Source organism: Lepeophtheirus salmonis, chromosome 6, assembly GCF_016086655.4.
Source record: "Lepeophtheirus salmonis chromosome 6, UVic_Lsal_1.4, whole genome shotgun sequence".
Taxonomy (NCBI): domain Eukaryota; kingdom Metazoa; phylum Arthropoda; class Copepoda; order Siphonostomatoida; family Caligidae; genus Lepeophtheirus; species Lepeophtheirus salmonis.
Window position 1 is genome coordinate 21,239,838 of NC_052136.2, and position 72,089 is coordinate 21,311,926.

At 28.6% G+C, this 72,089-nt stretch overlaps 1 protein-coding gene across 1 annotated transcript; it reads right to left on the reverse strand.

Annotated features, from left to right (window-relative positions):
• Positions 1-21,679: 21,679 nt before the first annotated feature.
• On the reverse strand, positions 21,680-48,040 carry LOC121120568 (uncharacterized). Its single transcript, XM_040715442.2, has 3 exons — positions 47,263-48,040; positions 23,746-23,787; positions 21,680-23,102 (listed from the first exon to the last, which is right to left on the reverse strand). The coding sequence occupies exons 1-3, from the start codon at positions 47,534-47,536 to the stop codon at positions 22,573-22,575; spliced, it is 846 nt and encodes a 281-aa protein (XP_040571376.1). The 5' UTR covers positions 47,537-48,040; the 3' UTR covers positions 21,680-22,572.
• Positions 48,041-72,089: the final 24,049 nt, after the last annotated feature.

Consider the following 72,089-nt stretch of genomic DNA (forward strand, 5'->3'; position numbering starts at 1 on the left):
AAGTCTAGACTTTGCAACAGCAAAGTTGACCTCCCCCCTATTGAACCTCCTTACTTCATTATTAATTTTGTTCCATTTTTGTTTAATAATCCAATATAACATTAGACAATAATCAATACTGATTTTTGATTTTAGATTTTTAATTAATCCGTCTCATCCAATAATTGTACTTGGCTAAAGTCACAAACATATTTTGAATACCTCTCGTTTATAATAAAAAAGAAACACCCCAAACTATTTGAGTAAAGTCATCAAAATTTAATTGTTACAGTTAAAAAAGAAAAAATTAAAAACTATAAAGAGTAATAAAACATTATGAGAGTATTATTATTGCCAAATATTTGAAAATAAGTGACACGTACAAAATTAAGTAACCTTCTAAATATATAGATTAAAAATATGTCAAAAAGATGTCGTTAAATATTAATGATGGAGAGCATTTTGTTTTGTTATCTGCAGAATTATCCACATAATTATAAATTCAGTTATAATAGCACATGATGTGGTCAAAATACATACAAACTAATAAATTCTTTTAAAAGTAAAAAAAATACTATATAATTTGCATCATTATCTTTTTCAAACAGTTGCTATTTGACGAATTATTTTAATATCTAAATATTTGTATTTTTATAAAATGTATGTTTTTATTAAAAGGAATAATATATTTGCATCAATGGAGTGTTTCACGGGACGTCATCATTGTGGGATCTTGGAGGTATTTACAGCCTAATTTTACGATAAAAATAAACTATTTTTTATTAAAATAGTATGGGAAATGTCAAAAAATAAAAGGACTCCAATCTTTATCTTTTATCAATAATATATCACCATTAAGTACGCTTTCTTATAAAGTAAACCCTAATATGTATTAAAATATAGTATAACATCGTTACACAATTCTATTCATATAGTATAAACAATAAATTAACTATAATATTTACAAGAATCAAACATTTTACTTCAATTTTCCTAATTTTATCATCACTAACCCATTCAAAACGAAATTAATTCTTCGAATCTATCACTTTCATAGGAATTTGAGCCACTTATTAATTCAATTTTATTCAGATGTCTCTAATTTTCTTTGGTGTCCAGTAGTATTCAATACTTCTTTTTTTTTCTTTTTCTGTAAAAATATTTGATCAAGTCCTTTAACTAAAAATGTGTAGTTTATTTAATAAATAAATATATCAAATCAAGGCCCCAAATATGGCATCGATTTCAGTTTATAATGCAATTTTTGACGTCAGAGAAAACAATCATTAAAGCTGTCCATATTGGGTGCCTAAACCAGCAAGTTATATAACTGGTTTTTTTTTGTTAATATTCATGTAAATAGTAAACTATCAGATCAATTGACAAATAAAAGAACTGATTGCTTGTATCTATCAAAAATTTATCAATCCATTGCCTAGTTTTATTTTGTATTTGGTCCTTAAAAGTATTCCAAATATGTTCCTACATCATTCTTTTTACTCTTAAATCCAGTTGATAAAGTTTCGCGAAGATTTATTAAAAAATTGTCCATTTTATTCAGTAAAAATATAAACTTTGTAACGACAAGATGACGTTGGATTCAATCATGATACAATTGAATACGTCAGTTAAAAAAATTCTATATATGAAAACTCTAAAGTAATCGATTATTCTATTGGAATGTTCCAAATTTATTTTATTCTATTCAAAGATGATCGTTTTTCTTTGCTCTCAAGTAGTTTTCAAAACAGATCTTTAGTTTTTGTCTTCACTTTTAAAACCAATAGCTGAAGTTTTTTTAATAGTTAATATATCAAAAAAATGTATGTCTTCAATCAGTTCCCCTTTTCGGCTTATGATGCTGGATTATATTATAAGGGTATTTATTTTTATTGTTTTAAAAAATTCAAAAATTAATTGTTTTTGGAAAAAAATTGGAAAAATTAATTTCCTTTTTTTTGAATTTTTGGAAAAAAAAAATCCAATGTCCAATTTTCATTAAAAAGCAAAAATTACTTAATTTTGGTGGGCTACAGAGCCTCCAGCCTAACCCTTACCCTTGTGGACGCTTTCAAATATGTGACGTTAATCAAAGAGTTTTATATAGGTATAATAGGTTCATTGGTGCTCTTTTATGAAGTTAAACCTTAGAAAAACAAACTTCATGAAAGGTAATATTACAAACCTACTTATTACTTTGCTTACTTTTTTTTTTTGGGGGGTTATTATTTATTTTTTATAAATAATAATAAGAAAAACAAGAAAGAAGCAATCAAATTCGTGAGCGCCGGATTCTCATTGTTCTTCTAGGTCATGCTAAAGTGAGGAAAAATAGGATTATTATGTGTATTAAGGTATCTAACTAAGATTATGATTAAGACGTTCCAAATATATCCATATAATATTCATTATTTCATGATTTAAAAAAGATTTGAAGCAGTTTTTAGTTAGGGCGGTTTGTTTTCAACTTTTTTCGAATTTTGATTGAGGTTAGTGAGTAAAAGTAATTAATATGTGCGACCTAATGATGACATCAGAAAACAATACAATTTTGAATAGTTTATTTACTCGACAATAAATACTTTACGCATTAGCTGTGAACGAAATTCGAAAAAAGTTAAAAAGCAAACCACTCTAATTTTTGTACATACCTATTTTAAATGTACCTATATAGGTTGGTTTATATTATATACATACAAGATACATAGTCAAGGTATATCAATTGCACTTAGCGTGTGTTTTTTGTATCTAGCATAAATTATCAGTTGGAGATAAGTGCAATTTTTAAATTTTTTTTTTTTTTTTTTTTTTGTAATAAAGGTATTTTCATACTGTATACATACATATATATTATTATTATAAAAAACAATAAGCATCTATGTATGTAAGCCGAAGAAGAATGAAGTCATAAAAGACAAAAACAAAAAGAAGAGATCTTGGCAATCATGGGATTCCATAATATGAGTATGTACGTGTATTTTGTTCTCTTTGCCAATGACTTGAATCTTCATTTTGAGGGGTGAAAGAATGTGACAGTCAAAAGGGGGTATACATGTATACTCATAGACGAATACCCATTCTATACAGTTATGTGAGGCCAGGTAGTATTGCTTCGGTTGAGGGTGGGGTAGGGTGGGAGAAGATATGAGTAAAAGGGTTGTTGTGCAGAGTAGTAGTTCAATTTTATTTTCTATATTACAATAAGTAGTGTTTGACTCGAGGACACATTTTTGAGTTCGGTTGAGTTTTTTTTTTTAAATTTTGAGTTCGAGTAGAGGTAGTTGTTTTAGAACAACATACTCATTTTTGAGAGTTTAGTAAAGTTGAAGTTTTTGAGAATTTCTACTTATGGGGTTTGTCAATATAAAAACAATGTTGAACAAAAATCAAGAAAAAGAAATTCATAAAGACATTCTGTGCATAATTTCACTAGCATATTTTAGTCAATTTTAGGCTTTGTATTGTAATTTGTCTCTATAAATAATTCTATACATTTTTTTTTTTGATTTTAGATACCCTCTTCAAATAAAACATATTAATTTTAGTACTTTAAGCATAATTTGTGTTATATTGCATCAAAGCTTCCTTTTGTGTTGATGGGGCAGATATTAATTACGTAATATGGTCGATTCTTACATTTAATACAATAACGTCTTTTAGTGACAGTTCAAAGTAGTTTGTTAATGTATCTCTGTGTGATTATACAAGAAATTTGGCTAATTGCAACATTATTACTCGAATTTTTACCAAAATAAGTATTTGAGTTTTAGTTATTTTCGACAAATTATCGCCTTTAGTAAAGCCAAGTTGTTTCTTCTGTTTGAGTCAAACTTGAATCCAACACTAATATGGATATTTTATGTACAAGTTTTAACTTGTACAATAATCAATAAGATTAGATAAAGTATTTAGAGATAAATTGTAAAAAGTATATGATAATGTACAATCATTTTGTTCGATAATTATTAATAGGAAATGGTGTATTTACTGACTTTACAAATAATTAATTAGATATAATCTGTCAGTGAATGTATCAAAGCATTTTAATCTCAACTTTGTGGGGTTTATATATATATATACATAAAATACAAGTTGGAATTTGAACTAATATTTATATTTTTTTAAATTAAGTAAATAGTTCAAGTTCCATTATATCATTGATATATTATGGGTCTTCTACTTTACATTTGACGTTACATACGACGTATTTTGTGATACATAGTATCACTAAAATACCCAAAGTTCCATTCCCATGCAAAATGAACTGATAGCATTAATTGGTAAGAAAAATTACTGATTTTCTAGTAATTAAATCAAACTTATGAGACGTACAAATAGTAAATTGACAAACTGATTGTACAAGTTGCAACTTGTACAATATATATATAAAATACCTATTTAAAAGGAAATTAGAAAATGTCAACAAATAAATGTAAATCCTTTATTCGTGATTTTGTGTCCTTGGATTTGAATTAAAGCAATGAATACTTTGTGTTATAAAGTATCTATGTAACCTTTTTATTAACAAACCTGCCTCCAGCATCTTTTCTTCCTCCTTTCCCCTTTTCTTCAATATAATATGTACAATGTATGTACATATTATGATTCCAGACTCTAAGATTACTTTTTTTAAACAGCGAATATATTATACATATATTAAGATGTATTCTTCATTTTAGAATATCTTCTTGTTTATATAATTTTACGTCTTTACATCTGTTTAGATATCAGTCCTATCAACACAAAATTAAGCAAGAATGTGTGGGGATTACATTTGTATTCTTCAACAAATTATCGTCAATTTTGGAGGCCCTGTAAATTCCACTTAAATGAGCCAAAATTTCTCGTCGTAATGCATGAAAAGAAAAATTGACATATTTTACTTGAAAGAGACATGTCAGGGTCAATATAAGTCTCTTAAATAAAATAAAGAATCTACACTATATTTGTAATTCTTGGATCTTAGCTCATCCAACAAATTTAAACATAAATATTATAATAGATTCAAATATGCCCATCAAATATTGACCTGTATGCATAAATTAAGTAGATAATAAATTGGGATTTATTCATAATTAATTAGTAATTTTCAATCAAAAACCTTCATAACTACACCCTTAATATATCAACCTTCTAAAAGAAAATGTATTATTGCTATATTTCTGCCCTAAGTACACAGTAAATTATTCAATTAAAACTATTTATTTGTTTTTTACGCAAATGCAACTTGTACAATCTGTTTGTACAAGTTAAAAAATTTACTACAATTTCATTTTGATCTAATATTGTATTTTGTTAATTAAGTATTAACTATGGGCATTTGAACATTAGAATAAGCCAAATAAATTTAATGTTAATTAGTCATTGTATATAAAAAAAAGTCTGGAATTACCCCGATTAATAAATGGACAATCTATGGAATATTCAATTATTACATTATCCTTATCATAAATACACAGAATGTCATTGTTCAATTCATTTTTTGGTTATTGTAACTTGTACATAACATACGTGGATTAATTATCTGTCTGCAATAAGAGTGAAACTGATTCACTATGAAAATATGTAATACACTTTCTATATATTAAAAAAAGACGACTGGTATCACTGATTTGTCTATTCATAAAAAAGACTGCTTCTTCTCCTTTTTCACTACCCCAACTCTTCGTCTGGTATGTATTATTATCAAGGAGGGAGGGAGGGAGAGAGAGAGAGTACTAGAGTAGGCTACAACACACGGGGTAGCCACTTTTTTTGTTCATTTCAACTGCATCCCTCTAACGACCACCCCTCCTCCTTCAATATACAGCAGAACCCCACTGTCTGAAGAATACAAGGGAGGGGAAGCAATTGAACTTCATTCGTATTCGAACTATCGCTTTTTTCTTCCTTTTTCCTTTCCCCTATTTTTCAAATGAATTGAACTTAAAGATATCTACAACAATCTACATATTATGTATATGTATACGATTTATAACTAATCAATATTGTTTAATTATCTACTGGGTGTTTCATAGTATTATAATCTAACGGGTGTGTAGGATCTACCGGGTATGTCAGAAATATGTTATATATGTGTATACACACGATCTCTACATACATAATAAATAGACTCTCTCAATTAAAGCTCCAAACAATATTAGAATGATGCATTTAATAACTCTATTATTATTATAATTTTGTTTTTCCTCGTCTTCAAGACGGCCTTGTCTAACACCACTAAATAAGAAAAAAATAACAAAATAAATAAGTTTTCTTGGAAATTCTTTGTTTCCAGACATGTTTCTTCTTCGTCTTTTTTCCTTTTTGTGTTGTTTACGTTATATGGCTTGAACTTAAATGTTGTGTTGCTCTGCCTTCGTGTAGTTGTAACTGGTGGTTACCTCTGCTTAATTATCAGCTCATGTAATTAACAAAGAAACAAAGTAAGAACGCACCAAATGAGGGAGAAGTGGAAATACCTAATGTAAAGTCAGGAATGATTACTCTTGCAGCTTTGTTCTCAATCCATGCACCCATCAACATCAAAATAGCTTAGCAAAGTCCCTCCATTACGTACCGGAGGGGAGAGAGGGGTTATCCACCCTAGAGATGGAAATTTTCTTGTTGTATATGCAAATTCATAATATATCAATATCAAATAGCTTCTTCTAGAGATGGTGAAACACACCCTAAATGTTTTGACAAAAATGGTGTCTTCATTTTCCAAGATACTTTATAAACTTAGAATAGAGATTTTAATTATCTTACATGACATGACTTGATACTTTTACGGATAAAGTGAAATATACACAAAATATTAAATAATATTCCGATAAAGCCACTGGAATTATCCAAGAATACAATATTTGTGTCTTAAATGTTACGACTTGAGACTTGCACATGAATGACTTAGTCCTATGAGTGATTCTTCTATTGAATTAATTATATAGGATATTCGGTAATTTCATTGGCAGTTTGAAATTAATTATAATGATTGGGGTTTCAATGAATGATTTTATGCCTTCTTATCTGCAACCCCAACAATAAATATGGGGAATTCATGAGGTGTCTCAGTCTCCCTTATTAGAACATACTTTTATTCGATAATTTATATATGTATCCATCTTCTGTAGACAACAAAATGTAATATTATTTTCTACAACTACCATTTTATGTAGATATTCAATACACGGTTATAGAATATATTAGTAAAAAGTATTCAATTCGTTTATTGATGCTTGTATAGTAGATATCAAATGTACCAATGACTACTAAGGGTAAATAAAGTTGTTTAGTGTTTTAACACCCAGAGAAGTACTTATAGTAGTATTTTATAGTACATATTGTATTATGCTGCCTTGTTCAAGTAAATATAAACTAAGATGACAATAATTATTGTTTATACTCTAGTTATTCACCTATTAAAACACACAGTTCACTGATCATAGTTAATGTGTTTCCATTGGATATTCAAGGCAGGATAGTGAGTTAGTATGATCTGCCTACCTAAAAAACAACCATCTTTTGAAAATTCACACAAGCAATTTTGACTATCATGGACATACAAATCGTCAGTTAGTCTATTTTGCCTCAAGGATATGATCCTATGAATATTTATCAATAAATGCGGGTAAATAGTTTATAATTTGTGTGGGGTTCCTCAACAAATGTTAATCTCTGAGAACTACATACCAACTATGAACATAATATACAATGTGTTCATCTGATTCCCACATTGGCTATAAAAAAGAAAGAAAGAGAAAATGAAGTAGTTGTACGTCGTAGAGGCAATAAATACAATATTACCCGGATTTTATTTGCTTATATATATATAATACGTATATTGTTATTTTAATGTCGGATGGATTTGCTTGTTTTGGTAACCACAGAGGAGTTTGTTAATAGTTACCTGGGAGAAGGGTGTATAACTCCTGTTCTTTGATATGCTGGCGTAGAACTTGTACATAATTTACAAAACAATTAATAGTCCAGAGGAAGGAAAAAGAAAAGGGGGTTAAATTGATCAAATATTGATTCTTTGACGCATAGTGCCTGCAGATGTTTGACTTCTCATATAGAACTGCAGCAGCTGGACCTCTTCTCATAGTAGTATGTAGAACCAACCAACCAACCAACCAACCAAAGGGTTACCAACTTAGGTTATTTCGCTTTTCAAGCGACTGAAAGGGTTATCTATTTATATATATTTTAAAAAAAAGTATTCATCTATGAAAATGTTTTATGGCACTAACTAATACATACAACAAACTCTTTGGGTTTGAGCTGCTTTAAAAAACCTTCAAACAAAACTCAGACGCAATAAACTTATAAAAAAATATTCTAATTTTTTTTTTCAAAGCAAAAAAAGGCAAAGTTATAAAAAAACATATCTATAAAGTGTCTACTAGATGTAGTTAGAACCAATAAATAATTTTTTGAAGAAAACCCAATTTTTATGACAAATCCTTTTCAGTTCTACAAGAAGAGTCATGCAATTCAGTGATGTTCGAAATAACCAAAAGAGTGTCATTCTGAGGCAGTCGATATTATGTGATTTGCTCATCATTTATAAGGTAAGATAATAGCGAATTTCCCTCTCTTTTTGGCATATAAATGATTATAACTCACGTCAGAGGTCTCATTTAATGAAAATAGCACTCCCCCTATAGTCAAATCCCTGCGTTACATGAAGGGAGAAAAGGAGTAAGTTCATTCCATACTTCATAGTCGTAAAAACAATCTATAAAATAACAATATATTAATGTGACAATGTTATTAGAAAAGTTATGGATTCAATGGGAATCGATATGATTTTGTTCAATTGAACAAGCTCATTAATCACCAAAGATTACGTTATTTAATCAATATTTTACTTAAAACCCTCTCTGGAAAGCCTCCAACCTCTCCGGGTCAAGCCTCCTACTCACTGAGAGTATTAATACAAGAAATAATAAAATTATTTAATATGTTTATTTCACAAATATATCGGACTCAGATTAAATGAGAAAATGTATATTATTAAGTAAAAAATGAAAATAAAAAATGCATAATCAAACCGGTTAATAATAACAATAATAAAACCTGAAGAAAAAGAACAAAATCTTATAGAGACATTCCCATAAAAAGTTATGACTTTCATTAAATTACGTTTATACTTTTTAAAAGGTAAAAATTATTATTTCCATAACATAACTAACAAGTAACTATGGCCCGTAGTCGAATTGATTATATATTTTTCTTTTCTCTCTCTCTTTTTTTTTTAATTTAAAGAACGCCACCTATTGTTATCAATCTACACCTCAAAACTCTCTCCAAAATTAATTCTTCAGAAACCTCTTACTTAATCAACGTCTCACTAGATGTCGCGGGGAATAAAAGTCTATACTCTAGTGAAGAAAAGGAGAACTAAATTAATGAGAGATACTTTGGCGTGTGTGGAAGCCAAGATGGCAGATGTGGGAGGAGCTACGCTCCTCCCTCTCTCTATTTTTCTTTAGTATAAAGATATTTGATTATAGTAAAAGAAGTTTTAGAATAAAGCTTTATAAATTAAATTGCAATTTAATTAATTTTTTGTTCTAAATGAAAACTATTTGTGACCCAAAAGCGTAAGATTATTTTACCAATTATTTGTTTTTCAAATATACTTATAAAAATATAATTACAATTTAACCCTCCAGTTCTTTATTGGATCTCCTAAAATTACTTATTATAATTAAAAATAAATTATAAATTTGTCATATACTGTTGAAATTACTTTCAACAGTTTCCCTCTCCCAAAGTAATTAAGGAATTTATTGGAAACTTTATTACTGTAATTATTTCTAGTGAAACAGAGATAATTAATTATAAAATTTCAATAATACTGAAAATACAATTTCATATCTAATCCCCAGTGCCCTTATAGGATTTTATGAGCCATTTTCCTCCTAAATATGCCTATAAGTAAGGTACTACTCAAAATCAACAAATTAACTATTTTGTAAATTAATATGCAATTGTAATTTCATTCCCTTACTTAAATTAAATAAAAAAATAGGAGACTCATGGTGTTACAAATTTTTCAATCATAAATTTTGTACGTAGAAGTTTTGATTCTTCTTATAGAAGGTACAACTTGTACATAAGTCCTAACTAATTGTACTGCACATATTCAAATAATTTTGTCATTAATATAAATTTTTATCAACATAGTAATATTGGATTAACAATTTCTATTTTGTCTCTTTTAAACACTTTTTGAAATATCCAAATTTTTTTTTATTCCAAAGAAGCGATCTAAAAAATAAATGGAACTCGCGCAACCTTTTAATCTATTTTTTTTACTCTTCAACCATTTTGTCAATGGTTGTTGTATTTACTGCAATAACAAGGATTTCTTACTAGGTTTTTATGCGTGTATTTATAATGTTTACAATGCCATAAATACAAACCATGAAACGATGATTATAACGATGGCAGGAATTAGGTTTGTAATGTACTTATTTTCACGATTTTAAATGAGCATTAATTAATACGCGCATAAAAACCTAGTCCAAGGTCCCTTATCCTTTACCACCCCCTCCTGGCGGCCCTGATCATTGTTCTTCAAGAGAACTTGACTCTAAAAAAGGTCTTGGAAGTTAAATATAAGTTTTGAATAGTTCGGAATATCGGTAGTAAAGGATATGGGACCTTGGATTTTTTGATACCTTATCCATTATAAATTCTACAAATGCATCGAAAACGTACTCAAAAACTGCCCCCAAAAAAGAAACTTTGCTAAAGACGTTATTATAAATAACAATTTAGTGACGTTATCATTAACCAATCTTCACCCATTTTTCTGTGAATCCCGTATCAATAATGGATAAAAACCCAATAATCATTGATAAGTTCAAATTTTTGTTTCCTTTGTAATTTCCTCGTTAAGTTGATTTAAATCTATTTTGTAAGGTTTGTTAATATAGACACATTTAAAATAGTACTTTACTTAATTGGTATTAAAACGGGTACTTGCAGCGAGGTTATGTTATACACATATTGTAGTGCCGAGGACGTAACCCAAAAATTTATGAGATAGATTTTGTATGGTTGACAATATTTTGATTTTGTGATTCTTAGTTTTTTTTTCTTTGAAAAGATCATTTGCAGCTGGGTTTTTTTTTAATTGAAAAAAATGATTTTTTCGGCTTTTTATGTTTAGATTTTTACTTTCATTTAATGTCAATTTTTAGGAAAATGCCTACTTATCCGAAATAAATCTAGGCAAAGTTATAAATTTATATAAAAAATGGATAGTTTCGAGTAAACTAAATAGGACAATTGGTCACTCTACCATCATTCCAAGAAAAAATAATGAAAATAGTGGTTTATTAAAAAGGAATGGCTTTCAAAGGCAACCCTTCTACACATTACCAACCCTGGGAACGTCTCATTTATTTTGTTATATACTTTTACCAAACAAAGTAACGAAAATACTCAAACTAATTTTTGGTACAGGAACCAACTATAATAAAAAAAATAGATTCGTGAAAGACAAATGATCAGTTCATTTGGAGGTAAATAATTGTCAATAAAAATTGCAACCATTCAATAAAGTATCCACATTTGGCCTTCTTCATAAACCAGTTGACATAATTTAACAACTGCATAAAAAAAGGGGAATCAAACATTCCACATAAATTAAGGAGAATTAATGTGGAACTGACAAAAATGTGAAATTAAATTTTGTCGAAAACAAAATAACGTCAATTATTTACGTTTTATTTATGGTAGTAGGAAAATGTATGTACCAAAAACTTTATGTACCTATGTAAGTGTATTTAGGGGACCTCCATGTCTAATCTATTAGTGATATGATATCATTGGAAGGAAAATCAAGTTTCAAAGTACTAGGTAATATTTACATTATTACACTCCAGAAAGGGAAAATCCAAAGAAAAAAAGAAGAAAAAAAAGAGCTTTCACAAAGTAGCTACTATAATATACTTGCCTAGGATTAAACAATATATATATATATATATATAATTTGTAGTTAATCGCAAATAAAAACCAAAACGAAAATCTCTCTTTATTCTTTCGTAAGATATAATCATTATTATAACACATAAAATGCACACCATTTTATGTGTGCTGTTTAGAAAATAAACAAATATAAATCCCCCCTTTTCTTCTTCATTCAAGCGACTATAAGTATAATAATTATTATTAATAAGGGGAAAGAATATCACAGAGTGACCCTCTACTAAAAGAAGGAGAGAAAAATGAAGTTTTTTAAGAAACGGTATGGTATGTTATGTTATTATGAATCAACTATAAAAAGTGGCGCTAGTGTTGCTGTACATCGCGCAACCTCATCAATCCCTATTTTTTCCTCCTTTTCCCCTTCCCTAATAGTAATATACATTTATGTATCTCCATCTGTCTACTTGAAACATACATGTACCTTTCTTGGTTAGAAGTTACAATATTTTAGTCTTCAAGTCCATTATTTAACTACAGCATTGGTCAGCCTAAGTACCAATGAATCATTTATACCATCCTTTTATTTCGATCTATTAAAATCATATGGTTATTTTGTGTGTATGAGTAATATCACCCTGGGCATTGAACTTTATATTGTAGCACATAATATTTCTATTTTAGTCACTTGTATTAAATTAGTCAAATTTTACAGCATAAGTATATTGATGATCCAGGGAATATTGAATCAGCCTTATCCTATACACTTTAAATCCTTCATTTAAAATTAGACATCTCTTTTTTTTCTTTTTCGAAAGCTGTACAATTTAATAATACAAGTTACAACTTGTATAAAATCGTAACTTGTACACAGCACATACACTCCAAAAACTAGCTGATTTGTACGTTTGTAAGCTCTTCGGATTGCAGTACTCCTCATCCAATATTAAATTTCCTTAAATTCAATTTGCAATAAGTGTTTTTTTCATAAATATAATAAAGCTTTCTCCAACAAAAGTGTCCAGGTATCTTTGGGGCGTATGTAGATTCAGTTTTTGTTAAACTTTAGAGCTATACTCTTGGCACTTTTGTAGAAATTTGATTGATTTATTTTTTTCCCCAAAAACCTTAGTCGTATAAAAATAGGGCTTATTCAGGACTTTGATGTGTCTAGTTCTAATAAATGGGTCTGTATGTCTTTTAACGTAATTACTCACATCATCTATTTACTCCTTCAACAGTGATTCACGCTAAATCAGAGCGAAATAGAGGAATCCATCAAGGAGTTAATGTTTTATAATATAGTCTGAAACAACATAGTAAATGAGTTTTCTGCCTCTAGTGCTAGCGTGTATATTTGGATATGATTTCTGTACAAAACCAATTTTTCAAAAAACGCCGAGGATATAAGCCACAGTTGTAAATGAAATATGTCTACGGAAGAATATATTTTATTCATGTTAATTTTAATTTGTAAATATTAGACAAATGAGTTCAATTAGTTGATAATTATAGAAGCTAAAATCACGAGATCAATTGTTTTTGGGTCAATTTTTGAGTTAACTATATGAAAAATGTTTAATAAAGGATTTAAAATTATGAAAAAAATTAAAATTAACTTTCAATGTGTCATTTTTATAAAAAACCATATGTGACTAATTGCATTGAAATTGAAATAATAACTTCTAGCTGCCTATTAAGTTGTAATAGCGAGTCATTCACGCCGTCTTTCTGACATGTTTCTTCTGTTTGTAATTAAAACTAATGATGATGAAATCATTTGCTTCTTTTAGAGTATGACCGCAAAATTATTTTAATCATGTTGGATATTTCCATTTTCTTTGCTAAGAAGTAAATATATGATCTTATACATACTTTGTACCTATATTTGTGGAAAGTAAATTCACATGCATATTTGCAAAAAAAATGCCTAGTTGTATTATAATATTAATAAACTTGTTATAAGGAATGTTAATATAATAGTCCGTAAATATAGTATTAACTTTTGTAAATCTGTAATCTATGTTTATAATCAGTTCATTAGAGCAAGGAAAAAGTATTTTAATACTCCTACATTCTATCACGGATGTCATCAAATGATAGGAAAATAATGCATTTTTTTCTAACAAAGGATAAAATTCTTATTTAAAACCTCCCTCTCACTGTAAGGGTTGTAAATCGTAAGCATATAAAGTATGTAAAAAAATAAATAAATATGAAAGCGATAATTAACATGGAAAAAAATTATCAGAATGTTTGAAAGGAGAGATGCAATCCTTCTGAGTATTGTGGCGTCCACATGGGGTGGGGTAGAGGCGATACACCTCAAATTTAAAAAAAAACCAAAAAACAATTGTTTTTTAATCTGTGTGATTTTGAAATTGTTTCCGAAAAAATTTTAAATGAAAATATATAGATTTTTTTTTTTTTTGTTAACACCTGTGATTTTTTATAATTTTATGTGAATAGCTATTAATTTTTGAAAATATTATTATTTAAGAATAGCGGTAGATTTTTGAAAAAAATTTCAACAAAATTGAATATTTGTTTTTTTAAATACTATTCTATCTGAAATTTCATTTTCAAAATTTTTATCAAAAAAAAATTTTTTTCCAGAACAGTTTTGGATTTTCGAAATGTTTTTCAAAAAATATTGAATATTTTTTAATAGCTATAGATTTTTTAAGTAACTTAATAATAATATGGTAATATTAACAATTGAATGTTTAATAAAAGGATAGCTTATCAGTTATTATCTTTCAATATATTGGCTGCAAGCAATTGTGAGAGAGAGGAAATGGAGGTTGCTTCAATTGTTCAAAAAAAGGTTGTTACATATAAAATGAAACAAATTATGAAAGAATGAATTCATAAAGGCTTTCTTGGGGTAAAATTGAAAAGGCCCTTTCTTGTTTATTTATTTTTTTAAAGCCGCCTAATATTTTAGAGTTTGGTCATTTGAAAAAAATATATATATTACCCCCCCTCACCAAGAAGATAAAATCCTACCACCACCGGCCATGAGCACTCACACTCCTGTTTGCACTTCATACATATATCTTTTAACCTTAATAATTAAATAATAAGGATAATAGCTTTATTAAACAAACAGTGCTTGGGTTGCAAGCAACAATAAAAAAAATTGAACACTAATAAATGCTTGGAATTTACAACACTACTCAAAATTCTCCATAACATTTTAAGAGTGTTTGTAACCCTTGGTTTAAAAAACGGCAGTATTTCCTTACTCCCACGCGTTTTTCTTTTTTTTTGCTCCTCCTTCAAGTAAATTCCTGACGAATAATAATTGTTGTGTCTTTTTCTCAAATATTCGAGTAATTATTATCTATAGTTTATTGTTTTGGTTTCGTCATCTGTTCAATGATTTGTGGAATAAAAATGTAATTACTGGACTTTTTTTCATGTTGAAATCCAATAAATTGTATAGGCAATACTAATTTTAATAATATTTATTTATTTATTCTTTTATAATGTTCATATTTCTTCAATATTACAATCTTAAAAATAAAAACATTTTAATCCAAAAAAAAAAATGGATGACATGCAGCACCATTATGTCTTAACAATATAGTGAACTGATAGTATACACCTTTATATTTATATTTTAAGATCTTGATTGACTTTGATTTGTACATTATATATTTTCCAATATGATTATTTAGGTTTGATTTTCTCTTCATTCGTGTTGTAAAAACAAAACAAAAGAAAAAAACTGTTCCTATTTATAAATTTATATTCGTTCAAACTAAACACTATTCAAAATTTGTTTGTACATGTCTAAAGATCTAACCACAATTTGTTTATTTTAAAAAAAATACTACCATATTACATAAAACAAAATATGAACAAACCGGAAGGAGAATCGTTAGAATTGCAAATTATATTTTCGATGGCAAATATATGTAGGGTGGAACGAGGCTGTTACAGCTCTTTTTTTATTTTATTTGGGTCAATTTCTGGAAGCTGGCTCAAATCAGATAGGCTAAGATTTAACACAAAATATCAAGAGTAGCTAAGAGTTTTAAAAATGGTATTCAAATTTGTGATTAATCGGTCTTTGTATTACGAGCAGTCTTTAGTTTCATTCCCTTTTTAAGGTCTTTTTTCTAATAGAATCGGTTGTTTTCACTGTTCATAAGGCCTAAGGACCAATAATTCGGTCTTTAGGACTATCTTTTTATTTTCTTTACTATTGTCTAGGAGTGAAAAAATAAAAACGAAGAAGTGAATTAATGGCTTTCACTTTGTTGGTTCTAAAAGTGTAGAACATGATTTATTTTCTCTTTGACGACCGCTTAATCCACTGTAATTTTTGATGAATGAGAAAAAGTGCTTTTATCAACTGACCATCTCTATGACTATATAACAGCATATTTCTTAAGAAGAAGAGGTAATTAAGTAACCGAATAGATGGAATACCACAACACATTTATACACTGTTCGTATTGGCTTTGGATTGACGAACACTGCATGACAGCCCTTACTTCGATTTACATAAATGTATATATGTATACAAACACATTATAGAATGATCGACATAATTTATTATTTATATACATTTGGGATCTCGTAAATGTCTGAAATGTCAATCAAAAATAACAAAAATACATATGTATCTATGCATGTGTAATGTCTATATTTGTTATTTTGCAAGTTTACACGTCAACATAAATTAGGCTTGGTATGTAATTAGCCACCAATGATGTACACATAGATTATGATTCATGGACCATTTTTGATAGATTTTATTGTTGGATTCGAGTAGAGTTATACATTAACATTCAATTTTAATTAATTCATGGGCAGTGCTCGTAAGTCAAAGCCTAATTCCTATAAAAAATAATTTAAAGAAATTAAGATTGAAGCAGCTTGCGTTAAAGAAACCCCCCCATCTTATGTCGATAAATTTTGTTGGTCAAAGGCAAGCTCATGACTCAATAAACTTGTATGTAGGGGATCTTGTTTTTAAAAGTACTAATGCATTACTGTATCTCGAGAAAAAAAACAGACAATTTTCGGAAATTGATGGAAACTCGCTCAAAATATTTCTTTGCAAAATTTGGCTTAACTTGAACTCGAAAGATCGTCAAATCTTTCAAAATATTTGATTAATGATGATTAGTAAATTATATATATGGTATCACTCAAAAGGACAGTAAAAAAGTCCTCAGACACTGGGTGTTCTTATCAAGAGTTTTTTCATAAGGGACGCTTCAATATTTTTTTTTGTTATAGAAAAAATGATGCAATATTTATTTTCATATTTTAAAAACTTCATTAGTATACATTCCATCATTTTGCGATATACACTTACTGAGCGATAGCAAATGATTTAAATTTATTATCAACATAACAGTGGTAAAAAATACATGATTTGCATTGCAAAATCACTTTAGCGATGAAGCTCATTTTTGGCTCAATGGCTTTGCTAATAAGCAAAATATACGTTATTGCCATTCATAAATCAACAAGTACTTCACGAGACACCATTGCATCCCGAATAAATTACTATTTCGAGTGAACTTCATACTGGAGGGATCATTGGCCCATATTTTTTAGTTGATGATGATAATCTCTATGTTACTATAAATGGAAATTGCTTTCGCAGCCTGATAACTAATTTTTTTATACCTCAATTGCAAAGTATGGACTAGGCAAAAATGTGGTTTTAACAGGACGGTGTCACTTGTCACACAGCAAACGTTACAATCGATTTATTTCAAAGTAAATTTTCTGAGTATGTTATTTCGAGACATAGACTAGTTGATTCGCCGCCTCGTTTTGCTACACCAATAAGCCAGCACGTTAGAAGTGATCAGAGAAAATATCGAGCGCAAAATTGATGCAACATTAGTTAATTTATTGGAAAAAGTAGTAAATAATAGGTTTTAGTGATTTTACTTCTGGTAGCCTGCTCGTGGTGGGGAAGCTAGAGAAATTGATTCTCAGACATAAATTCATATGATTATAATTTGTACTGAAAAAATAAATTTGGCAAAACCTTTAACCGATTGTATATTATTTATAAAAAGAGTTGAAGTGCTCTTAATGAAAACCCCTTTATAAAGAATAATTTGATATTGTATTAAAAAAGAGAAACAATCATATAAGTGGAAATTCTCTAAAACTAAAATTTGACCGGAAAATAAAATTGGTATATTGTTCCAACACAAAAACGTTTACTCGATGCAGAATTTAACTATAAGAACAAAGAAAAAAATTGTGACTCAAATTCTACTTTAGTGGACACTGTAACCCAGGGATTATCAAGTGCTCTCCATCCCTACGATTCACATTTTCTAATGGTGACTAACCTATTATCTTTTCTTTTTGTCTTTCAATCCAAGCTGATGTAAATAATTTACAGATATAGTTTAATACATAATGAGCTTGATTTAGGCTCTTGTGTTGTCTTATGGGTCAAATTGGCCATTTTAATTCATCATCAAATTCATTTTTTTGATGAAAGTTACTCTTTTTGTAAAAAATTGAACAAAATGAAAATGCTGATCAGAACTAAAAACAATTACTCCTTGTACACAAAGTATACAGTTGGAGTCTTATATTCTTCACTTTATAGTAATACATTGTTGAAATTGAACCATACGTTCAAAGATATAACTATATGACATTGGGTGTAGACTACATATAAAATTTGCGCAATAAAACATCCTTTTCAACGTTTTGTTTATTTACCACTCCAAAGAATGAATTGACAAATTCTGAAGGTTACCCAGACAGGGCCAGATTTTGAAAACTCTTTATATTACTAATCTTCAAAATATATTGAGTTGTTTATATTTACTGCCGTCGATAAGTATATTGATGAGTCAATACTTAGAGACGCAGATAGAGGAATGCATTTTTCATACTATTAATCGATTAAGTTTTACTATATCTTAGAGGAAAATATATTTTCTTATAACTTAGATTTGTATCGTATATTTCATATAATAATTGTACATTTTAATTTATACATTTTAATATGGAAAATGAGTTATAAGTTTGTTAATTAAATATGTTTTATATTATTTATCTCAAACGTCAAAAATGCACGTTGTGTTATGTGATATTTTGACCCTAAAGAAAACGGGTGTACAAAAAAATTGAGGACAAAAACAAGGGTAAAATAAGTGTGGTTTTAAATCATGAATGTCATCCATTGATTATAATAATCAAGGTTGCAAAATTCCATCATTAGTACCAGAAATGAAAAGTTAAGATAATGATCAAAATTTTTGATCAGCTTTCCGTGACCCATTCATAAGAGGTTTTCAATCCATTTTTGGATCAAAATCCACATGTTATCCGAGATCCACACAAAACTAATAAGACTTTAAATCAGAGGAGGTATTGTCTTAGGCTGTCACTTAAATCTTGGATGATGGGAGATGATAAATATGAGAGGATTAGAAAATCATATTTTGTCGCCACTGCCAACTGGTTGGATTTTTACAAAATATTTTTTGACATTATTTCGTTATTTTCCTCTTGGTTATGACAACGACCATCTATAAGAAGCCTGTAACCCACTTTTTGTGATCTATGGAAGACATTATATAATTATTGTCTTCTAGACCATATAACCTGAGATCCATACAAGAGCATGGCCTGTGGGAGCTGCACTTTGCATCAGAATCACAGATGACATTTTTTAATTGGGAAAGGGGTCATTTTGGGAGGTCACTACTTAATTGTTGTGTATATTCGGAGGACATATAAGGGTTTCATATGGTATGGGATGGGGAAGCAGAATATACTTGTTTCCCACTTCTAACTGCGTCTTTTATTTGATAGTTCGAAACACGATGGGGGAGAATTGATTTTGTTTGTTTCGTAGAAATGAAAAAAAATAATAATTTTGCTTTTGTCTTTGTTATGATAACAAAATTGTGCTGTTCAAATATAGAGACCAAGAAAACATATAGACTTTAGTAGGTCGAAATCGAGAGTAACACTAAAAAATTGATCAAGTGCTTCCTTAGCAGTGCTATTTGGTGTATTCGCAATAGATTACATAAATATAAGATAAAAATTTTTGTTAAACATATTGAAAAAAAATTATTTTAAATATAAAAAAGGTTATAAGGCTCTTCAGTAATCAAATGGTTGGGAATCATGGAGCTGATCTATCAAAATGTGGAGTTAAGGGGAAACCATACACCAACAACTGTAACGACTCTTAAAGTCTAAGTCTCTCCCACAATGGTTTAATACACTACAATCCTATATTTTAACTAAATAAAAACTATTCTCCACATACTTTTCATTAATATTTGCCACCGTTCTATTTATAAAAGCATAGGGCATACCTCTATGGAAAGTAACAACTTTTACAAAACGTGTTTACTGGCTTCAAAGTCATTAAATCTTTCACAAAAAAAAAGAAGAAAAACAATTTACAGGGAACAATAATTAAAGGAAACACGAAGAGGAACGAATAAGGGGAAATTGCTACTTATTGCCTTGATAAAACAAGAGAAACATGACGACTACCTCCGAACGTGCAATCATCATTAAATTGACTGAAAAGTCACTCTTAATACAGAAAATTGGTAGTAGCTGTATAAATACATAATTACAAGTGTGAAACTCAATTATTAAAAAAAAATGTGAAAATAAAGATAATTGTCATTTAATAGAATATTAACATATTTTATTTCAAATTACATACACCATTGTTTTAAAAAAACAATACTTAATATTTAATTATTATATTTATTATTGTGATTTATCATAAAATTTCAAGAAAAACAAAAGACAGAATTGAGCGTACAAATAAAATAATAATATTAAATTTATAAAAAAATAGATTATAAAAAACAAAAAGTCTGATGTATTACGTATATCGTTCCTAGCTCTAACAACACTGTTCAATATAGACTGCAATTTCTTTACAGTGTGAAAAATGCAGCTAAAAGGTTGAGAGATTTGACTTTTATGGTTGTTCATCTACATTTGTATGTTGTGTCCAAGATGGGGTTTTGTACAAGTTGCAATTGAAAAAGAGATGATTTAATTTTAATGAAGAATTTAGAGCACTTTTCATTGAATAATTAAATACTTGATACATTGTTCGTATATTAATATTGCCTTTTTTGACTTTTTCAATGAAAATTACAAAATTGATCCGACTTATTCTGGGGTCCATTTCAATTTCAAAATATGGCCACATATGCTTTTAAATGCGTAATTTAAATAGATCAAAGCATCACTTAGTGGTGAGTAATTATAATTACCCATGTTGTAATTAAATAAAGCATTTTACACTGAAGAACTACAACTTGTACAATCTGCAATTTGTAAATTATTGCAACTTGTACACGACATGCAAATGTAAACATATATCTTTTTCAATTTGTTTTATGGACATATATATATTTATTTATCACGCCGTTACATTTATTATATATCGCAACATTTCCTTCAAAAATAAACAGGAAGGACAGGTCCAAAATTATTTATAAGCAAATTCTTTCAACTGTGGACATATTATGAAATAATTAATGGTTTGGAAATGTTATCACAGCTTTTGAATAAGAGCTCATTAAAATTGGTCAACCAATAAACGCTGTTTAGAACAGCTTAGTCAGCTGATTACGAAATATAATGTAACGTCGTGTTATATAAAATACTACAAAACATCATTGAGTTAACATAAGAAAATAATAATAGAAAAATATGAAATAAACTATGGAAAAAGTGTTAATAAAAATGAAAAATTGGGGATTAAGAAGACAATCTTTGTGTGTGGTTTTTTTTTTTTTTTTTGTTTATAATGAGTTAATGATTATTATAATAATGATGAAAAAATTTATATGATACAGAAAAAAAAAATCAAAAATACGTTGTAGATTGAGTAGAGAGCACCAAGAAAGCAAATAATGGATCTGACAGAATTAACAATTGTTAATTTCTTACTGTTATTTTTACGTACGGTTTTATGTATTATAAATGATTACCGCAAAAGTGGATGGAAAGAAAAGTGGTGGAAAGTTAAAGAGGTGTTTAACTCTATTTATAATAGATTAAAAGAACAAGCAAATAAGGGATTAGAAGCAAAAAAAAAAAAAATTAAAGAAATGGAAGCATAAGGGTAAAAAAGATTTTTTTTGAGGATTTTTTCGTAAAAAGCAATTATTCTTTTTTAACTTGGAAAATAACTGAAGAATATAGAATAAAATTATTTATATAAATATAAAAAAATGTATGTATTTATTTATAAATTACGTATATAACGGTTTGTTAACTTTGGAGTAATTCAAATTACGTCTTTAATTGTATCTAATTAGCAAATTACGTATATTGTATGTATGTTACAAAATAGGCAAAAAAGACACAAGAGTGAAAAAAAAAGTCGGAGGGAGGTCAGGGATGGAGGGTTGGAAAGGGTATTGACTAAATATAACATAATTGAGTATCATATTGGTGATGTTGATATTCTAGATATGGAGGATGGTATCCTCTGTATATTCTACCAACCTCCTCTGTATACTTCTTCATTCCTCAAATGTGTGTTTTTTTATTATTGTTTTCTCACTATTTTTGACAAATTCCAATTGAATATGTATTTTGTTTGTAAATATATGGAGTAAAGTTATTTCACTCATATATATACAACTCTTTGATGTATCCTGCCACGGCTTATTATTGTCTCAACAGCTGAGACTTGTCTCCATTATTGTGGAGATGATGATGGGGTGGCATTTGTGGAGCCTGTTGCTGTTGTGAGGGGTGTAAAAGCCCTCCAGCTACAGCAGCAGCGGATCCCAAAAGATGTGAAGCAGAGTGATGATGATGAAGTTGGGCTTGCTGCTGAGCCTGTTGCTGTGCCTGCACTTGCTGTTGTTGCTGCTGCTGTGCCACAGCATGTTGTTGTTGGGCTGCAAGGTGCTGTTGAACCTGCTGCTGTTGGACCTGCTGATGTGTATTGTCCTCTCTTTTCTTACGCTCTTGTTCATTGATTTCTTTCACGGCACGGAGTTCCTTTTTGAGCTTCATGCGACGGTTTTGAAACCATATTTTGATTTGTCTCTCTGTGAGACAAAGAGCATGAGCGATCTCAATGCGGCGTCGGCGGGTTAGATAATGGTTGAAATGAAATTCTTTTTCGAGCTCAAGGGTTTGAAATCGGGTGTATGTTTGACGACCACGGCGACGGGGACATCCATTAGGGCCTATAAAGACAAAAAGAAAGAAACGGTTATAAATTGCTAACTTCTACACGTATACTAGAGTTGAGTTTGTGTCAAGAGGTCCTATACCAATCAGACACCGTTATGATATGTATTTTTTGTACCAAATTAATTCGGTACTTAAAAAAATCGGCTGCAATTGTTCAAATACAAAAAACCGCCTAGATTGGTATTGATCGGTCTCATTAAAATATCGGCTTTGACCGATTTAATGGACGAATTGTTGATTATGTCGTGTGTGCTTTCAAAATGGGAACATCGGCATAATGACCCCATATAATGAGACCAAAAACAATAGTACACGATTTGAAAAAAATTACATTCCGCTACACATTCTAAGACCGCATTTTTCATCCAAATATGGGTTCATATCGATCTAGAAAAATCCCTTAAGACCGAACCAAACTACAAAGCAGTTTCTCAACACTAGTATCTACGTCATAACGAAAGAGAAGGAGAGATTTATAATATACCTATACAGTATTAATATATATATATATATTTTGCAAAGATGCAGTATTTATGTCTTAATTCTTTTTTCTATTTGTACAAAGCAAAACTGGTTTTACTCTCTTTCCCTCTCTTCCATCTCATGTATTAATATATATATAAATATGATTCTTACCTCCCCATGGAAATCCTTGAAGAGAACCATTGATGAAGCGTTCTGGAAAAAATACGAAGAATCTAATTAGAAATGCTATATACAACAACATATATTTTTTTTGCAAATCATAAGAAACATAATTAACATTTTGGCAATAATACGCCTTACTCCATTTTTTCCTCAAGAACACAAAGAAAACCCCACTTTGATCCGTGCATCATTCGTTAGGCACAATATGTATATGAAAAAGTTTCAGTTTATTTAATAAAGTGTGTTCAATTGATATCTGCATCAGTTAATTAAAAAAGTTGAAGTTGCAAACAGAAATATTAATTAACACGGGTATTTTAATTATATTTTGGGGTGTTTTTTTCTTCATGGATAATACATTAGGGAAAAACATAATTTGTATATGTGGTCCTTCAACAAAAAATGAAATTATAATTGTTAAATATGGCCCATATTTGTATTTCTCAATAAATCAAAGTGAATGTATATCATTAAATTTTTCTAATAAATCGTTTGAAGGTAATGCAATTAAGTCAAAGTGATAAAATTGATAGATTCTATTTGAAAAGTTAATAAAATAAAGTTTTAAGTTATATTTTATATTCTTGGGAATATCAACTCATCCCTAAAAATTGAATACAAAGACTATAATTGAATGAAATATTTGTAGGATATATTGCACCGAATTTATTTATATATATTATTAAAAAATGATTGCCGTTTATAATTTCCGTAATTTTTGCTCAAAATTGTTTTGATATTACCCCATGACGTATATGAAAGTATATTTATGTATTTACTTCGTTAATTCAAACTTTAAAAAAAAACAAGAAAAAGATATTTTTTATGGCAATTTCTATAAAAAAAAATTTATTTAGATAATAAACTAGGTATAGTGTGTTTCAAAATATCAAAAATTTTGTATGTCTCATTTTTAGGTATGAATCAACTGCATTGAATTCCTCCTAAAAATCAAGTTTCTTCAAGTGTACATATAATTGCTTCATAAAACCACTATCGTTATCAGAGTCTAAATAAGATTCTCTTAAAAATCAACCATTAAAACAGCCACTAAAAAAAATGATAATTAAATATTCTTAAGGCCCATGATGTTAGAAGTATAAGTATGTACAATATATGTTGTGTACAAGTTGTAATTTTAATCGTTTTTAAAATGTCATATCGTGGGGGTGAGAGCCAAATTATCGTAACTCAAATATTTCTTTCACATAATTAAGCTTGGAACCTTCTATTCTTTCACTATGAGTAAGGGTGTTTTTCAATTTTTACATTAAAATAAATGTTAGAAATTCATTTTTTGGTTTTTCAGTTTTACCATTGGAATATTCAATTATTGGATTATTCTCATTCCATGTACTTTATTCATGTCCTTTATTCATCTCATTTTTTAGTTGCAACTTGTACAAAATGAGAACTATACATAATATTTGTATATATAACTTTTTGAACTTAACAGACAGTTCACCAAGCCTAGTAACTCCTTACTGGTCACTGCAGCAAATTCTCATATTATTTTAATTAATATTATTATTAATAAACATCCAAAATACTTTTATATTTTTTCTTCTTCTTTTCTTAATGTCATAATCATAGTAGTAGTTTTCTGCCTAACGTCTTAGGGAGGAGGGCAGGTGGGCATGTAGGGAGACTGGCAAGTAGGTGAGTTTGCAGTGCGCTCCTTCTGAGCATTGCCTCACAAGAAGGAAGAAAATAATGAATTAAGAGTATGTATGCAGAGAGATAAAAGCGTGGAATTCTCTTCATTTATCTATGTGCGTATAGGCTGTTTAATGGCCAATCAGCTTCTTTTTTATGACTGCACACACAATATACATAGTATGCTGTGTTGTTTACCTGAAGAACTCAGGTTTCGTATTAATACTAATAATAATCATCATCATAAAAACCATTATTATTGGAAGAAAAAGAATCTCACATCATAAATGGTTGATGATAAATAATAATATTAATATTGCATCTTAGAATGCGGTTTTTGAGAGTCGTTAGTGTTGTGTCGATTCAGTTTAACTCGACTTGGGTCCATGTTTTTATTCAATTCGACGCAAATGGTACTGAGTTGTTTTTCAAATTTGAAAAACAAAACACAAAAAAACAAAAAGACGAATAATGTAGCAAAGATTGTTCCATGTGATGGCTTTTACGTACGATTCGGACGCAGTTTTCAGTTTTAGAGCGATTATTGTCCAAATTGTGGGGCCGATAGTTGCCTATTGTAAATCTGTAATCACCCAGAGGCTTATGGCCTCAATATTTTTAAGAAGCAGTAATTATAGCGAAATTAATGGTGAAACATCCATAATTTTCAGTCCCCCCCCCCTTTCCCGTCCCAATAAAAAAATCAGGCTCATCATAAGGACGTAGCTAGCTTTCATCATTTGGGAGAGGGTACTTCGCCCCAAAAATGAAACCGTAATATAATTAATATATTGGTTATTGAATATACATCTGGAATTTTAAGGGGCTTCGGAAACAAAGGGTCTTTCAACGCTACAACTTTACAATAACAAAACCGGCATTACGGTGCTGCTATGATGATGTAAAGTTTTCCCGAATAAGTATAAACAGTGCTGTGTCAACTCGAACAATTAGCATCGATTCAGTTCGACTCGACTTGAATCCATCATCTATCAGAGACCCAGATAAAGGGGTTAGTTGATTTTTAAAGCATCAGCTAAATGATTTTTGTCATTAAACATCATCAAATGATGTTTTGAGTTTTGGTGGACTGCTCTCCTCAAGAGATTTTCTAATCCATCCCAATTTCTAATGAGGTTCTTCTAATCATCATTGAGAAGAGAAAATATAGATACATATAACAGGCTTTTGTAACAAATTGCATTATCTCACAGTTTTTTACAAAAAATTTAAGCTCATTAATGCTCATAAAGCAAAAAAAAAATCAACAAAATAATAAAATGAGCAGTGGACATACACAGCTGCTACATTTCACAATTTCTAAAAGTTCAATTCCCCTTGGTTCAACTGGACTCAAATTGACATAACATTACTTGTGGTGGCTTTAGAGGGCTTATAAAGCCTGTAATAAAAGCTTGCAAATCATGCACTCATCTATCTATAAAAAATATATAAACGTTCATCATAAAAAAGGTCATGAAAATATAACTCCTAATAAAATAATAAAGAGCATTCAAGTTCATGAAGTACTTTTTCCACATATTATACATAATATGTTATAATTTGTACATATTACATGAATATACACCTTTGTGTTCCTTGGCATTCTCTTCAGGTAAATGATTATATAGGTAAAAGGGGAGGTGGGGGGATGTATTTATCTACCTATGAAATGGATATGTGGTTTTACCTATTACACGAAGGGTTGAATTCCTTTTTTTCTTCTTCTTTTTTGATAACGAATATCAGATGAAAGGAGAAAATAGAAGGTATCTGGTTTCATCTCCCTCATCATCCAATACTTTTGATTTTAAGTTGATATGGTTATACCAATGTAAATATAATTAATTCTTGTCAAAATGTTTATAAATTTTTTATGTGACCTCATGTTGGAAAAAGTTGTTAATCTTGAGACATAAAGAATCAAATTTGATAAGAGTTTAAGATCTTGTTTCTTTTTGATGAAGGAAAATGGGGATTTAATCATTCACCAGTGTATTTGAATATATAGCATACTTTTCTAACAACTGGCTTCATTAATTATATATCAGACCTCAATATGTATGAAATATATATGTAATTACATTGTAGCACTTTTTTATTTAAGTAGTTCAGACGATAATTTAAACAGTAGATTTTTTTTTGTGGCCAGTAAACATTCAATCAAGGTAAGAACTATTCTTATCTAAATTGAGTGTGGATTACATGTTTATGTTTCGATGACGAATAATTGTCCATTTCTATTCAGAAATTATTCTTATAAAAACTTTGGAGGTGCTTCAAATTGTACTTGAAGTAGCCAAAATTGATCGTCAAAATAAAAGAATCAGATCAAATAATGGTTATAAAATATAGGCAATTTTTTGGAGTATCGAACTATTGAAAAACAAAGGCTATAATTGACTCAAATAGGTCTATGAAATATTGGATAAAAAATTTTACGAGGTTAAAAAAATTAAATTGGATTTTCTCCTTTTTTTTTTTTTTTTTGATCAGCTTTGCGAAGATTTTTTGGAGCAATTTGTCCCCTACATTTAAAAACCATGCATCCAATATGACATTTATTTTTTGGTTTACTATATGTACAATCTATGGTGTCTATGGCTAGGTATAAGTTTTCAACTAATTCTTGGTGATAGGGCCTCATTGACAATGCAAATGGATATGAGGGCTGGATCTTTTATTAATAAATCATAACTTATAATTTATTAAGAGTGTACAATTAGTAATTCGTATTGTTCTTTGCTTGTTCAAGGGTACATGCGGTCCGATGGCTGCAGGTTAATGATTGCGTACATATAAATTATTTGTTATGAGTAAAATAAGGGATAATTACCAAATATTTTAGCTAATAAATGAAAGGATAGCTTAAAAAGAAATTTTTTTGATCAGCATTTCATACTTGTCCTTATAATTCATTGTGACTTTACCCAGAAAAAAATTATTCTCGTCAATTTTTGATTATTCATGTTGATTTGACAATTATTTTTTATTCTTTTATTAAGAGATGTCGTTTATATTCAATTGCTATGTACGAGGGAACTAACATAAATTCAAAATAAACAAAAATTTTCATTTAATTAATACTAGTACTTCTTTTATTATTATATTTCCTCGTAAATCTAACTGAAAATCTGGGAAATCACACTTAATTATAATTGACGTCATTACAGGGAATTTATTAGCTATAAAGTTCTGCTTTTATATAATGTGTATAGTGTACAATATATATCTATGTAAGTACTATTATTCGTTTTAATAAGTCAATGTTAATGTTCATCCTCTAAAAGCAGTGAATCCCAACCCTTTGATCACAACAGATCCCTAAACGTAATTGGGTTTTTTATTCTTTGGAGGAAGTAACTAATTTGACCGAATATTTGAGCCTATGATTGTTTCAAGAACTGCGTATCTCTTGTGCTCCGTGGAACCACAGTTGGGAATCAATACTCCAACGATTACTAAAATGACTTTCCATTCTTCAATGCATCAATTTCGAAATTTTTCATTACTTTGCGGAGCCAGTGAGCGTATTTTTAAATTTGGATCACATAATTTTGTAAACAGATTTCGGTGAATGATTTTATAAAAGCATTTTTCTATGAACTTTTTAGGGAAAATACATTTCTTGGTATTTTAAGACAATGTTTCTTTTATTTTGAAAATACATTTTTTGTTTACCTTTTTATAATAAATAGACATATTTTGATGTCTTTGTTTAGACTCTGATTAGATGATTTACTTTTGTTCTTGGCAGAGCCCTGGTTGGGAACCAGGGCCCATCTTAAGATAATACAACCACAGCAGAAGCAGTGTGCCTGCATTTACTGTAAGAAAAGCTGAACATTTTGTTTTCTATGAAATGAGATTTGAAATTAAATTCATCCATGGGCGTTAGCAGGGAGTGGAATGAAGAAGCTATAACCATCCTCCTAAGGATCAATGAATGGTTGTCTGTATAACCCAAAAATTATCGCTTTGAAGGAAAACTTTAAAATAGACAATTAGGTAAAATAATTTTTTTTCTCCTAAATAAAGATGTCGGCCCCTTGTTCCTACTAAAATTTGGGTTTCGGCCCCAGGTAATCTTTTTCACAAAGATACCTGTATTTGTAATATGAGAACCACTGGTCCAAATAAATGAGGGGATGGTGCATTAATGTTGTTTTTGAAGCCTTTTGGGTGGACGACTTTAAGGAGCACTCACTCAAAATGTAACAAAACTATTTTTTTAAAACTTATACGTGTGGGATTCATTACACTATTAATAAATAACAAGAAATTTTTATTATTTATTCGCCAAATTGCTTCATTAAATTCCGTTACTATTTAGCAACAACACCTGACATCACGAATTTATGAATATCTATATATTTACCCTTGAGAATCTAAGCACATGGGTAACATTGGAAGTAAAAGAAAAAAATCTTTCAAAAGCCGGGAAGATAACAAAGAAATAGCCCATTTTTGTAATCATACAGGTTAAAAATGCATTCTGGTCCTACTTATGTGTTGTTGTACTTATCTTGGGTGGTGGTTAAAATGACTATAAAAAGCCAACTTACTTGGCAACCTTCCAAGTTTGATGGAGCAACCAGACAAGCAGAAGAAGAAAGTACTAAATAACAAAAGTATCTCGTCAAATAATAAAAAGGAGAAATATTATAATACCACGTATTTATATGTGTAAAATAAAGCGTAGTAAAACGTCCAAATAAATATTCATATTTATTTATTTATGATTATTTTCCGTGAAAAAAAGGAGAAGATGAAGGAGAAATAAAATAATATTTTATAATAATCAGTCGTGCCGGGTCAAGTATAACAATAATAATAAACATGAGACCAACTACTACAGCGGGAGAGAGAGAGAGAGATTTGCGTGTACGCGGATCCTTCTTCACTTCCTCTTGCTTCCCCCTATATTAAATAGAATATGTATAGATTTTCCATTTTTTTAAATTCGTTCTCAAAAGAGGAAAGAAGAGAGAGAGAGAAAAAAAAAAGGGAGAAAGATGAAGAAAAATGAATTTAGCAGATTTATAATTTGATTTATGTCTCTTATTTTATTGCTAAAAAAAAGGAATAACTATTCCTACTTTGATATTAGAGGGTATTTTATAAAATAAAAACAATACATACAGCTAATCAAAATGTATCTATTTATATTTATCATATTTGGGTGTTAAAATGACTTAAATGTTACTGTATATTATTAATAATATGAGCAAAAAAGTAATTTTGTAAGTATTTCTTGGTCTCATGGAGTCATACGATAAGACATTTTAAAGGTATGTGTATATACTACAAATGTTTTTTGGACAGTATTGCGCTTGGCCGGACTCAGATGAAAGTTTTATACATGAACCCTACAGTCCAGACCTGGCATCAAGTTTAAAACCACCTGTTTCTGAATATGGGCTTGAGGGTACAAATTTGAGCGGAATAGAGGCATTTGAATTTTTTTTGCAATAGGGACAAGGGCTTCTGCAAAAGGACATTTTGGATTCTAGTTGGCAAGAAATTATCAAACAGAACGGGGCATACTTGGCTTAAATTGGATAATTGTAACACTTTTTATAAAGCATTGAAATAAAGCTAAAAATTCGAATTTACTTTTTCTACTATAATATAAATTAGAACAAAATATCCATTCAAAATATGTTGTTACATCGTTATACAATCTGGAAAACTAAGATAGTTTTCTTAAATTATCCTACTTTTTTCGTCCTTAACCGATTACAAAAATTATTCTACAAATCTTTTTATTTTATAGAGATTTTCAGCAGCTATTAATTACTTTTTATGCAAATATATATCATTAGCAAGAATTAGTGTTTAATGCAGGTATTAATTATTTTTTTATTGTTAAAGGCATTTGATGAAATTTTCTGAAGATTTACAGGAAATTAGTTCATTATATGTGCTAAAATATCAACAACTATGAGCCGTCAAGATGACGTCTCCTTCAAATATGATGCAATATATGAGTTTGTCAGTAAAAACCACTCTATTATATATTTCCGATAATGACTAGTGACACATGTGATACAAATTATGACTAACTAAAATAATATTAATTAAGACAATTGAGGTCACGAGTTGACTCTTTTTTTTATTAATGTTTTTACATCAAACAACAGAGAATTGAATCTCTGTTTTATGATTATTCTTCTTATATTATATAGAAAAATAAATAAAAAGACCAACGCTAAAAACCTGAATATACCTATTCATATATATATATATATATAGGTATACACGCGATCGTAAATTAAAGAAAAGAAAGAAAGAGAGAGAGAAATATTCAGTCTATGAAACAACCACTTATAATAACAATAATAATAGTACCACAAAGAGGCTAAACAACCAAGCAGAAGAAAAGAAAAAAAGCCTACAGAGTGACTTAACAGATGGACCTAGCAAAGCATGATAAAGTTATAATAACAATACTTAATGCCTTTACCATAAACAAATATCTATATATAAAAAAACCAAATAATAGTTTGTTAAATATTTTCACGAACTTTGATTTTCTTTATCAAGATATACACTATGTTTGAAACAATAACGCACTCAAATGTGGTTTTATCCCTATTATTAATGGTATTATATATATATATATTAGGGTTGGATTAGAGTAAAAAAATCGAGTTTGGCATAGTTTGTATTAGGACAATATACAAATATTTCGAGTTTTGGATATAGTAGAGATGTTGTTAGGACAATATACCTATTCACGAGTTCGTTTGAGTGAAATATTTTGAGTTCTGCTGCGTTGAGTTCACATGTTCGTATTAGGACAATTGGCGAGAGTTTAGTCGAGGTTGAGTTTTTGAGCTCTGTCTCAAGTTGACGAGCTCACGTTAGAACAATATATAATTTTATTGTTCAGTTGAGCTTGAGTTTTTGAGCTCTGTGTAAAGTCGAGGTATTTGGACAATATAATGATTTTCGAGAATTTTCTTTAGTTTCAGTTTTTGATCGTTTCCATAATATATAATGGGTTCAAAGTGGTTATTTTTCCTTTTAAATACAATTGCAACTCTTTTTCTTTTGAGAAGAAAGTCCAACATCTGTAGTTTAGTTTGTCACTTTGTGTTTGTGAAGTGCTATTATATAGAAATTCAACTAATAATGATTAATCACATATACCGAGTTTTTAATGTAATTTGTGTTCAAAACAAGTCACATTTTAGCCAAAAAAGTTGATTGAGCGATTTTGAGTATTAATCAGAAAGTAGTCGGCTCTACAAGTAAAGTGAAGTTTGTCCCCGAGTTCGGGTAGTACTTGAATCTAACACTAAAATAAATATATTTAAGTATATACCCATCTGTGTGGTGTGGGGAGGAGGAAAAAAAGAAGAAGATGGAAGGGAAGGGAAGGGGAAAAAGAAAGAGTGAAGGAAAAATTATTCTTTGTTAGTTTACAAAAAAATTTGTATTTTTTTTTTTTAGTTTTTTGTAAAGTCGCGTTGCTCATTAAGTCAGAAAATTTGTATACTTAAGTGTATACAATATATATACATTGGGGCTGGGCCAATACTCAGAAAAAATAAATATATTCACTATTTTTTTAATAATTGAATGAGTTTGGAGTATTGCAATATATGTATGCTGTGAACAAGTTGCAACCATGTACATTTTGTAACTTATATAAGCAAATTGTACAAGTAGCAACAAAAAACAAAACAAAAAGACGTATTCTGTTATAAAGTTTAAAAGCCTACAAATCATTATGTTACATATAAATACAATAATAAGCATGTAATTTTAATAAATCAAATTGAAATGATAGTATGAATTAATAGTTGGTAATTAGAATGACCAATATTGTAATGAAATAATGCATTTTAATACAAAGAAATTATCATTTGCATGCTTGTCTACAAGTTTTAACTTGAAAAGAAAAAATAATTATACTCAAAATTTTTTATTATAAACTAACCTTCTAATTTAGAAAAAATGGATTCAATTTTAATCCATCATAACTATATAGTTTAATATTCATGTTTTCTTATATAAATATGTGATAAATTACATAAATTTCAATGAATCTATTATTATCTACCTCATCCCGGAATTTATGCGGGATAAGAACGTTTATTAAAATCTGGTTTTCCGAGATATTGATGAAGAGTAACATTCTGGAAAAAAGTAGTTATATAATATTTAATCCAATCATTGACCATCAAGTCGTCTTATAGACTAGATACTTACTTAATTATTGGTAAGACATATTTTAATGCCAAAATTTACGCGATTCCCATGTTTAAAAAAATAATTTTTGGGAGTTTGCTAAAGGACATTTTTTTATGCATTAAGAAACTTTAATGTGTATATTAAAACTGACAACAATCCATTCAGAGGTTCTTATCAAATCATTGTTAGTGTTATTTAAATACTTATTTGATTTTTGGGTTGCATTTTGACAAGCCTTTCCATGACCTTTATATTATATTAGTTGATCATCATCAACAATAAAAAGACAATTTTTGATAAAAGTGATAAATCAGACGCCTCCTTTCATAAATAATATTTTATGAAGTCACCATTTTTTTACTCTCAATTTTATTAGTTTTGATCTACTCAAAACCATTAACGTAGTCATCATCAAAATAGTTGTTGTAATAACCAAGCACTTCATTGACATTAAGGCATCATAAACCCGCCCCCCCCCCTTTTATTAATTACACCTTTTTTAAAGTGTCAGATTTAGATTCAGCTCAAATGAAAGGAACACTATGTGAAAAAGCACTGTAATAAAAACTGATCTTGAAAATAGGGAAACATAAAGATAATAAAATGAAGTAGTTTATAAAATCTGACCTTGTACATACATACTTGGCCCAAAGATGGGCACACACAACACAAAAAAAAAAAAAAAGAAGCGAAACAAGGCTATAAAATTATACATAGTAGACGTTTCTAAAGATTTTTTTGCTTACTATAAGTCTATATAGTACTCCTAAATAGGCTTGTAGACCCCCATAATTCCTTTTAAAGCCATTTATGAAACTTTAAATGTGTTATAGGAAGAAGAAATTCCACGCCAAAAGGGAAAGTTTTTAGATACTATCATTTTTTAAGTGAGGGAGAATATATGTAATATATTTATAAATTGGGAAATAATGAACAACGAAAAGCTTAACATAGACCATTATTATTTTGAATGTAAAACAGACAAAATTTCTTTTAAATTAAGTTTATTAAAGAGAAAAAGATTTATTCAACATCAATCGAATTGAGAGGTAGAGGCTTTTTTTATCATGAGAGAGGCTTTTAAAACAACTAGATAATCACTTGGCGTTTCAGGTCAAAGAAGTTAATTAATTAAATGAATTAAGGGATTGAAAAGGTTACTCAATTTTACAAAATTTATAACTAACATCATAATTTGTCGAATGAATACTGATAATTAGTGATCCAATATTTTCGTACCAGTTATGATACAACTATGAGCGGTGGTATTTTAGTACCTTTTTATTCTTTTGCAACCAGAAATATTAAACAAAAAAGGCGTTAATAATAATTATCATACACTTACAAGGATGTTTTCCTGGAATTTTCAGGAAAAACAGCTGATAAATTTATAAGAAATAATGCTAATTCTTGCTTATTTGTATCAAGGGTAATTTATTTAAATGAAGAAATGACAGTGGGTAGTCATAAATTTGAAGGATTATCGGGAGGTTCATTTTTATGACGTAGTAGAGCTATAAGTGACGGTTGTAATAAATGTTCATAATACCTTAACATACGAGTTTTTGTGAGATAATAAGGAGTATTAGAGGGAAAAATTTGCATTGACAAATCAATATTTAATGAGATACGAAGAGTCGGCGACTGGACGCGAAAGGTGAGCTGCTTTGACTAACGACTATTTTGACGATCGAGATAAGTCTGGGAACGATTGAAACTCATATGGCAAGGTATTACTCATGATCCTTTTAATTGCGTCCCGGTACTAGAATACTTTCTACCGGAAAAATATCGAAAAATACTATTTCTAATATAATCAATAGTATTACTCTTAGAAACAAAGCGGCACTAAAGAGAAAATTAACGTGTTTTTTTTAATATAATTTATGAAGATTCTTCTCTTTCTCATTTTAGCATCAACAAAAGTGTTTATACAAAGCTTCTTCAAGAAAAAGTTTTGTTAGGAAGATCTTTCATGTTCAGTATGTACATAAATATGAGAATACCCACGCCTTTAGAGTTTCGAATCATGGCTCTCAGTGAAGGTATTACATAGATATCTAAACAACTCTACCTATCATCTTTCCTTAAAGGTAGATACGTGTGTTGAAAAAAAAATGTATATAAGATGGGTAGAGAGAGGGAAAAGCTCATTATTGTAGTAATTATATATTTTGAGTTATAATTATCAGAAAGAAAGAAGTATCTTTTCTTTCCAAAGAAAAATACAACAATATTTATATCACAAAGGTTAGCAATGAGATGAAGAGGCAAGTATCAATTGTTGTTGACATTCAATTGAGAGACGGCCTGATAAACTGAACTCTTTTAAGCAGTATTCCATTTCAAGCACATAATTATAATATAAAGTTCATTGTATTCTTAAGGCTTTTGGAGCTCCGTATAAAATATGTTTTGAGCGTCTTATTTGATTATTATAACATTAAATACCGTTCATCCATGGAATAATATTCATTATCTCAAGTACTGGAGGTCTTTCGTTTGAAATGATTCATTCATTTTTGGTTGTTGAAACTTGCACAATTGGCTGATACATGTTGCAATTTGTACACAGCATATATTCAAAACATGTGTTCTAAAAGTCACAATGTTCCTCAAAAAGAAGTTCTTCTTTTCAACCCCATAAATTATAATTATTTTTTTTGGGCCCTACTCTCCCGTCATAAGTTAATATGAAAAGCACGACTTATGTCGTATTGTGTTCCATGATTATGGGTTCTATATATGCACCACCACTAAATATTGTTAGGAAAAGTGAGTGGGGGGCAAGGTGTGTCGTCATCATTTATTGCTATTTCCCTCATTGGTTCAAATCAGTGCGTTATTTACTTTTTTGAAAAATAAAATAGCATTTGTTTCTCTCTAATAAAGTCATTACCCAGAATGGACCTAACCATATTTTTTATAAATGATTCACAAGGCGGTGAGGCGAAGACCTGCAGCAACCATTGTTTGTCCATTTACGTAGGCCTAAAGTAATGTGTTCTCTGCATTATCCACAGCACCAATTTTGTCCAATGAACATAAATTAAGCCCATGTACATATATATAACTTAATAATCTGTTGAAATCTCCCTATTTACGATCTAATTTACTCCAACTGACACTAATGGTCATTCCTCCATGTAAGTATTTATTTATGAGAAATGGGTAATTGCATATTTTTTTACCTTTAGTTTAAGGGTGTAGTATTATTAGTATACTTTTTGGCAAATTATATTTTTAATTAATTAAAAATATATCGTTGTACCACTATAAATAAAAAACTATAGGAGCAAAATCTGCTCTCAGGAATAGAAATAATATTTATTAAATATTATTAATATGAACCTTAAGCAAACTATAAGGCAGACGAAAAAAATATATATTATATATGTAAGATTCGCAAGGTGTATAAGAAAAATAATTCCAACATGTGATTTTTTTTTCTTTTTTACATAAACTCGCATAAAATAAGCGTTATATTTTCCCAACGAAAAAAAGAAGATATAAATTACTATGTACAAGATATTACAATGTACATTTATTTTCTGTCAAAACGGGAACGAACAAACAATGGTCCATAATAGGGATGTTCAACCTAAATTATGTCTTCATAAGTATGTTATGGTTTTCTATATTATATAGGTACATCGACAAATCCACAAAAACAATGGGAACTGAGATGGCCCATGACAAATATCCACATAAAAAGTGTGTATTTATGATGGTAACGATATCTCTTTATAAATATTTTGGTAGTACAACTAGCAACCATAGCAAAAAACTTTAATTCCTTTTCTTATAAAGTATGAGTCACTGAAGGTTTACCCTAGAACGGCCACTAGGTTCAAATTAAAACCATAGTCCATTTATAAAAACTAAGGGGTTTTATTTTTTTTTTAATTTGTCAAAAATGAAATTTTTTGGATTTTTACTAATATCGAACTTTTTTTTTTTTTTTTTGGCTTAGAAATTAATAATTTTTTTTATTCAAAGTAACTGTACAACTGTTTTTTGCTCATGATTCAATAAAAAATGAATGATTTTCTCCATATGATATGAACACCTCCAAAGATAGATTTATAATAATTCAATTTATGTGTTCTTAGGACTTTTTTGATGGCGCAATACGCGTTTGTGCGTTACTGCTTTAACCAATAAGTTAAAGCAGAAATTAGAATTTTTCATTATATATTTTCAATTGCACTTATTAAGGTTTTAGATTAAAGAAAATTGTCAAACTGCTCAAATTGAAGATTTCAAACTCATTTGTGCAATATGATATACACGGTTAAAATAAACTTTTAATGATTAAAAAAATATTTATATAACCAAAAAATAAGAAACGTAAATTTAGTTACTATAGGAAATGGGGAACTAATTTGATAATAATTTATTTATTTTCCTCATATTACATTTTCTTAGTAAATTTTTCGAATATTCCTTAAATTATACTCTTAGATAAATATTTTAATTTGGAATGGTAATTAATATTGTGATATGTGTACACAATATATTAAAACTCAAAAATTGACGGCTAATAAAATGTCACCACTCCAAAAGACACTTAATGTATTCAAAAATCTGCAAAAAACAAGTTTTCAATAAACGCCATAAAAATGAATAAAACATCATCATATTTAGATAAAAACAGATTCTAATTAAAAAAGTTAATAGTCACTATATTGATTTTTCTTACTATTGCAGTAGTATCTTTGTTAAATTGTATCATACCTAGTTTAAACATATGGGGGATGAAAGTTGGTATTTTTTAAGAAACTTCATCAACTGGCTTTAAAAATATAAAACGACTTAACAACTATTTTAATTAGGCATTGATTGGCAAGAAAAAAAGTTTTATTGGAATAAAATCAAAATTTATTGTAAATAAATATCTCTTTAAAATGACTAAATTTGTACAATTAATTATGTTTTGGATCGATTATAGACGATAAAAGTAGAATAATTGTAGAAAAATATATGATACTGCAAATGTAATCGTTCACCTATTGTCTACACTATCTAAATAGTAATGTATAATTTAATATATGATATTATATTGTAAAGAGATGGATATATTTTTGATAAACAGTAAAGTCTTCAATCCTCGTATCTGTCATGTCCACTTTAACAATTCAATACACAGTAATAGTTCACCATTTCCTTTGGTCTGAATAAAAAAAAGACTTAAATTCCCTTGTCAAATTTAACTGTATAGTCTAAGATGGCCAACGACTACTATAATAACGTCACTATTCATTGTTTATGTCTCATACTATGTCCCTTAATTGAGATCCCATATGCTATATTATAATCCGTGGGAGCAAAAGACTAAATTATTGTTATCAATAGGAAAATATAGTCCGGCATAACCGTTGAAAATGTCTCAATTATGCTATGCCCAATACAATAATACTTCCAACACCAAAAAAAGAAAAAAAAATCTTGGTCATTTTTATTTTTCTTCTTCTTAGTCAATAACAATAAAAATAAATAAATTTATATTTTATATCAAGAACAACCAACAACACAATTATGACCGCCCAAGAAATGGAGGAGCAATACTCATAATTTTATTTTTTTATGGGTATATTCGCTACTAATAGACCGAAAATTGCTTCATTACAGTGCATTTTATATTACTTAATATTACAAGTATTAAATATGTAGGTATGCCTGTCTATGATATGATAAGGGGCAAAAAATATCATAATACTCAAATAAAAATATGAAAAACGACTGATTAAGTTTCTTTATATAAGTAATTTACATTTTTGCCCAAATTTAATTTAATATTATACATTTATATTTGGAAATTGCACTAATTTTTGCTAAAGAAAAAAGATCCTACTAGAAGAGGCGTATGCATAGATAGGGATGGGATTTTTGTAGAACGGTATGAGAAAAAAAGATTATTGTTGTTGTTTATTGAGGGAAAAAATTAATTACTGTTTTCAAGACGAGAAACTTCTACTCTTACAGTTTTATTGGTTTAAGGAAAATATTATAGTTATACATACTATAATATAGCTATATTTTTATACATATTTTTTTATAAATGTATAAAAGGTAGTTAACGCAACGACGATCTATTCAAGATTGAATAAAAACTAAATACTTAAGGATAGCATCAACTGTTTTTCTTTTTCTAATCTGTAAATTGTGTTTTTTCTCTTCAAAAACTCCATCCTTATGGATAACTTCATATTCTCAATTCATGAAACACCGTCATTGACCTCAAACCTTTATCATCACATTAAATAAATGCTTCGTCTTGAAAAGGTTATCATCTACATACAGATGTCTTCCTCTTCAATTGTTCAAAATATATTTAGTAGTGTTGAAGAGACTCGGTCCGAAACCAATTTTTCCCAGTTTGCTGGGTTTATTTTAGTATTGATTTGGAACCTATATTGCGGTCAGATCATAGACCCTGCACCAAAAATTAATCGTTGACTAATTTTTCGGTCTTAATAAAGGGGCAGCCTCCACTTTTTTATATTTAACATATATCAGCAGTATATATATTAAAACTTTCAAGTACAATATATTGTCCAATTTTGTTTTGGTTTCACTCTATGAGCCAATCTCAATATTCCTGATATGTGAGTTTTACAAATATGGATCACATAGAACAACCTAGCATATTACGTTATATTTGTTAAAGTACCTATACCGTAATTGTAGTACCAATGTTTGGAATTTGAAAACACACATATAAACGCCATCAACAATTATGCATCTAAATAATCGGTATGGACCAAATTTTAAATAAGGCAAAGGACTACCGATCGTTTTTGTAACATAGATCCATACCGAGTTAGTACTTCGATACTTCAAAAGTTTTTACAGTATCAGATCGGTTTATGAATATTGCACAAATTAAATCATAACACTAATATTACTACGATAACTTGGTTTGAAATCTCATTCAAATCCTCATAAAAACTTAACATTGTCAAAGATGACATTTAAACATGTTTTTTTTTCTTCCCCGGCATAACAGGGTTTATCTGATGCATATGTATATATTCTTGTATCCTGTTCGTTACTTTTTTTGCAGTATATTTCAACTTAAAGATGGTTTTTATCTATTTATATATGTAGAATATTATCAACCAATTAGAGGGTCAAGCCACATAGTTGTTTATGACTGGTTTGCCATTATGTATGTAGGAATAAATTTTTGCTCATAAATTAATCATTAGTTAGGTATCTATGTAAGTAAATAAATTCAGAATCTTGAGAGGAATAAATTATGTAGAGTTTAGAATGATCTACATACAAAAACCAAATAGGAAGTTACCTCACTAATTTAAAAATGTATGCTGTATTTTATCGAGTGTTCTGAATGATGACTAGTTGAATATGAATTTGCTAGAGTTTTGATCTTTTAAGAATTCCCAATATCTTAAGCAAGACATAACTAAATAGTTGAGAAGAATTTGCTGACTATCAGCTATTTTGGAACTTTTTTATACTTCCTTTTTGGAGGAAAAATATTCAGACGATACCCAACGTAAGATTTTTCTGAACGTTGATTGGTGGTTGAATTTAAGTACTATGTACATTAATAAAAAATTATTAGCAAATATTAATGCATGGGCTAAGTGCTACCATCTAGGGGGGTTCAGTATATCAATACTATTGAATTAACACTTAGGATTGTGTCGGTCCTTATTCATTCGGTCCAGTCTAGTCATAGGACCGTTCCTATTGGTCTTTGAGACCGGTAATTGGAATTTTTCATAAAAATATCGATTGTTTATTAAGACAAATAAGATATATGAAATATGCATTAAGATTACTGCACATATCATGCAAAGAATACTATTTTTTTATTATAATACGAACAAATTATATTGTTACTTGGTTATATAGTTTATTTTATTATGTAACTAAATAATTTAAAAACAAGGACTGACCCAACACTATACTAACATCGGTGACCTAACTATATAAAACGGCAATATACTAAATTGGTGTTAAAACTGGTATTTGCAGTATGATTTTGGTCTTAAAAAATGTTCCACTGATATCCTAATCACTCAAATTTCTTAAACAAAAAAAAACAAAAAATCCTCTTTTTTTAGAAAACCCCAAAATAAAGTATTTGAGGAAGAGAATTATCCTCCCTCTTCTTAAAAAAAATACATATATATATTTCGGAGACCCCTGAATTGCCCTTGATGTCATTTTTACGTTATCTTTTTGCTTTTAAAAAAGTATCAAAATATCGCTATCAATTTTGGTGACAGAACCGGTACAAAAAATATGGGTATTGTGACAACATTCCTACCAACTGATTTTGGTTCTTTTTTCTGCTTCTCTTTTGGAGGAGAAAAGGTTGCCATATTCAATAAAAGCAAAACTGTGTAAATGTTTTACTCTTTTTTGAAAAGTTGGGGTAGTGGAGATATTATCCAAGAGATTCTTGGCATTGAATCTATCATAATCTCATGCCTCTTTCTTCATTTACTTACTCACACACAAACTTTCTTTTATGATCTGTATAAATTTCAAAATATGATAGTTCTTTTCGAACCCTTCTACCTCTTCGCTATGCCTCCTTTCAGAGTGCTACTTCACTGCAGGGGTTACCCAAATAATACTAATATATGTACAACCATATATACACATACTTGGTTTATTAAAGCAACCAACCACTGATGTATATGTGCTATACATACAGCTATATATTTATAATATTATGATTATGAAAAATCTCTGGTTTGTTCTGACACACTCCATCTAGGTGTATATTGTATACTATATCTATGTAAATAAATAATCTGGAAGGAGAAGAAAAGAGAGCCAAGGTCAGTTATTATAACAAGCCGTTATCTCATTGGTCAAAAGTTGGAAGTTTACTCAAACAGTTAAAGAGTAGAAGGATATTAAATAGACAGATATATTATTATTATTATTCTTATTGAATACCTGCGTTTCATAGATACAATAGTATATGTGGTACGTCAACACAAAAACATGCAAAATGCTTATTCTCAAAAATCATTTTTTTATTAATTTAACGAATAATTATCGTCAATTTAAATCAGTAAAGTATTCTGATTAGTCAGATTTGTCAATACATGTGTAAACATTATTATAATCAATAATTGGATTTTAAATGTATATATTAATGATGTCATTCTCGATTATTAAGGGAGCAAAATGACTAATTTATGATAAGTACTATATGGTTCATTAACATTAATAAAAACTATCGAAGCTGATTAACACTAGAATGCTAATAATCATTACAATAAATAATCAAGATACCAAATATACCACCAGGCTCGAAAGTAAGATTAAAACATACTTTATATTAGAAGATATTAATTGAAAAATACTCCAATTATGGTAATAACTATTAATATCAAATAAAAATATAATAATTTCATGATAAAAAAATGGTGTAAAAAAAAATAAATAATTGTCAATGAGTAAGAAAAATTAGTTTTTAATCGTACTTAAAAATGCATTTTAAAAATAGGATGGTATCAGTTATATCAACTCGGATATTTTGCTCTAAAAATAGTTGATGTTATAATAATTGAATAAAATACTCTAAGACGAATCATTAGCAACTTGTATGATCTTTTGTGCAAATTACAACTTGTACACACCATATAGATAGATGTATATGGAGTGTACAAAAACGTTTTAATAAGCAAATAGGTATACACACTGGACTATTTCCTCCCTTATCTTTAATATATATTCTCCTTGTGTTCATATATTTTTAAAATTTGGCATGAATTTTTTTGTTATTTTTTTGCAATTTTATTTATTTTATGTTTCAATTATGTTTCCCTATGCTTTTGCGCTACAGAGTATATGTAAATATACAATCTATTTATAATTTAATATAATTAACTTTGATTTTTGAGTATTTAAAATAAAAATTTAGAATTATATAATTATTTGACAATTTTAAATTCTCCTACTTTTAATTAAATATATTATAAAAGTATTATAAACCCACAGCACAACTGTTTGAGTTGTATGTACATGTATATACATGAAGAATTGGCCAAGCTGTCGGTATTTTTATTCAACTGTTTTGGCTTTTATATTTTTTTTTTTTCTGTAGAAAAATATAATGATCTTCTTACTCCAAAGGAATGTTTTCTGACATGTTTAATATTCTACAAGGTGTTTTTACATATCCCCTTTTTTCTCTGTGGATGGTTTTTAAGTAGCTTGTTCTGGGCTTAAATGAATTATATTATTATAACCTAGAGTATATTATTTTTTTTCATTGACTCATAAAATAAAATAAAAGTCATTTTTTTATTTTAAAGATGGTTACAAGGAGAACATACATTCAAATAAAAATAAAAATCATCATTATGTATATAAAATAAAAATTATGAGATTTTAAGAAGTTATGATTACTATTAAGCAATATTATGGTTTCGATTATGTGTAGGTATTATAGACCTGGTTATGTTTCACTTTATTTTAGTGTCTGTGAGTACTCTGAAAACCTTCTTCGTATAGGAGTGATTAAGTAGAACGGGGCGGTCACTGACCCATTTTTTTTTACATATGTGTGTACGGAGAAGACGTAGCTAAGGCATTCATGGTGTGTGTATATATACCTGGGAGAAGAAGAAGAGGATTGTGGTCTTTCTCTCTTTTTTTTTTCTTTTGGTTTCCTCTCCCCGCTGTCCACCACAACCACCAGGTAAGGTAACCAAAAAGAATAAGGTATTATCATCTTTTTTTCTTCTCCTCCACCTTTCTTAGAATAGAGCAAGCTGTGGCTTTTATACAAGTTGTAACTTGTATACGCCGACTGTACAAGTTACAATTCATTCATGAGTCATTAAAATTACCAACTATGAATTAATGTTATCCTTTCATTTTTATATATTAAAATTACGAATATGTTATTTTACATTTATGAGTAGCATAACTCTGGACCTTAGGATAATTACCAAATGTACCACAGAGTGCTTATAAATAAATAGTAATTTTTATTTAAAAGTTATAAAATTGTATTATTAATACATCAAATATCCCTGAAATATTCAATTATCGAATTGTTCTGTCATGAATTACAATGTTTCATCTTATTTTTGGGTTGTTGCTACTTGTACAATTATATTTTGTAGATGTTGTTCAATTTGGCATTTTGTAAAATAAAAAATATTAATAAATTTGGGCATACTGCGGCACATAGTAAAGTTCCAATGCTTATATTTATATTATTCCTAAAACATAATAAATATGTATTAAAATGAATTAAATATAACCAAATTGTACTTATAACTAATTAATAATAGCCATTAAAATAATCAGCATGTACACAATTAAATGATTATTTAATTAATGCATTATCTTCGTCACAAGTATTTTTATTCTTTTTTTCAAAGTATTGCATCTCATTTCTATCCTTTTAAACGTCTACAGCGTTACAAAAAGCTCACTAACATTATTTATTTTGCATGATCGTCAATATGGAGAAAGGACTAAATATTGTTGTGTACAAGTACAAGTTGTAACTTATAACAGTAGATTGGACATTTTATTTAATTAGTTTAACGATTTTAAATACTAATAATTAATTGAAGCTATCACTTCATTTGATAGATTAAAATTACACATTTATTATGTATCCATGATTGATATAACAGAGGGCATTTAAACTTTACCATATGCCTCATTAAACTAATAATTAATCGATAGTTGTCATAAAAAAAGTCAGGAATTACTCCATTAATATTTCAATCATCTAAAGAATATTCAGTTATAGCATTATCTTTAAAAAAATGAATTAAAATGTTTAATGAAAAGGTTTCATCTCATTTTGTTTATGTTGGAACTTGCATAATTGGCTTAAGTGTACAAGTTGCAACTCTTAAGCATCATATTTACGTATATGAAATTCTATATTGAGATATGAAAGACTCCTTTAGAAGAAGAGAGGAAAAAGGGGGAAAAAGTCAAATTACGGTCTCGTAATCGTAAAAATTATGATTTTAACACGTTATAAAATGGTAATATATTCCTTGTAAAAAAATCATTACACTATTGAGTTAATAAGTAATAGAAGCAGTCAAAGTACCTACATACACACACACACACACACAAAAAGGTAGTTTGGAAGGTGGAAAACAAAACAAAAACAACAAGAACTTAAAGCTACTCGTAAAAATAAGCCACATATATACTTAGATATGTATTTAATAATTATTTTTAAGAAAAAGATAGACAACAAGGAGGACAAAAATACGGGAAAGGTCCCTTTGCCAACTTTCAAATTGATTTATGACGATCCCTAAAAAACGATTTAAAAAGCATTTGGCAAAGGATTTCATATGTATATAGGTGGAAATCTACCCTTTTTGTTGGGAAGACTGGAGCTTATTCAAAGACTTCCACTACAACAATGAATGACGAACACAAACATTCCAAAGAGAGATTATCAAACGGATCTTAATGTCTTGTTTCTTAATTGAAACACATAATTGAGAGAGAAAAGAAGGAGATAATTTGATGTGTATCAGTATTCATTTCTTTTGTGACACTTTGAACGTGTGCTAAATATAAATAACAAAACAATATGATAATTACGTCAATCAAAAAAAAGTAAAGGATTTTAATAGTAATATTTAAGAAATTATTTGCAATGTTTAACAAAAAACTATTTTAATGAAAATAATAATATATAAAAAAACTAAAATCTTTTGGAATTCCAATTTAAAAAAAAAAAAACTAATTGGACTGGACATCAAAATAAATAAAGGTTTTAAATCAAAGAGTTCTTTATCATATAGGTATATATAATGTATAGAAGAAGAAGCGTGGTGGATCATGTACAGACTTTAAATAAGAGCAAATGAATTTGCTATTTCTTAAATTTATTTTTGCACTAGATCTTAATTGGGAAAAGGTCCTATATAAAAGCATTCCATCACACAGCTCTCTCTGAATTCCTTCTGTTCTGACCTGAATCACTACAGGAAGAACAACATAAATGGTGTACATGGTAAAAACCATTCATTTGGGGAGGGGGGGGGATCATAAAACTATAACCAAAGTCATAAATGGTTTATGCTTAGATATAGGTATATGTTTACTTATAGCATAGTATATATTTGTTTTTGAATGATTTTTAATGAACCCTTTAATAATTATTGTCCTCATTATTGACTAGTCAAATGATAATAAATACATGACCATAAATTCGATTGATGGTCGTAAATTATGTGTATGTGATGAATTGTCCATAAAATAAAATTAGAGAGTGGTCATATAATATGTGAAAAGGGTTCATTTGCTGCTTGTATTTTTTATAATTGTTAAAAAATAGTTAACACCTATATTAAATAATTAAGAAATTTATAGGTAATAAAATAAAATTAAAAAACAATTAATTCACCTATAAATTTGGCAATGAATTCATACCGAAAAAGAGGCCAAAAATCGTTTTAATTTACCGAAATATATACTATTAAAAATGCTTCTCTAATTACCACTGGTTCAGAGTGTATTTTTTTGGTTAACCATAATTAAAACACAACTCACAGATGATATATAAGAGAAAATTAATTATTTCGCTCTATTTTTGTATATTCGACAAAAATGTGCGGATTTCCATTCACTTCTAATTAATTAAATGAGGCATATTACCTGTGATGGACATCCATGGATATCTTGGTGGTTCTCCAGTTGTAGCTAGTCCCATACTAGCAGCCGCCGCCAAAGGTCCGCCACCTCCCGCCATATTTTGTACTGCCGCCGTCGCTTCATTATTATTAGACGTTGTGCCAAGAGCAGCTGCAGCAGCTTGATGTTGATAAAATGCAGCTGCAGCAGCCATTGAAGCCATGGATGATGTGCCGTTGGACGTTGGGGAGGCTCCTGTGTTGTATGGACTGTTCATGATGGAATCTGCGCTGCTCATAACGAGTTGAAGATGTGAGAAGGAAGTATAATTATTTCTCAATATTTTATTATGCGGACTAGATAATAAAATTGAGAAAAGTAACCAATGTTTTATTATTTCCAAAACAGCTAATGGGCTAAAAAATGGGTGACTTTTTAGGGGGTTCTAAATAATTATATTTATGAGTGGTAAATATAATCGCCCAAACTTGTTAATCCTCGGATATGTATGGACCAGATTGTATATATTTTTGAGAGAACTATTCAATTCATATTTAATTATTTGAGTGTATTGATGAAAAGGGATTCCAGAGATGAGAAGAGGGATTTTTTTATTGTTGGAGCTGAAGGTGTTTAGAGTGATTGTTGATGCAGGAATTGAGGTTGAAGTAGTAGTAGCAGGACTTAATATTAATTATGATAATTATAATAAAAATAATAATATCAATAAAAATTAAAGAACAAGACTATTAATAAATATAAATTAACAGTATCTCTGGTAATCGGAGGATTAAAAGTCACTGTTTTAACAATATATAAAGAAGGGAAGAATTACAAAAAAATAAAAAAAATCGGGAAAAATACATTTCAAGGCCTGCGTAAAAAGCTGCTTTAAAAGAAGAATAACAATCAGCTGATTATGTCATGAGAGCGCGTTTTCGATTAATAATATGTTCAAGTGCTCAAATGAAGAAGAAGAAAAAAAAAGGGAAAAGAAGAAGAAGAGACTTGTCTCTAGTCAATATTAATATCACTTAAAGCCTTTTTTAACTGTTATTAAATATGATTATTATAACATTGTCTGTACTTTCTACAAAGAGGGACATTATATTTACTCCCCCCTCCCCTTCCCCTTATTCTCATGACTTAAAGAGCAAATGACGTACATAGTTAGTATATCCCTGAGATATAATTGATTATTATAAGAGTTTGAAAATTACACTTTTACGACCCCTAACGGTCATTTGAATGTACTATATATACGCGCGCGCAATAATCTTATTTACTAAGGTCATAGTTTCTTTTGGTTTGTTGTAAATAGGCCCTCCTCCTCTGCTTTTTTGCTTTTAATTTTGTGTGTGTCTATCATTAGATTGCTTTTAATGGATATGGGCCTTCCCATTTATTATAAAGAAAAGAATAGTCGTTTTATACATATAACAACTAATTCATTAATTATGAACTAAAATGATTTCCAATGTTAAAATTGATTTTTTATTTTTCCCAATGAAATTTTGGGTTATTTATGTTCAACAAAATTATATTTTTTACTTATAAATCACACTGTTATGTTAGTAAAAAATTAATTGTAGGCCATTTAATAAAACATTACGATTTCAGGGACTATAATGATAGCCTTTGCAAATAATGGCGTTTCAATTTCCAGGATTTAAATCTACCAAAAGGCTCACTTATGGCGTTTAACTTCATTTTAAGGTTCATTTGATTGAATAAATGTATTTTTCAGAATAATTGTTTTTAAACAGTTGGGTATGGATAACCAAATTATTATCACTTTACATTTGGCTTTTTAAAATAAATTAATGACCCAAATTTATAACAAAAAGTAAATATTTAATTAATATTATCCCCCCCTCTTCCTCTAAAACCAGATACTGATCGGGGCACGTGTCTCCTTTTTTGTAAATCAAAAAATGTAGATATGACATTTTGCTTTGTCCCTTGATGTATGTTAATATTAACCTTGGGAGCCTTTACAAACAATGTGTTTCAATTTTCATACATTTAAACCTTTTAAAAGGATCATTTAATTTATCGAAATAATTTGTTTTCAGAGGGTTTATTGAAATACTTATAAAATAGAGAATTGAGCAGTTGGGATTGTCCTGAGGTCAAAACTCATTCTGATCTATGTTAACAAATTAACATTCTGAATATTAGGTATATTGAGACAGGGAAACGTTGCAACACATTTTATCTTTAATACAATTACTCAGAGCTAGTTTGACTTTCACTCGTAAAATGTTAGCACAAAATACCTAGATATGCCTTATAACACAACGTTTTGCAACCATCTCCGGGTTTCCTTACAAACTACTTTATAATCAAATGGAAAAAAAAATATAATAAATTATTATTAAACTAATGATTTTATACAACAAGGAAAATGTGTCATAAAGGAAAAAAACGAATCCTGGGTTTAATTATTTTCCCCCTTAAACAACATCTTTTAAAAAAATATCTATAGAGCAATCAACTTTAAAAAAAAAGGAATGTTCCATTTATGCTCTATTAATATATTTTGCATGCAGCTTGGCCCATTGGTACAATACATACCTACAACATATAAGGAGTTCTTTGGATTTACTCTGTACGTATATTATTATGCCTATAAATTCAAATTAAACCAAAGCATCGAAGTACATTCAATACAAAAGAAGTGGAAACGAATCAATTTGTTATTAACATAAATTGATTGTATATTTCATAAGCTGCAGTAAATGCAAAAATATTCAATTAACATAAAGAAAAACCAGAAAACTGTCACAGAATGGCATGCATGACACATTATTTGTTAAGTTTAAGCAGGTTTTGAGGGACTGACCCAATCCGTCCTCTACAAATGTATCCGAATAACATAATTGTAAGGGACTGTCAACAAGGGATACTTACTTTGAGCCATAATTGAGAGTTTAGTAGAGTGTGATGAGAAGGCAGGAGCGACACTTATGAACAATAGAACTTGCTTCAGCTGGATCTTAATATTTTCACTTCACACGAAATTCGCTTTATTGAATTAATTATGTACTCTATTGAATTACTAATTTGAGATATCGATAAATGTCTGCTACAAATTGTATTAATTGTTGACACCTTAACTATATATAAAAAAACTATCTACAAATGTATTCAATACAGGTCTCAACCTATTGGCACAATTTTAATGTATTTTTCGATCAAAGCAAAATTAAAGAGCGTAACAAAAAGCGCTGGTTAGCTTGAAGAGATATCCTTGGCAAGAAAAACTTTTTCCCGAAATATGTCGCATTTAAGATACCCAACTGATGACGTTAATTTATCATTTTTCCTCGTGACGTATGTATTTTTTTTCTCGCTTTTGCAGAATTCATTATGCCATTACAATTAAAAGAGTGAATTGATGGTGGTAGTTATTATTGATGACACTCGGTCCAAGATCAAATTTTGGAGACGGATCTGAAATGATAATTTTGTTCAGACCGTCGTTTGAAATTTTTGTGATCAAGAAATATGAAATTAGAAAAAAAAGAAACTTTATTTTTCATCAAATTAAAAAAAAAAAAACCCTCATTTTGATAGATATTATTTTAGATGTTAGACATACTGAATTATTTCAGTTTTACAAAAGGATAACGGTCCCAGACACGTTAATATTTCAGATTGAAACTCAACATTTGTTCATGGCACCCTGAACACCAATTGCAGACAAAAAAAAATCTTGTAGCCAACACAATTTAGCAGAAAATTGATTAGGTCGTCATCTTTTTGGTAATTGCTTCATAGCTTTGTTTCCAATTAACTCTACGTATGGTGTAATTGTATATATTTAATAAGTTGTGTGTCACCATAAAAACAATATTAAGCTAAATTCAAGAAAAGGAAAAATCCCAATAATCTTTTAATCTCATATATACATAGATCCCAAAATTTCATAGACCTACTTGAATCAATTAGTAGTATTTATATTCGAATTTGTAGATCAGTTAAGATATATTATAATTTTATCTGTGGCTTAGTGCCTTTATTTGATAGAAAAAACTTATTATGAGCACGATATGTCTTTGAAATCAAATCTATCAGTTTATCATTTTTTTATTGTGACAATCCTTTTTTTGTATTTTTAAGTAGAATTTTCAATAAATCCAATCAAATAATAAGAACAATTTTTAGCTTGTTTTTATGTTGAAGGACTACACATGCTAAATTGTTTCCTTATAGCTTCGTATACGAAATTATACACTTAATTATACCTAATAAATAATAAATATATCAGTAATTAATGTATTTAAGTAAATAATTATTTTGTTGAATAGCACAAAAACAACCGTGATTTAATAGTTGTAATAATTATTAATGTGTTTTTTTCTTGATTTATCTTTGTACTTTTTTGTTCTATTTTTGTTTCTTAACCAATTAAATTACATGAGACATACTTCTACTATAAAACTTGAATATCCTACAATGTATATGTATAAAAAGGTCATCAGATAAAAAGCTTTTTATTTATTTATTTTTGCATGCATGGCTATTATTTTGAATATAATAATATTTTTATACACAGCGGAAAAAAATGTCAAGCTTAAGAATGCTGATGAAATGGACGATAAAGAAATAGTCAGGATACATATTAATCAGCAAAAAGTTGTTCACCCAAAAGCTGCATAATTTTCTGCATTGTTTGCTTGTTTTCCCCCCTAACATTATATTTTTTGTTAGGTGTATTGCCTTTGTTGTTTAAAAAGTTAATCTATATACTATTAAGAGTTGATTATGATAAAATGGGAATATTATAGGTACAGGAAATGGCCTTAAAACAAAACTGATTTTCACCAGTAAAAATCCCCTGATAAGCTACAGAAACTCCAATCTAAATAAATTAATCCATTAAATACTCCATTCACAAATATGAACCCCGACCAAAATATAGAAAAATGATTACCAAACTTTGATACGTGAAAACTGGAGTAAGAGGAGGATGAGTGTGAATAAAAAGGTAAAAAAATGGCTTTAATAAAATCATACAAAAATCTGTTTTTTTATTAACATAGGTAGTCAGCTATACATATAGTTTGTATAAATAAAATATATTTCTTTATATAAAAAATATGTCTTTTAAAAGATAAGGTCATCATTTTTATCAAAAAGTTAATCCAAGAATATGTTTTTTTATACAAAAAAATCAAAAAACATATCTTTGTTTAAGAATAGCATCCAACAAATTATATTTCATAAAAAAAATCAATTCATAATATGTTAATTGCAGATAAAGTTATCCAAAAAAATTGAGTTTTTGCAAAAAATATTCAACAAACGTGTTTTTTATAGAAGAAGATCATCCAAAAATATGTCTTTTAAAAAAAAATCATTGAAAAACATATGTCTTTAAAATTTAATTTTTTTTTTTTTAAATAATCGTGATACTTGATATTTTCTCTGATGATACAAAATGTAAAAGCATAGGTTGAGTGTATTAAGCTCCAATGTAGGACACATTGTGTCTTTTTTTTTTTTTTTTTTGTTAAATTATTCTAGCTTAATGAGGTTTTCTAATTTTACCATAGATCTTTAAACATTGAAAAGTAAGTCCAATAAGTGCTTTGGTCTTACTATAACAAGGCATAAAATAAAAAAATATATACCCTTACACAACGCATACCCACTTACTGTTAGCACAAGAATCTTATTATATGGAAATAATAATTTATGATGATATGGCTTTCCAAAAACAATTTTGAATTTTGTAAAGGGAACTATTCTTATATATAATGGCATGCACTTGGACTGTGACATAAATTGGTAGGCAGGCATTAATCCTTTGTGCAAGAAAACAACTTCATGCCTCATTAGAATCGTTCAAATCTTCTCAAAGTCATATTTTCTATTTTCATAATTTTTAGTGCCTTTAAATGTACCTATAAATAGAGGCCTATAAAATAAATAATGAATAATTTCAAGTTTAAAGTAGTCATTTTGTACATAGACTTTATTAAACATCCCCCTCCCCCTATACTCATATTTAATATGTCTGTGTGTAGGTACAAACTTCTGGAGGAAAGTAAAACGCATCGTAATTACCTTTAAAAATACTTATATACGATTATTACCTTCATAAATGGTTTATTGAAGCTACTTCTCTTTGATGGTGTTAAGTAGGGACTCATTGACTTTAAAGTTTGTTTATTTTAATTAATCCTTCATCTTTGATTTGCTGAGGTAGGGATTTTGAACTCAAGTTTGTATTTCAATGGTTTCACTTTATATTTAAAAACTTCAGACTTTGAAACAATTTTGTAACAAATTATCTAACAATTTTTTTTTTTTTTTTCTACTCGACATAGTCCATACTCTTCAAAATATATCAATTCAAATCAAAAGAATTATCAAAATATAAAAAATGAATTATATATTTCTTTTGAACAGTATTAATTTTTTCTAGTACTCAAGTAATAACAATACTCGTATATCAACAGTAAAACTATTTAAAATACAATAAAACTTAACAGAAATCACAACAAGTTCAAAAACCCTATTCAGGAGGAGTTAAAAATGGATTCGGAAAACTATTGCATGCATGTCCTTCAATTAATCACATTTAAAATATTTCTAATCATCGGTAGCAATGATTCACACCACATTTTTCTAATATCTACATTATACAGCTTTAATCTCATCGAGCTGTTGTCTTAAACCATGCACCGTGGTAAAAAGGGAAGTACGTCTATTTTGTAACTTTACATTTAATTTTTTTTTATGTATCATCAAAGCTAAAAATTTATTTATACAATGAAGAAGACCATCCAAGAAGAAAACTTGCATCCTCTGTAGAGAAGAGTGAATTTTGTACCAAGGCACCTTTTAATAGAGTGTACCCGCCCATGCCAGTTCAAGAGTATAAAAAGTGTCTCTCATTGTGTTATATTATTTATTACTGAACATGCACCATTTTTGGAATATTGGAGATTAAAACACTCAGAAGACACTGTAGAAGTCCAAAAATTCTTATCTTTTGAACAATTTTAGAATCGACTCCAACAACAACAAAAAAAAAATCAAGTACCTTCTGAAATTAATTGCTCCAAGTCTGCACAGGATTTTATTAAAGATAAAATATATGCTGCAACATAAGAGTTCAGAGCCGATACGAGACTCAATATTAAGGATATTAGACCCTAGCATAGGGGCTTTTTCCCAACTCTGACTAAATATATGTACCTTCATATAAATGAAAGGTTATGTTTGCTCACATTTTAAAAGTTGTTACAATGAAGAATTCATTTATCAATTAAAAAGAAAAGATAATATCTGAGACATTTAAGACTTGGAGAGAGAAAAACTGCAAGCTATAAAGCTGCTTTAATCTATATATAGTATTCGCATACATATATACAAAGCTTTTTATTTAAAAAAAAAGTTTCATTACTCATAAAAAAATTATAACTACACACATACTATTATGAATTCCTTAGCTCGTGTCTATTTTCTTTTCATATTCTATCCATAATCATAATCTTTTTTTTTTTAGAAAAATATCAATTTTAAAGTGTCTACATAGAAACTTAATGGTCTGTTCTCTTTATCACATGGACACGTTCGTGAGAGATCTTGCAGTGCCATCCTAGAAAACTCTTGTAGACAAATTTGTTCAATATCAATCAGAACTTGATGTCTCTTTCAGGCCCAACATCATTCTCATACTAAAAATGTACATAATTAAATGATATTGTAGTCTAGAACATAGATTTTTTACCTTTTTAGTAATGTAACACTATTAAAATATTTATTTAACTCGAGTACCCCCTTACCAGAACAAAGTATTTTAGCTTCAGTGATAGAGGCGTCCGCAGGAATATATTTTCGAGGGGGGGGGGGGCTTGTTTTTGGGGATTGTTGGAAAAGAAATCCAACAATTAAAATTTTTTAGAAAAAATATCAAAATCTTAATTTTTTTTTCAAATTAAAAAAAAAAAAGTTCATATTCATTCTCAAAAAATTGAATATTTTTTGGAAATATTGCCTGAACAAAATGGATCAATTTAATAAAATGGTTCATAGGCAATTTAATGTAAATTTCATATAAAATAAACTAAATTTTAAAAAAATTATTTCGTCAACATAAAAATAATACTGAAGGAAAATTACTTATATTAAAAGACTTGATTCGAGTAAATTGTTCCTTTCTTCATTATTCACACATTTGATTAATCTTGATTACTATTTTGCAAATTAGTTGATTGCCAAAAACTGTTATAACATTAAAATACATTTGAACTATAAGCTGTAAAAGAGATGTGTGTCTTATATGGTTAAAGCATATCTTATGTGTGATAAGAGTACAGGAGTATATTCAAAGTGAAAAGGCTTTAGCATCCATGCAATATATATATATATGTTATATGCATGAACAATTAGGATGATCTTCAAGGACAAGTGAAGTCAATTTTTGAACTGACCCTTGAGACACGAATAGATAAAATGATTTGAACTAATAAGTGTATAGTTGACAAATGATTAAAGCATGTCAAGAGAGTGGCAATTTTCCACCTCGTCCTCCCTGACTTCTTCATAGAGGATTAATCTATACAGAAATGAAACCCGACTTCATGTTGATATTACACTTTTATAGGACAAATATTTAATGTTATGATTGTCTAAAAATAACAATTTAGTCTGGAACAGAGTCTCAACAATAGTTCTATCCACCTATAATGTTATATGCTATTTCCTCTTGCGAATAAATTCCAATAAAAAAAAACATCTTATTTATGGTATGGACATTCATTTTAAAGATGACATCTAGGAACATAATATATTAATCCGGTTTGATATTGATCTGAGTTAGTTAAATCCTCATGGAAAATACGAAACTTTCGATGAATCTTAATGAGCCTTTCATTGTAAAGTATGTATATATTTGCATAATTTGAGACATTCATTCTTTGTACATATTATATACACAATATACGTGTATGACGTCAATGCATGGTTCCCTCAAAACCATACTGAAAGAAGTATTTACTAATTATTTTTGCAAAGAGAAGGAGGGGGGGGGGGAATAACAAAATATCATGTTTTTATTATTTTTTTCTATTTTTGTGCCTTTTGGTAAACAGGAGTGCCCAAAACGTTCTCAGCCGCTCTTTTGTAAAATTCGCTACAAAAATAGGCGTTGACTATTTAAAAGCTTTAAGTATACATTGAAGATTTACTCATACCTGATAAGGGAAAAAAATTAATGTATTCAATTAAAACTATGTATTCAATTTGAATACAAAATTGCAAATTATTATTTTATTTTGCACAGAGTTTTTCGAGTCAAGGTAGTTTGTTTTTCCTATCCTTATTTATAACTATATGTTTGATTATTCAAACTCTCATTAATTTGTAAAGGAATTATTAAGATGCAAGTTTTATCAATAACCTTTAATAGTAGCTGTTATATACAGAGTGGGAGCCCAAATCTTGTCGTAGCGACTTAATTCTGACAAATCTGACTTTTTTGGAATCAGGAAAAGACATCTCAAAAACTAATTTATGATATGTTGAAATACTACATGGTCGTTCAAGTAAATATGAACGAACCTTAATACATCTTGAACAATAAGGAAAGCATTTAACTCGGTTATTTAAATTTTAAAGTGAGTGGTTGTGTGTTAGCTTTAAGTTAGATTTGTAATTTTTAATTCAATACAAGTATTTATGATGGAGGAGACCCAGAGAAACCATCAAGTCCCGGAGTGATCAAAAAACGCACTCCCATGTTTCTTTTTAGGGCTAAAACGGTCTGTGAAGGCATTTCCTGGAACTCCGATTACATTTCTTCCCAAAAATTGCCAAGTAAGTCGTGCAACAGTTTCTAGGACTATAAACACATACCAGAGGAAAGTTAAACCAGACCAAATCAAACCCAAAATAAATTATATTATTTGATTCATCATGATCCACTTATTATTTGTAATCATTTGAACTTCAAGTGCTGCTATTCAATATTTTAATAAAGTATTCTAGCCCTTAAAAAACTTTTGTTTCTTTTTTTTTATTATGTTACAGTTTTACATGGTCTATGAAAAGTGCGTTTTCATACCCAAGTTACTGTCGACCATTTTGAGGTACAAAATAAAATCCAGATTTATAATAATAATAATATAAGTAATTATTTATTAATATTAAGGAAAACTGTAAATTATTGTTGTGTTTTTAGACGTGAAAATGATACCTCACTCTCTATCAAAAATATATTCCTTTAAGTTTTAATTCAGACCCTAATATGTTTTAAAAAAATACATTATTACTTATTATAATGTTATACAATCTTATTTCCATATTGTAGAAAATAAATAAATCATTCGATGGGAAAAATATCATATTTTTCTTTGATTATATATTCTTTGCTTAATCGATAAAAAAAATATTATACAAATCTAGTCATTTTGTTGGTATTTTCAGAGCATATTACATTGATTTAATTAAGTATCACTGTTTATAATGGATATCAAGTACTATTCAATGTATTGAAGGTGTTAAGTCTTTTTATATTCTTAAAGCTATTTGATAAAGTTGCATAAAGATTTATTGAAAATTTGTCCATTTTATGTAATAAAGATATCAGCTGTGAGACACCGAGATGGCGTTGCTTATAATTAGCATGTAGTCTATGAAGTCAGTGGAAGCTATTATTACTTACTACTTATAGTTGTGTTATGGTAAGATTCTTTTATATGAACTTTTAAATCCAAATTGTTTTTTATTTTTGCCACTTTTTTCAAATAATATGGTTAAATTTATTCTACAAGTTTCCTTCATATTTTTATATGGAGGAGTATTTAGAAATGTCATTTCTTACTTCACTTTTAAACTCCTTTATATTTTCTATTAATAAAACTATTCATAGAAAATTTATTTAAATCAGAACTTCAACTAATTAAGAAACTTTTTGTACATTACATTTTGTTAATGGCCCCCATTAACATAACAAAGTCTTAATGGAATATCACTTAAACTCTATTTTTTTTCATATAGCAATAATGCTTAATAAGGGTAGCCTATTATAATCAACATAGTTTGACATTGTTTTTCTTAAAAGCTTCACATTAACTAGTATTTAAATATTTTTTATAATATTTTTTTTTATTATGTAATAATATTTGGTTTAATAAATGCTAAAGTTATAAGGATGGAACTCTGCAACAAATCCCCAGGGCTACACCCTATCTTTTATGAGAATACACGAATACTTAATCAAGTTTTGAATATAATTGAATTTAGTAAAAATTGAAGTTCATAACTAAGAAGTTAAATAACAATGACAACAGGTAAGGACCAGAAAATTCATTCTCCATATTACCAATTCCAAAAAAATGGGAGAGCTAAAAATAACCCTAAGATTTTAATCCATCCCACGCCTTGTCATTCATAATCACACTCACTTTACATTTAGATCTTCTCTCTTCAAAAATTAAATGATATTGATAACAGCGTTAGAAAATATAATAAAAAACATTGTTCAGATTGCAGCTCTAAAAAGTCATAATATTATTTTAAATCATATTTCTTACAATTCTAGATATATTAAATGTATCTTATTATTAACCATCACATTTTTAATTAAGTGATTCTCTACTTTATGGGTATTTTGTTGAGAAGAAGAGGAACAAACTTCCTAGAATTGTATTTCTATTAATTCTATTTTGCTATAAACCCTCTTTTTATTTTATAACCATGTAACCCTTTTCCTAGTAAAAAAAAACTAGGTGAAGCATTAATAGGAAGTTAAATTTTTTTATGGTTTATAGCTGGTTTAAGTGTGCAATCAAATTAATAATAACAAGCCATTAGGCATAAAATATTTGATTAGTTGTGAAATAGATTTTATTATAGCATCCTAGAATATCGAGATTTAGAGATTTTTATATAAAAAACCACTCAATTTCATTATTTATTAATTGGTTGAAAAAAGAACATTTTATAATATGTATGACATTTCATTAGAGCTAACATAATTGCTGAAATATGACATCTCTGTTCATTTACAAAAAAAAGAAAAAAGACATTAAAACATGTTAAATTATGTTTTTTATAGTCGAACTTTTTCTGTTTATATTCCTTTTGTTGTTAATGTGAAAGAATTAAACCGTCTTTTAATGTAATAACTTAAATGCTTCTCATTCATAGAAAAGACAAGATCTTTTTAAATACATGGTATACAGAAACATAGTAAGATCAATCCTTTGATGTTTTACTTAATTCAAGAAGTAATCTTGGATAATTCATATATGCAGGGTAGGGATTTTAAATACGGGACAAGTTTAGAGCTCTATATCTTGGCAGCCCTGAGATCTATGTTTATGAAAGTGGATCATCAAATTTACCTGAATAAACAATTAATGGAAAAATACGAAATTCTTTAGATTTATTCCGAATACAAATAAAGTGTGGCTGTTATTATGTGCCTTTGTACCGGATGTACACCTAACGACGCAAATACCCCATATATATTTATGGTAGATAGCTTAAATTGTTGTAAGGAGATCCTGTGTCATACTAAAATTTTAAATTGGAGCCCTTTATTCAATTAGGTAATTGGAACAGGATTTATTCCAGAAAAACCAACATCTGTAGGACCTTTATGTTTTGTGGAAAGGAAAAGTGGCCTATTCTTGTTGTTGGAGCTGAACCCCTAGGATTACTGTGTTTGGGGCGTTTCGGAGAGAGATTCCAATGAACCTGCACATAACACTGTTGACTCCTTATGGGCTTATATTCTCGAGGTAGTAGCCAACATGGACAAGGTATTCTTGATCAAGGCCTATGTTTGGTTGGAGGCTGTGGTTGAAGCTGGAGAGTGATTGAGTGATTTACTTCACTATTGGTTCATACATGCATAAGGAAAATATTTGTGAATTGCTGAATTAATTTTGGGAAATATATTATTATCCTTCAATGTTCCGGATTTAAAGGTTTTCATTTTATATACATAAATTATATAAGCAAGAAATGAAGGAAGAAGGATCACGTAAAAAGATAACATTTTAATTTATAATTATCACTTTAAAAAAACAAATAAATAAAAAAACTATACACATATTACTGATCAAAAACAACTAAATAAATTCCTGCAACATACAGAATTTAGAACACATACAAGTGCATAACTAAAACCAAAACAAGATAAAATAAGAGTAATATAAGAAGCAATCCACCATTAAAAGTACAAACAGTCTCCATAGTAAGAGTATTTCTTTTTAAAAGCTTTGTAAGATCTTACTTTAAAGAGTCTAAATATTTTGTGGACATTTATGGGTAATACTTACTAACATATCCTCCATATTTCCATCCAGATACTATTTCTTTTAAATTTTATAACTTCTTTTAGTTTAATAAATCAACTTAAAAAAATATTTTAACAAGTTTTCTTTATAATCTAACTTCGCCATTTAAAAAAAACGATACAACTTTATTTTTTTAAATTGTTAATTTCCTTCACTTTAATGCCCTTAAATGAGACCCTTTTATCTTATTGTGATTCATTTATTATATTTATATGTACACTGATTTTACAACAAAATTAGTACAATTTGGTGTTCAGAATTACAAAAAAATTAATGTTCACAGCGTATGGATTGATAATATAATATATATCCAGCGTGCAGCCGTTGCTGTACAACGAGTGTTAATCACCTCCGCAGGAAGGACGTTGTTTGTTGCTTTGGGTGTCCAGCCAGAAGTGTTTGGTGTCAGTTAAAAAAATGGCACAGATTAACAAAGTATTAGTTCGATAATTGTGGTTATAATCAGCACCGGAGGAGACAGTGTGGAGATTACAAACTTCCTAAAACTGGAAAGATATTTTGTTTGCAGAATAATGGAAGAACTAAAATAGTCTGTAGGTGATTTTGAATCAAAACTAAAATTTTCTGATCACAAGATGTGTTAAAACTGCCAGAGGATATGGATGTAATTGCAAATTTCCACAAAATCATTGATGATGAGCCATCAATACCGATGAGGGACATTGCTAGGGATTGCAACTGTTCTGAAAAGCTAATCAAGAAGTGTATCAGAGATGATTAGCTATACAAATGCGAAAAGCTCAAGTTCTAACTGAAAAGACAAACACACTTTTTTTTTTTTTTTTTTTTTTTAAAGTTTTTGGACGCAGTGTTTGGTCTTCAACCTCTCCCGACCTTACTTCTTTGTGTGGGGCACAGTTGAGCAACACACAAACAGGAACTTATGCAACACAAACTCTGAGCTGACGTCCAGGATCTGGGAGGAATACTGGAGTATACCAAAGGAGGCTCTAATCAAGACCTGCTCCCGTTTTCTAGGTCGAAACGAGGCCTTTATTGACTCCGAAGGCAATGATATCGAATTATAATAATACAAAATTATTTAAACCTCAAATTGTTTTGGTTGTTAATTATAAAATACATCTTAAAAATTATATTGGTTGCTAAATCGATGTCGCACCCTATATACACCTATGTACAAAATATTTTGAAAAATATCGAAATAACAAACGTTTCAATAAAAGTTTGTTTGTCACTAACAAATGAACAAGTTTTGCATTAGCAATAAATAAAATAATCGCAAAAAAGACAATAAAAGTTAATTAATTCCACAAAAACACAAAAAGGAAATTTCAATGATAATATTAAATACATTAAAAAACATCTGTTCCATCGTAATTAGTTATGAATCTAAAAAAGTAAGTTTTTATACCTTTTTTATCTTAACGGTGATCATAACTCTCACATTAGCGTCTTTATAGTTTAATCATATTATTATAGTAATTTATCAATGAATCGTATGAATTGAATAAGTATAAAATATTACTGCATGAAGTAATGTAAATTGGTGCACTTTTTCCACTTTTTTCTATATTATTCAACTTATGGAAGTGATATTGATATTTGAGAAGAGTTTTTTATTTGCAAAGTTCACAGTAATATGCAACTTTTTGATACTTATATTACAGCTCAGCTTATGGTACAGTTGTTTCAATATCGATAAAAACATTTTTTGAATTTACTTGCCCTATATCTGGATTAAAAATAATTTGATTAAACTGTACATAATTAAATTGGTATTTAAAATTTAAGGGAATAATAAATTTCACATTGGAGACTTTTGTCTTTGTACTTTTTCATTATATATGTATTTATTCGTTCCCCAATTAGTGTGGGCCATGGAAATATGGTATATGTCAAATTCCAAAGAATTACCAACATTTTTATAACATAGATATAAAATCAAATAATGCAATAAGAATACTAAACATTCTCGTATATGAGAAAAATCATCTATTACTCTAGTGGGAAAATAAAATGACGGCGATAGACTTCCAATGTATCTAGAATTCTATGTGTGAGATAACTACCATCAACTACTCTTTGACTACAAATATTAATATTTCACTGAATTTCCCTGTAGGATGGCAACCTCTTCAGTATTCACCAAGAAATTTTTGAAAGAGAAGGAGATGATAAAATTCCTTTTTATGTGGCTTGTAGGAGAAAACCTCTTTCCATTCAGAAGTAAGCCACATGATTAAAATGACTGATGAGATCTTGGAAACATCGATCTCCAAGACTAATTGGTTGGTGATGTCATACCCTTCTTATAAAAACTTCCACGAAATTAAACTAATCATTACAAAAGTCCTACTTGTCCCTTACTCCGCACGTTCCAATAATTCCATGATTCTTAAAAGCCTCAATAATTTAGTCAGAAAAGAACTTCATCCTTTGGAGAAGTTTGGGAAAAATGGAACCCTTGTTTTATCTATGGTGAAACTCAATGATCCATAGTCCTCTCTTCTGGTTAGGATAAGAAGTTTTGTATAACTTTTATATAATCTACAACTAATCAAGTTATCATTATATAGTATTGTTTCTGTATATGTAGAATCGATGCTCAGTTGTCTGTTTTTAAGCCTTTTGTATGTTGATTTTCAAATTATGTCATTTTAAAAGGCTTGAAATGTAATATTATTGATTGAAAAAAAAAATATCTTACTGAATATTAACTCCATATAAATATTAAGTTAAAAATATATAACTTTATTAACAAAGTAAAAAGGGTTTAAGAATTTAAGCTTATATTGAAAAAGTTGCTAATTCTGAAAATAAACAACAGCATAGAGTTAGGTGTACGTATAATTTCAAAATAACTATATGTCATGCAACACTAATAGAATTAGTTATACTGTGAAAATACTGAAGCTCATCTCCTTAAAGCTTGCTAGAAATTGAAAGACATAAATTTGTCCCATGTATCAACTAACCCCACTCCCCCCAATAATTTTAGGAAATAATCGCAAGGAAAAAATGGCAAAGAGAACAAAAAAAGGAAAAGTTACTAAGTGGAAAAAATAGCAAAATTATTTAAAGCTGTTACCTATCACCAATATAACATATATTAATGAAGAAACATGACAGCGGTTTAAATGGAAGAAGTGTCAGTCACTGAATTCTCCGATATCAATTATAATATCATTAGAACAGATGGATCATTCATGTTAATAAGACCCATTGATTGATAATAAGCATTAGGCAAGAACAGTGATTTAACCTTCCTTATGTTCCAGGATGTGTCAAATAAAAGGAGTTTGGCTGTGGTGAGACAAACTAACAAATATTCGGAGAGGGCTTCAAAGTTTGGGTGGTTGGAGAGTGAGAGTAAAACTGTTCAGCTCAGTACAGTTAAGACAATCTGAAATTGCAATAGAAATTTGGTCTTCGTCTCTTTATAAATATTATTTCTTGTTCATAGAGAACAAAAATCCCATATTACGTAATTACTCATAGGACTAGAATCCTTGAAGCTGTATATATAGGATTGTGAAGTTATTCTTCCAATGGATATCAAACCAAGTTAGGACAACCATAACAAGTGACTTATATGCTCTTTGAACGATTTCTAATTTTGTATTTTACTGGTATGATAAAATGACGATTGAATATTATCAAAGAATATTAATTATAACATTTTATAAATTCATTCATTTCAATTTAGAAGAAGAATCCAGCTCCAAATTCATGAATTTGCAAAAAAAATGTTAATGTAAATTCATTTGTCGATTTTTAATTCCATCCATTAATTTTATATACTGAATAATTGTAAATACATATTCAATGGCAACAGAAACGGTTCTAAAACATTTATTTGACACTCATATAGTCATCTAATTTGGCTAATTATAGTACGCATAGTTAGGGCCAAGTCTAGGGGAAGGTTTCACATCCTCAAAAATTTCAGGTACCTTATATTTCTAAATATATTATACTAATGCTTGTTCGCCAATCAATCAGTATTGTACAATTTGAATAATACATCATGTCTAATGATTTTAGAATTGATAACAGATTCACTTCCTCCATTTGAACGTCTGTCGTGTTTGTTTATTTTTTTAAATCCTAATTATATATTATACTAGTGATAGGTATTATGTCAGTTTAACAGAATCTTGCCATTTTCCCCACTTGTTTATTTTTCCTTTTTTTCCGATTGTCATTTTTTCCTCCGCCATTTTTTCCTGGTATATATAATGTCAATTTTTTTATGTGTTGTCTGAATAAGTATCAAATGAATACATTTGTAATTTGACTATGATTCCCTCTCAAGGATAATAAAAAAAAACATCTTGCTATGGCGTTAATGTGGTTGAACAGATAGTAACAACTGTTTTAATCAACATTAATTTTTATATTATTATTATAAATATACTTTTTTGTAGATATATATATATGTTGTAACAGGTAAATGCAATGAATTAAATACATCTAAATTTAGATTAAGGACCCTATAAAAACGTTAAAACGTTCTCTATTTATATATTTTTTGGAAAGCTTGCAACTGAGTGAGTAAAAATTCACTCGTACATACTTAGCATAGATTGATATCGATAGGTTGATTGTTTAAGAATATTAAAATAAGGGAATATCAAATTTAAATGTTTATTTATTAGTTCAAAGAGCATATAAGTATGAGTTTTTAATAATCTTCATAATTCATAAGTTATGATTCAAATGATATGTGTGAGATTGGTATATGATAAGCTATTAAAGCTCCTGTAAAATAGCAAATAATTTTTCTTGCATTAGGGGGGATTGTAAATACAAAATTAAATTTATGTTAAAAATTTTAAAGACAAGAGCATATTGTTAACACTTTAGAAGATAAAATTACATCAAATTCCTAATCTACCTCAAATATTATAGAAAATGGCTTTTGAAGACTGAAACAATTTCAACCTAAATGCTTCATAAATACACAACAAAAAATCATTTTATAGATTATCCTAAAAACGGGACATCATCCTTGTACACACCCTTAAAAAAGTTGTACTTTTTTGTGACTTTTGACATTTAATATGACCTTAGAGGTGTAGTGATTTAATGAAAAGTAATTTAAAGGTTTTGTTTCAAGAATAAATGATATAAATCATCACATCGTATCATAATTTTTCATAATACATCTAAAAATTGTTTAAAAACTTAGGTTTTCCTATTTGAAAAAGTAACATTCTGTGTAGAAAACGGGTGGATCTGACCAATTAAAATTTTATTTAAGCAAAATACTTCCAAAATATGAGGATATTAAATTTTTTTTGGTTAAATTTGAATTTTATCAGTTTCACAAGTAGTTTTTTTCTGTGTCTTTTTATTAAGGAAAAGCTACAACCATGTTTTTGTAATTAAGAAAATGATCATTTAACACTCTATTTCAAATTCAATTCTAAGGATACGAAAATCTAAATTTGTTACAAAATCATGCAAATTTAAAAAAACAAAAACTGCTTTTTCATATTTATACAAAAAATCTATATTGTTTGTCAACTTTTTAAGAACTAAAAAATATAGTTTAAAATTTGTTTATTTTCCCCTGAACTATGAATAATTATGTAGTACAGGTTTTATGTTGTACAAACATTATTCAAGTTGCAACTCAAAAATGAGATGATTTATTTTGAATGAAGAATTTGCTGTCTCGGTGATAATTAAGAGAGATCTGGCCTTATGCCGAAATTAACGTGCGCCAATTTTATTCAAAACTACTACTTGACTTCAGACATTAATATTCCCCTGAATATTAACATCAATTGAATCCCTTTAACTCTCAAATTAATCATAAATAATTAAACTTTCATGAAATTCTAAGGCTTTAAGAATTAAGTCAAAACTTGAGTTTAAAAATAAAATTAATCAAGAAGAAAGGCTGTAAGTTCAGAAAATTTGTCAAAGCTCAGGACTGCGTACTCAGTGCTGTAAAAACGAGGGGCATTATGGAGCCGTGACCGCCAAGACAATGTTTGTGTCCCCCTAGCTAAAATATAAAAATAATATAAAATTTATATTACAAAAAACTTCAGAATTTTATCAATATTCTAAATTATAGCACTGAATTTACATTGTTTTTAAATGTACCCACCAGATCCGTGACTACTGAATCACATATAAAGACACATCCTACCTATAAAGAAGAAATCAAATTTATTTTTAGTAGATTTTCTTTTACTTAAGGATTATCCCTTTGACAATCAAAACAGTGATTACATGACGGTTGGACTCGACACATTTTCGACAATAGGGTTCAAATTACCGGATGAAAATTGGAAATCAAAACTGCGCGTAATTGGCAGTTACAGTATCGGCAATATAAATAATATTTCATTTTTAAGTGCTTGGCTAGTGTTTTTGCCTTTATTGAAGAAGAACTGTAAAATATTGCGTATTTTCTCTTTGCTGGTGTCTATTTTTGATGCTCTCTCAACATTACTGAGTCAAACAATAATAAAACTATATAACAATTTGTTTAGAATAAAAATTTATCTTTCTAATGCCATCTAACGTAAACCTATTATTGTTATACAACGAGAGATACACATTACTAAAGCTATCTATTGAAAAAATTATGGATTACTTTTTACTACACCTATTATGTTACATCATTGTCTTTTCTAAAATAATAATAATAACTTCAAATTATGAGCTTTTTAATAAGGACATCATCGTATACTAGTCTAACAGTGAAGAAAAAGCATTGCCACGGCCCTTGACCCTCCTTGAATTTGGAGTGTTTTTCTTTGGGTATAGGTTTAGTTGTTGGATCAGGCCTACTCACCACATTTAAAGAGCAAATACAAAAATAAATGGTAGTTATTATTGAGTGTGTCTACTTACTCCGTGCACTAAATATCCTTGCTATTCTCCATAGTACAATGATTGAATTGCATAAGATGGCTTATAAATTAATAGTGTAGTACCTTACATTACAAATTGTAGAGTATTCTGTGGTACATTTGGAAATCTTGAAAGATCCACGGATCCATTACCCATAGATACATAATAAATATTTAATTTATAATACTGAATATCTAATGATAACTTCTCTATGTACTTAGTTGTCGTAAAAATTGCATATTGTACAATCTGTTTATATAAGTAATAGTTAGTGTAAAATTCTAATGATGTTATCATTAACTCAAAATTAATATCCGTACATGATTATATTTTCCTGACGTCTTGGATTGTCACTTATTAAATTGTTTAAAATTCTGATCATGTTGGTTTTATTTTCAACCATAATATATATAAGTGAATTGGTATCTGCAATATGTTTTCATTTTACATGTACCCCCCTCCTAAAATTTGGCATCCAAGAACTCCATTAGTCTGTTAGAAATTGTATGACTAACTCACAGAAAATCTTGGCACTATTAGTATATCGGAGGATTAGAATATGTTGACAAAGGTTCTAAGTCACCAATTGAGACAATGCAAAAATAAATAATGTAACTCTATTAGTTAGGATTTTGGGACAAAGATCACTTTAGTCAAAAGTTTAATTTCTTTCTGATTGCTCATTATTTAATAACAGCTCTGATTGCCTCATGCCTAATAATAATTTAGATAATTTAATATATAAACAATATAGAATCAGATGGATCAAGGTGGGTTAATGATACATTTAGATTAACCATGTTTTAGGTCTCCAAATCCCAGATTTATTTTTGAGATTTTAAAGCTTGACTCGAAAAGAGTTTCAAATATGAGATAGCAGAAGAACAAAGCAAGAGGTGTAGTGATAAAAAGTTTCAAGGCACAAAAAAAAAAAAAAAAAACCTTGTCCACGACAAGTTTTTCATTACTTTTATCCATATTCTTTCAGAGAAAAAGATACAGAATTAGGAAAGTTAATTGTATTTTTTGTTGGAAATAACCTTTCAAAACTCTTAGAAAAATATTTATTTTATGAAAAGGGTTACTTATAACCTGTTATTGGGCCTAAAATAGCAAATAAAAGCCTAGATTCTTAAGAAAGATCTTAATAAGAATCAAAAAACATATTTCAAACTCTGTATTAAATAAATGCATATTTTTACATCTTTTATTGTTAAAGTATTTAAAATTAAAAGTAGGATTATTTTTTTATTGAAATATTTTATTTTATATGAACTATTTAAATAAACTATTTAACATCACGTGTTTTATTATAAGAACACCCTTGGGTTAGTTATGCATAATTAATATATGTATACTATATACGGTGTCCATGAACACAAAAGTAAGTTGGTGTGATTTTTCTCACTTTTATGGATTACATTTGTATCCTTCGACGAATTAATTATATATTAACGAACAATGCTTATAAACCTTCGGATGTGCTACAAATTACAATGAAAGTAGGAAAAATTCATTTTTACAATGAAATAATTTGAAATGGACATATTTAATTTCAATGTGTTATAATATCGGGGACATTAATTGACTGTTTTAAACAAGTTTGAGTAGAAGCCCTATAAAAACTGAAATATGTATTTGAAATATTGAATTATATGCATATATGAAGCAAAAAGGTATCAGTGCATGGGAGAAGTAATTTTACAGAAATTATGTGTGCTTGTGTTCGAATCCAGGCATCTCTTAGAGAAGGATATGTATACTAGCGTTAGTTACCAGAATTGCCTGGAGTAGCTAGGCGTCGACTATCCCACACTATAGCTACCCTTACCTACAATATTTCAATAATACGACTACAATGCAATTTCTTAGATCAAAGTATGTTTATGATATACATCAGAGAGCCCTATATACAGTGCATCCTGTGGCTAATTTTCATAAATCAATACATTGTGTCAGTCCTCATTAAGAATTGAAGACTGCAGTCTCGTCAAGTTCTGTCTTTGTCAAGATCAGTCGTGCATATCAGTTCTAAAACTTATTGAGTTCGGTCCTTGATGACGTCACTTAACATTATTTCTTCTTGTTTTAGTCAGTTCTAGAGCTGGATCCCCGCCCCGAATACTAACATATGACAGAACTGAACCAAATAAATATGGACTGACACAGTACTACATAGAGCCCAATATTTTATAAAAATATTTGAGTAAATTAAGGAATCTGTATTCAAATTTGTGGGATGCGTTAAGATACGCAAGAAGTTTAAAGATTGTTTAAAACCTTTATTAGAGTCAAGAGACAAATATCAGCCCCGATATGGTCCCTTTCAAATAAATTGTATCAACTTTTAATTCTTTTATTGTGACAATCCATTTGTCTACTTTAAGTGCAATTTCTGGCAGACCCAAAGGGCTAATAAGAATATTTTTGTTGATAAAAATTGATTTTAATTCATTACAGCGTATAGTTTATGCTCCTTTTTGAGTTAATAATTCCACCTTTATTTTGTGTTATCTAGACATATTTCTCTTTTTTTATTAAATATTTGTTCAGGATGGGTTTTGTCTTAACTCATAATACATAACTTAATTATTTATCAAAATGTATTTTATTGCTTAAAAAAGTCCATGGATTAATTATACATAATTGATGTAGTACATGCTCGAAGTATAATTTTGTAGTAAAACAAAAACACAGAGCTTGTTCATACATAGTAGGTCATTTTGCCTCGCTCAATAAAGTAACTTTCCTTTTAGTTGTTAATATTATTATACTCTCCGAGTCAACTTTAATTAAAACCCATGTATGTATGTAAAGACACATACAGAAAAAAATATGAAGATATTTTTAAGAGTTGCATAATTTTTTATATGTAGAATATAATTTTATGATCGAGTTACATATATAAGAATTTATAATGTTATATTTAATAGATATGTACATGTAATTATATAACTGTGCAAAAATATTTTTGAGGGAATTCTTTACTGTATTGAAATTCTTTGATACCAAAGAGAAAAATCATCAAGCGATATCAAAGTATTAGAACATTTTAAGAAAATAGATGCATTATCCAAAATCTGTATATTAAATGGATTTACTTATGTTTTTTATAGAACACTTGTTTCTTTATTTCCATTGTGGGTGTCAAGGGGCGAGGCTTATTTATATGTAATATATACGAAGAGAAATTTCATCAAAACAACCACAACCTAGTATTTCAGTTCAGTTCCAAAAATTATAATGTTAATTCACTTAAAATTCTAAAAAGCCTTCTGTATTTTAGGCTTAAAAGTGTGCTGTATATAATAGGAAAAAGTGCGTAATAGGATAGTTGACCTTTTTTTTATTATGTACCACTTGCAAAGTGCAAAAATATCCGCATGATTATATTTTTTTTTTTTCGGGGGGGGGATTGTTTTAAAAAAAAATTTCCAAAATTTCCAAAATATTAAATATTTTTATAAAAAAAATAAAAATCACAAGCTATTCACAAAAAATTAAATTTTATAGAGAAAAATTCAAAAATCCATTTTCTATTCTCAAAAAATTTCAAACATCCATTTTGAATCTCAAATATAAGTTTTTTGAAAAAAAAATTTAAAAAAAAAAGTTTTTATGACATATCAAATATCTAAAATTGCAATTTTATATCATAGGTCGATGCAAATATCAACATTTGAGATATGCAAATTGAATATGTCTAAAACAGATAACCTGCTAAACTAAACGTTTGTCTCCGACACATCACTTATTTGTAGCATCAAGTAACCAATCAAAAATAAGAATGCGTTGCAGGTAAACAACTCTGTCTATAAGGTATAATTATTTTCCAAATATATTTTTAGCCATCATTTGCATTTTAAAAATCCAGGAACCAACCCAAACAAATGCTATCTCGACAAAAGCCTGAATTAAAATATTTAGTTTTAAATATTTGGGGTACTATAATCATGGCCAATATTGTAACTAGATTATTCAATCTTGCTATCATCATTAGCATTATCTAGTCACTACATTGTAAGTTTTTTAATTATTTATGTATGTTATAAATATTAAATTTATTTAATGAGTTTAGAATATAGTAAATTTCTATAGGCAAAATATCTTAAATTCGACTTTAAACTGTGGTTTGTATTATATAGCAAGTTTACATTAAGAGTATATATTACTATTTTATAGCACTAAGAGCATATACAATTTACTAAAAATATTGTTGTATGTAGTATCTAGTAGATGTCGCTACCAAAGTAGAATGTTATTATAAGTACATTTATACATATGTTGTTAGCTAACAATATAGATTGACACCATTGCAACTTTTGTTCAGTGCAAAATAGTTACAATTTATCTGAAGGAATGCGACATTGTATTGCATTTATGATTTTTAATGCCACATAACAGGGTTTTGCACTGAATAGATTCATATAAAATTCCTGTTTGCACATTATTGCTTCTAAAATATTAGAAAGTTTAAAAAAATAAAAATAATTTCAGAATCAAAATCTCAATTTATCGTTATTCCCAAGCTTAATAGAATTACATGGTGATACCATAACACTTTTCCGATTGATGTTTGACTTACACAAGGTTTTTTAATAGTGACGTCAAAGAGTATAACTGTTACCCAGATTAGCTATATATCGCCTTCCTTGACTTTTATTGTTGGAG

Bases quoted from the DNA above. Each gene is read 5' to 3' on its own strand.
- LOC121120568 (XM_040715442.2), bottom strand. From the start codon at position 47,536: ATGAGCAGCGCAGATTCCATCATGAACAGTCCATACAACACAGGAGCC. The intron at 23,788-47,262 runs GTAATATGCCTC...TATTTTTTCCAG, and splicing joins TCCATGGATGTCCATCACAG to AACGCTTCATCAATGGTTCT. The intron at 23,103-23,745 runs GTAAGAATCATA...TTGTCTTTATAG, and splicing joins TCAAGGATTTCCATGGGGAG to GCCCTAATGGATGTCCCCGT.